At 38.9% G+C, this 60,948-nt stretch overlaps 4 protein-coding genes and 1 non-coding gene across 10 annotated transcripts; 3 read left to right on the top strand and 2 right to left on the bottom strand.

Moving 5' to 3' along the window:
• Positions 1 to 240: 240 nt before the first annotated feature.
• Positions 241 to 326, bottom strand: LOC114819360 (small nucleolar RNA Z221/R21b). Its single transcript, XR_003766417.1, has one exon. It is a non-coding gene; the product is annotated as a small nucleolar RNA Z221/R21b (small nucleolar RNA).
• An 8,590-nt stretch (positions 327 to 8,916) lies between these two features.
• Positions 8,917 to 14,543, bottom strand: LOC103437233 (protein LAZ1 homolog 1-like). Its single transcript, XM_029109137.2, has 9 exons — positions 14,406 to 14,543; positions 13,045 to 13,369; positions 12,878 to 12,934; positions 11,778 to 11,886; positions 11,358 to 11,542; positions 11,172 to 11,260; positions 10,626 to 10,881; positions 9,747 to 9,998; positions 8,917 to 9,646 (listed from the first exon to the last, which is right to left on the bottom strand). The coding sequence occupies exons 2-9, from the start codon at positions 13,258 to 13,260 to the stop codon at positions 9,350 to 9,352; spliced, it is 1,461 nt and encodes a 486-aa protein (XP_028964970.1). The 5' UTR covers positions 13,261 to 13,369; positions 14,406 to 14,543; the 3' UTR covers positions 8,917 to 9,349.
• Positions 14,544 to 17,926: 3,383 nt separating this feature from the next.
• On the top strand, positions 17,927 to 22,415 carry LOC114827370 (ABC transporter I family member 10). Of its 4 annotated transcripts, none has more exons than XM_029109134.2 (8): positions 17,927 to 18,091; positions 19,052 to 19,264; positions 19,406 to 19,577; positions 19,747 to 19,833; positions 20,371 to 20,496; positions 20,589 to 20,711; positions 21,741 to 22,029; positions 22,215 to 22,415. In XM_029109134.2, the coding sequence occupies exons 2-7, from the start codon at positions 19,191 to 19,193 to the stop codon at positions 21,948 to 21,950; spliced, it is 792 nt and encodes a 263-aa protein (XP_028964967.1). In that variant the 5' UTR covers positions 17,927 to 18,091; positions 19,052 to 19,190; the 3' UTR covers positions 21,951 to 22,029; positions 22,215 to 22,415. The 4 variants fall into 4 exon arrangements, with proteins under 4 accessions (XP_028964967.1, XP_028964969.1, XP_028964968.1 ...); XM_029109136.2 differs by having other exon boundaries at positions 22,178 to 22,415; XM_029109135.2 differs by having other exon boundaries at positions 17,937 to 18,091; positions 19,040 to 19,264.
• Positions 22,416 to 23,569: 1,154 nt separating this feature from the next.
• LOC103437231 (GDP-mannose transporter GONST1) lies at positions 23,570 to 29,074 on the top strand. 2 transcript variants are annotated; one of them, XM_008375704.4, is made up of 9 exons: positions 23,570 to 23,948; positions 24,187 to 24,560; positions 24,672 to 24,811; positions 25,207 to 25,336; positions 26,057 to 26,155; positions 26,840 to 26,994; positions 27,829 to 27,945; positions 28,464 to 28,561; positions 28,674 to 29,074. In XM_008375704.4, exons 2-9 carry the CDS (start codon positions 24,342 to 24,344, stop codon positions 28,724 to 28,726), a joined length of 1,011 nt encoding a protein of 336 aa, XP_008373926.2. In that variant the 5' UTR covers positions 23,570 to 23,948; positions 24,187 to 24,341; the 3' UTR covers positions 28,727 to 29,074. The 2 variants fall into 2 exon arrangements, with proteins under 2 accessions (XP_008373926.2, XP_070662963.1); XM_070806862.1 differs by having other exon boundaries at positions 23,670 to 23,948; positions 24,672 to 24,755.
• A 1,666-nt stretch (positions 29,075 to 30,740) lies between these two features.
• Positions 30,741 to 32,452, top strand: LOC114827238 (uncharacterized). Of its 2 annotated transcripts, none has more exons than XM_070806866.1 (3): positions 30,741 to 31,057; positions 31,545 to 31,737; positions 31,919 to 32,452. In XM_070806866.1, the coding sequence occupies exons 1-3, from the start codon at positions 30,920 to 30,922 to the stop codon at positions 32,260 to 32,262; spliced, it is 675 nt and encodes a 224-aa protein (XP_070662967.1). In that variant the 5' UTR covers positions 30,741 to 30,919; the 3' UTR covers positions 32,263 to 32,452. The 2 variants fall into 2 exon arrangements, with proteins under 2 accessions (XP_070662967.1, XP_028964725.1); XM_029108892.2 differs by having other exon boundaries at positions 30,745 to 31,057; positions 31,934 to 32,451.
• Positions 32,453 to 60,948: the final 28,496 nt, after the last annotated feature.

The following is a 60,948-nucleotide window of genomic DNA, read 5'->3' as shown; positions in this document are numbered from 1 at the left end:
AAGACGGAAGATTTAGAAGGAACCATAAGACACCAAAATTGTATCCCCAAAAGCAAAAGAGCTGTACGGTCCGCATCATGGTTGGATCCAAAGATCCCATCACTTGGTCTCTCGCATCAAATCCCTATCATTCTTTTTATTTTTCTGAATTTTAATTTGAAATCTGGATACATAGAGAAATTTGAAAAACAAAACAAAATGAGAAAAGAGAAAAAAGGAGCGGAGAGGAGAGGAGAGGAGAGGCTCAGAAGAATTGGGTATGAGAAATTTATCAGCACAGATTCATCAGAGTGGTGCATGACTTCCTCAGGTGATCATCATTGCCCCCTCCCTCCCCACGAATGCATACGCTGCTAAACAAACACCCGCAGACTCACTCACTCACTCGCAGAGACGGCCACAGAAAGAGCGCGCGACGGATGAACTATTTTATCAGGAGGCCTTCTGCGCCTGCGGTGTAATTTATAGAGATGTGCGCAAAACCCTAGTTGCTAGCTCCTCGATTTTGTATGGTGCAAAGACAAATGTACCCTAACATTTCTACCAGGCTAAGCTAAGGGATGCAAGGCCCATTCGTTTTCTTTTCCACCTGATGAGATGACAAGAGAAGGCGGCCCATACTTATTTTTTCGCTTTTCAGATAGGCTTTTTTTAGCATTTTTGCAATGCTTAAAACTTGATTTACTCGTTTGGATGTACTTTTAAAATGACTGAAAACGTTTTTTGTTAAAAATATTTTGGAACCAATCTTTAGTAAAAATGCAAGTAAATTCTGGAAAAGCACTTTAAAATGCTTGCTGTAAAAAGTACATAACTGGTGCTTCTTACAAAAAGCACTTTTAAGTGTTTTTTGAATCAAAAAACATTTTCTCTAAAAGCACTTTCAGTTATTTTAAAAACACATTCAAACGAGTCTTCTCTTCGGAAATCAATTGGTTTCAGACTCACTTTCCTTACACTGGAGCATAGTAATATAGTTATTTCATCCTTGTTGGAAGTAAGGGATCCAATTGGTGTGGAGAAAATTCTCTCTTTGAAACCAAAACATTACATCTAATTTTATACTCTCTCCCTTGTGCAACATGGACCCCATTTAACAAGACTTAATGCCGCATGGCAAAATTGATGTTTCACCGAATTGACAACATGGGACGAAATTTGAGTTCTATGGTCTTTGGTGGAACAAATTGAGTTCTAGAGGAACAGACAACAACAACAACAACAACAAAACTTTTTCCTACTAAGTGAGGTCGGCTATATGAATCCTAGAACGCCATTGCGCTCGGTTTTGTGTCATGTCCTCCGTTAGATCCAAGTACTCAAGTCTTTTCTTATGGTCTCTTCCAAAGTTTTCCTAGGTCTTCCTCTACCCCTTCGGCCCTGAACCTCTGTCCCGTAGTCACATTTTCGAACCGGAGCATCAGTAGGCCTTCTTTGCACATGTCCAAACCACCGGAACCGATTTTCTCTCATATTTCCTTCAATTTTGGCTACTCCTACTTGACCTCGGATATCCTCATTCCCAATCTTATCCTTTCTCGTGTGCCCATACATTCCACGAAGCATCCTCATCTCCGCTACACCCATTTTGTGTACGTGTTGATGCTTCACCGCCCAACATTCTGTGCCATACAACATCGCTGGCCTTATTGCCGTCCTATAAAATTTTCCCTTGAACTTCAGTGGCCTACGACGGTCACACAACACGCCGGATGCACTCTTACACTTCATCCATCCAGCTTGTATTCTATGGTTGAGATCTTCATCTAATTCTCCGTTCTCTTGCAAGATAGATCCTAGGTAGCGAAAACGGTCACTTTTTGTGATCTTCGCTAGATTGCTCTGGTCATTAGTGTGGATAAGTATATAAATGGATAGAGATAGGAAAGCAAACACAAGATGTACGTGGTTCACCCAGATTGGCTACGTCCACGGAATAGAGGAGTTCTCATTAATTGTGAAGGGTTTATACAAGTACATAGGTTCAAGCTCTCCTTTAGTGAGTACAAGTGAATGATTTAGTACAAATGACATTAGGAAATATTGTGGGAGAATGATCTCGTAACCACGAAACTTCTAAGTACCGGAGTGTGGTATCGTCTTGACTTGCCTTATCTGTCTCATAGGTAGATGTGGCATCTTCTCTCGAAGTACTCTTCCTCCATCCATGGGTGGTATCTGTAACTGGAGGAGATGCACAAGGTAATGTATCAATTTCACTTGAAGCTTACTTGTAGTTTCAGGCTTGGTCAAGCGCGATACAAACCATGTAGTAGGAGTCCCCCAAGTAGCCAGGCTAGGGGATCTGCTGAAAGATGTGACAGACAAGGTAAGCAATCAGAGCTCCGGCTGATTGTTCACATTCTCCCTATCTTGCAGGCAGCATGAAGGATAAAGAGAAGAAAAATGAGAAGAGATGATATGAGATACTTTTGCTTTTGAAAAAGTAACTTTCCACAGGCTTATTCTTGAACCGGGCTGGAGGGTTTTCTGGTTTCCTCCAGAGTATAAGGCCGACTGAAGAATTTGAGGGTCAAAACAAGTCCATCAAATCTAGAGTACGTTCGACCCTGCTGATATGGGATACTTTTGCTTTTGACAGAGTAGTGGATGTATCGGCACGTGTGCTGTTACTCTTGTCTCCACATGCTTCCTTGTATCCTTCTCACTTGCCCTATCTGTTCCTCAGGCAGATGCGGTATCTTCCCTGGAAGCATAAGATGTTGAAGATGAGTACTCGAGAGCAATGCCAGGTAAGTAATCAGGTAAGGGGTTCCAGGCAGTCAGTTCCTGGCTGGAAGCTTGATTCCAAGTGCTGACTGATTGCTCTCTTTCTCCTTGTCTTGCAGGTAAGAACAAGGCTAAAGGAAAAGACAGGGAAAAAGCATGATATGGGATACTCTTGCTTTTAACCCTGATGATATAAGATATTCTTGCTCTAGTATAGCTTGTTTACAGAGGTATTATCGGGGGGAAAGAAAGCTAAATATTTCGAAAGGCTTCGTTGGGAGTGCCCTCTCAGATAAGAGAAAGGGTTGAGCATTTTTGCAGGTTTGCCTGTCCGTTAGGGATGGAGGTCGACATATATAGGAGTCTCCCTAACATCAAGTAATAATGCTATTCCTTTACCCTGCTTGGTCATAGCACGGTAGAGGGAGCTGCAAGCTTCACATGTTTTAACTCTGTCAGAGCACTTTGAAAAAGTGGTCTGTGGTATCTGGAAAGCTGATGTTGCGTGTGAAGATTACAGACAAGCTTTATCCAAGGAGATCCAGCTCTTGAAGTTGGGAAAGTGGTGCCTCTTCGGTTTTCGAATAAGCAATCCTGTCGGGGATCTGGCTCTCGAGATTCGGATAACGATGCCTCTTTGATTTTTGAGAAAGCAATCCTGCTGAGGGTCTGGCTCTCGAGATTCGGAGAGCGGTGTCTCTTCGATTTTTGAGAAAGTAATCATGTTCGGAGTCTAGCTCTCGAGATTCGGAGGGCAGTGCCTCTTCGATTTTGGAGCAAGCAATCTTGTTGGGAGTGTTTTCTCGAATGTGAGTAAAGGTTGGGCATGTTTGCTAGTCTACCTTGCCACGAAGCACAGAGGTTGACACACAGGGACTTTCCAATTATCCAGCAGTGGTACTGTTCCTTTACCCTCTCTTCGATTTTTGAGAAAGTAATCATGTTGGGAGTCTGGCTCTCGAGATTCGGAGGGCGGTGCCTCTTCGATTTTGGAGCAAGCAATCTTGTTGGGAGTGTTTTCTCGAATGTGAGTAAAGGTTGGGCATGTTTGCTAGTCTACCTTGCCACGAAGCACAAAGGTTGACACACAGGGACTTTCCAATTATCCAGCAGTGGTACTGTTCCTTTACCCTCTCTTCGATTTTTGAGTAAGTAATCCTGTTGGGAGTCTGGCTCTCGAGATTCGGAGGACGGTGCCTCTTCGATTTTGGAGCAAGCAATCCTGTTGGGAGTGTTTTCTCGAATGTGAGTAAAGGTTGGGCATGTTTGCTAGTCTACCTTGCCACGAAGCACAGAGGTTGACACACCGTGACTTTCCAATTATCTAGCAGTGGTACTGTTCATTTACCCTTGTGGGTAATAATATGGTAGCTAGACCTTCAAAATTTATGCGTCTAAACTTTGTTAGTGTTGTTTCTTTGCAATTCTTTTACCCTTCTTGATCATAGCGATGTAGCGGGAGCTGCAAGCTTCACGTGTCTCAACTTTGTCAGAGAACTTTGGCAAAGTTATCTGTGGTACCCATGAGTTACTGTTGCGTGTGGGAAGTGGGTGATTGAACAATACGATTCATGTGCTTTCTACTTCGCCAGAAATCTTCGACAGAATGCCCATAATTTTCGCAAAGCTGAGTGTGCGTGTGACAGGTGCTGACAAGGCTGGAAAAGTAGGTGCCTCTTCGATTTCTGAGATCGGCCCTCGTGGTCTCTGAGCAGCCCAGCTTTTGAGAAAGCAAGCCTCTTCGATTTCTGAGATCGGCCTTCGTGGTCTTGAAGCAGCCCAGCTTTTGAGAAAGCAAACGCCTCTTCGATTTCTGAGATCGACCCTCGTGGTCTCTGAGCAGCCCAGCTTTTGAGAAAGCAAACGCCTCTTCGATTTCTGAGCAGGCGCCTCTTCGATTTCTGAAGCTTCGTCGAGTGCAGATTTTTATAGGGGCTGACATTAAGTTCCAAAGCACACTTGAATATCCACCAGTAGAAGCTCCATTCTTGCACTTCTAAGATCTTGATTTGTCCGACCTCTTCTCTCTTCAACACCTTTGAAAATGTCTGGCCCCTCCGACCGTCGTTTTGACTTGAACCTTGTTGAAGAGGTAGCCTCGCCTTCTCCAGACAACATATGGCGCCCATCATTCGTCTCCCCTACTGGTCCTCTTACCGTTGGGGATTCCGTGATGAAGAATGATATGACCGTTGCGGTAGTGGCCATGAACCTTCTCACTCCCAAAGATAACAGACTACTTTCCAAACGGTCTAATGAGTTGGCTGTTAAGGATTCTCTGGCTCTCAGTGTTCAGTGTGCAGGTTCTGTGTCTAATATGGCCCAACGCCTATTTGCTCGAACCCGCCAAGTTGAATCATTGGCGGCTGAAGTGATGAGTCTCAAACAGGAGATTAGAGGGCTCAAGCATGAGAATAAACAGTTGCACCGGCTCGCACATGACTATGCGACAAACATGAAGAGGAAGCTTGACCAGATGAAGGAATCTGATGGTCAGGTTTTACTTGATCATCAGAGATTTGTGGGTTTGTTCCAAAGGCATTTATTGCATTCGTCTTCTGGGGCTGTACCGCATAATGAAGCTCCAAATGATCAACCTCTGATGCCTCCTCCTTCTAGGGTTTTGTCCAGTACTGAGGCTCCGAATGATCCCCCTCAAGTGCCTTCTCTTTCTGGGGCTCTACCGACTGCTGAGACTTCTCCTAAGCAACCTTTGTGAAGGCTCCCTCTTGTTTGTTTATTTTGACTCAAGTATATGTACATATTTGTAACTTATCGGGGATATCAATAAATAAACTTTCATTCATTTCAACGTATTGTGTTAAATACACCAAAGCCTTCTTCGCTAAGTTCTTTGAATTTTCTTTTGTTGAAGCTTTATGAGTGGAGCATGTAGGTTGAGGTAGTGTTCCCTTAATTTCCCGAGTGAGGAAAACTTCTCGATTGGCGACTTGGAAAATCCAAGTCACTGAGTGGGATCGGCTATATGAATCTTAGAACGCCATTGTGTTCTGTCCTGTGTCATGTCCTCCGTTAGATCTAAGTACTCAAGTCTTTTCTTAGGGTCTCTTCCAAAGTTTTCCTAGGTCTTCCTCTACCCCTTTGGCCCTGAACCTCTGTCCCATAGTCGCATCTTCTAATCGGAGCGTCAGTAGGCCTTCTTTGCACATGTCCAAACCACCGTAACCGATTTTCTCTCATATTTCCTTCAATTTCGGCTACTCCTACTTTACCCCGGATATCCTCATTCCTAATCTTATCCTTTCTCGTGTGCCCACACATCCAACGAAGCATCCTCATCTCTGCTACACCCATTTTGTGTACGTGTTGATGCTTCACCGCCCAACATTCTGTGCCATATAGCATCGCCGGCCTTATTGCCGTCCTATAAAATTTTCCCTTGAGCTTCAGTGGCATACGGCGGTCACACAACACGCCGGATGCACTCTTCCACTTCATCCATCCAGCTTGTATTCTATGGTTGAGATCTCCATCTAATTCTCCGTTCTTTTGCAAGATAGATCCTAGGTAACGAAAACGGTCGCTCTTTGGTATTTCTTGATCTCCAATCCTCACCCCTAACTCGTTTTGGCCTCCATTTGCACTGAACTTGCACTCCATATATTCTGTCTTTGATCGGCTTAGGCGAAGACCTTTAGATTCCAACACTTCTCTCCAAAGGTTAAGCTTTGCATTTACCCCTTCCTGAGTTTCATCTATCAACACTATATCGTCTGCGAAAAGCATACACCAAGGAATATCATCTTGAATATGTCCTGTTAACTCATCAATTACCAACGCAAAAAGATAAGGACTTAAGGATGAGCCTTGATGTAATCCTACAGTAATGGGAAAGCTTTCGGTTTGTCCTTCATGAGTTCTTACGGCAGTCTTTGCTCCTTCATACATATCCTGTATAGCTTGGATATATGCTACTCGTACTCCTTTCTTCTCTAAAATCCTCCAAAGAATGTCTCTTGGGACCCTATCATACGTTTTTTCTAAATCTATAAAGACCATGTGTAAATCCTTTTTCCCATCTCTATATCTTTCCATCAATCTTCGTAAGAGATAGATTGCCTCCATGGTTGAGCGCCCTGGCATGAACCCGAATTGGTTGTCCGAAACCCGTGTCTCTTGCCTCAATCTATGCTCAATGACTCTCTCCCAGAGCTTCATTGTATAACTCATTAGCTTAATACCCCTATAGTTCATGCAATTTTGTACATCGCCCTTATTCTTGTAGATAGGCACCAAAGTGCTCATTCGCCACTCATTTGGCATCTTCTTCGTTTTCAAAATCCTATTGAAAATGCCAGTGAGCCATGTTATACCTGTCTCTCCCAAAACTTTCCACACTTCGATTGGTATATCGTCTGGGCCTACTGCTTTTCTATGCTTCATCTTCTTCAAAGCTACAACCACTTCTTCCTTCCGGATTCTACGATAAAAATAGTAGTTTCTACACTCTTCTGAGTTACTCAACTCCCCTAAAGAAGCACTCCTTTCATGTCCTTCATTGAAAAGATTATGAAAATAACCTTTCCATCTGTCTTTAACCGCGTTCTCTGTAGCAAGAACATTTCCATCCTCATCCTTGATGCACCTCACTTGGTTTAGGTCCCTTGTCTTCTTTTCCCTTGCTCTAGCTAGTTTATAGATATCCAACTCTCCTTCTTTGGTATCTAGTCGCTTATACATATCGTCATAAGCCGCTAACTTAGCTTCTCTCACAGCTTTCTTCGCCTCTTGCTTCGCTTTTCTATACCTTTCACCATTTTCATCGGTCCTATCCTTGTATAAGGCTTTACAACATTCCTTCTTAGCCTTCACCTTTGTTTGTACCTCCTCATTCCACCACCAAGATTCCTTTTGGTGTGGGGCAAAGCCCTTGGACTCTCCTAATACCTCTTTTGCTACTTTTCGGATACAACTAGCCATGGAATCCCACATTTGGTTAGCTTCCCCCTCTCTATCCCACACACACTGGGTGATTACTTTCTCTTTGAAAATTGCTTGTTTTTCTTCTTTTAGATTCCACCATCTAGTCCTTGGGCACTTCCAAGTCTTGTTCTTTTTTCTCACTCTTTTGATATGTACATCCATCACCAACAAGCGATGTTGATTAGCCACGCTCTCTCCTGGTATAACTTTGCAATCCTTACAAGTTATACGATCCCCTTTCCTCATTAGAAAAAAATCTATTTGTGTTTTTGACGACCCACTCTTGTAGGTGATCACATGTTCTTCTCTCTTCTTAAAGAAGGTGTTGGCTAAGAAGAGATCATATGCCATTGCAAAATCCAAGATAGTTTCCCCATCCTCGTTTCTCTCCCCAAAACCATGGCCACCATGAAAACCTCCATAGTTGCTTGTCTCCCTGCCCACGTGTCCATTTAAATCTCCTCCTATAAATAACTTCTCCGTCTGAGCAATTCCTTGCACCAAGTCTCCAAGGTCTTCCCAAAATTTCTCCTTCGAACTCGTATCCAACCCTACTTGAGGTGCGTACGCACTAATCACATTGATAAGTTCTTGTCCTATTACAATCTTGATTGCCATAATTTTATCTCCTACCCTCTTGACATCTACAACATCTTGTGTCAAGATCTTGTCCACGATGATGCCAACACCGTTTCTCGTTCTATTTGTGCCCGAATACCATAGTTTAAACCCTGAGTTTTCTAGATCCTTTGCCTTACGACCAACCCACTTAGTTTCTTGTAGGCACATAATATTTATCCTTCTCCTCACCATAACTTCTACTACTTCCATAGATTTTCCCGTCAAGGTTCCTATATTCCACGTTCCTAAACGCATTTTGCTCTCTTGAACTCTACCCTTCTGTCCTAGCTTCTTCACCCTTCCCCGTCTAATAGGATCAAAGTACTTCTTTTGTGTGTCCCGTGTAAAGTTGATAGGAGCATATGCTCCCAAACAACTTTGAGTGGAGTCGTTCGAAAAGAAGTTTCTATAGCCTCCTTGCTCATTTAACACTGCATCCGGGTGCCGATGGAGATACAGCGACCCTTGCTCACTTATCACTGTGCTTGGGCCACACAGCGCGCCACTTACGGGTGACGCCCTAGCTTTAGCGCGATCTAGAGGAACAGAATGAGGCTAAAATCAAGTTGCATAAGTGAGGTTGGCTATATGAGTTCTAAAACGCCACTGCACTCGGTGAAGTTTCATGTGCAAAATTACTTTTAAGATTTATTTCTTTCAAACCAATTCACTCATAGAAGATTAGTTTGTCTCAAAAGAGCGATAACACGAGCTAATATAAACACATTCTATACCGAAATTCAATTTTTATTTTTAAAGGTTGTATTCAAATTGATTTGAGGCTTGGAGATACGTTCACAAAGTCAAAATGGCATTACCTCTGTCGGTATGTCTATCCATTGCTCCATCATTCTGTACCCCCCACGGCTGATCAAAAAGAAACAATCCATTCTTGACCCGAAATTCTTGAATGTTGTTCGTCCTGTTGACGAGTTACCTCCATAAACCACCGACTCTTCTGGCCAGCGCAAGTATAGCGACGTCGTCTAAAAATCACGCCGAAATCACAAAATTTACAATTCACTTGTGTTCGTCTTACGTACAGTTGTTAGCATCATCTCCATGCTCTAGTCCGAGACGTTGAAGCTTTAGACTGGGACTGCTGCCTCCTTCCACCGGCTATGCCACTGTCACTGACACTACCTCCAACAAGATTGTCCTGAACTTCAGAAAACTCTCTATTCCATGAGTTTAAGGGGATAAGATAAGTATCATCCTTGATGCTCTTCCTCTGCTCCTCGTGGCGTTTCACATTCTCGGATATCTGATGCAAGGTTTTGTTTATCTTTGCAATTCCTCTTTCAACTGGTTCTACCACATGGGAAACTGTATACTTCATGTCATCAACGATCTGAAACAACAAATCAGAACAGCAGAGTGACCATTGATTTGAGAAAAGAGTTTTAAATGAAACAGAGAAAAAGCATACAATGTTAGGATTAACTACTCACAATTTCTCCACTTCCAAAAATTACATCACGAACACTCTGGGGGAAATTCAGCCGCTTTTCTCTCTCATCATGCCGTGCCACTGCCAGATGCATTCTGGTTGTTCTTTCACAATCACGCACCTCTTCTGGATCAGGAGGTGCTCCCAGTGAGGCATAGTCAGTCATCACAGCAACATTACGAACACATCTTTCTCCACGTTTGTAAGGTACAGCTGGAAACACATACAGGTGGACTACAGCAGCAACACCCATCTGTTTAACAAGTTTGAAATCAAAACCCGTTGAACTTCAGGATCTTATTTGGTAAAAGCTTCTATATACTGAACATCAATCAAAACTTACAACAAACAGGTACACGAAGGACCTATTCAGAATACTCGGCTCATGTATCATAAACTATTATATGCATGAAGGACATAAATTATTTAATTAGCACTTAAGGTTCTATACTCAAATAAATATAGGGTTTAAATACAAGAGACTTTTCATATCTTACTATGAAAGATACCCTTTGTTTCTCTAGTTCTTTAAAGAACTTCAGTGGCTTGCACTAACATTAGCAAGAAGAGTGACCTTCCATTGTTTTCCTTTATAAAACATGGTACGATTACAATTTAAAGTCGAATCTCATTAATAATACAATAAATTAGAACAACCCATCTAGAATAAACTTGATCTCCAATGAGATCCTGGGTTTCTTCTGACCATCTAAAACACTAGTCCAACTCATTAACAAACCTACTTCCTTTCAGAACTGAATTCCATTCAATCATCAATATGTCAAATGTTAAGGACATGTTAGGTCTTCAAGCCCTGCAACATTGGACATAATACAATTCAACAGCACACTTAAATGTTTAGTCGTTAGTCATTACCCACCTCTATGCATATGATGTAGTCTTGTATCCGAGTTTTCAGCTCCTGAGCCAATGACCCTTTGAAGGCACCCATAGAGAAAAGAAATGCAACAGCAACACCTTGCCACCATGTCAAGAACACAATCGACTTGAAAGTCAGAAACTTCGCCAAGGGTTTAATGGGTTGTAATTTATCCTTAATGACGGAGTAAAACTGTACAAGGCAATATAGGGCCCATGTCTGACTAAAATTAAGAACAACTGCCAAGTACGGATAGCTGCAAGCAAACAAAATAATTCAGAACAGTATATATGAGAATTTACAACAGAAACAAGTGCAACACTACAGAAAACATTGTACAAAAATCACAGTTGCGAATCATCCTAAGCATGTGCAAACATTTATATGCTCAAGAAAGTATGTGGAAGTGTGTGCCTGTGTGGGTCAAGCATCAATACATAAGGCATACTCAACCTGTCATCTAAGAAGACATGGAATAATTGTCTACTAGTAAAGGTCAGACAAACAAGCTTTTAGACCTAAATAATACAGAAACAAATATCTTACCCATATCTCCAGTCAAATTTCCCTTCTCCATAAACACCACAAGTCTCAAGAATCATTGCTAGCAAAGCGCAGATCAATTTCACTATCATCTGGAAAATAATGTTTCAACAAGACCAAATAAGGCTGAAAAATTTCAAGGAAATAGAATAATTTAAATAAATTTTCAACAGGAAAATGAGTACATACATACTGAACGATGCCAACTTTCACAGCATGGTAGAATGTGGAGCCAAGAGGCCAGTCTCCTATGAGGCAATTCAGTGGGAAAGGATGCTCTACAACTCCATAAGCATAAGCTTCTTTCAAAAGTGGTGTGCTCGAATCAACTACACTCTTATTCTCCATAAATTCAATTGTCCTCTCTTCACCACCTTTACATAGAAAAATGTATGTCCACAAGGAGGCAAATTTTTCAGGTTTACATTATTAAACATGTTAAATAAACTTGGTTATTTTCTCATCGCTAGGAAGATTGCTTATCAACATATAAAGTTTCATTAATGTGCGCTGCACACAGTGCAAAGAATAGTTCTAACGAAAAAAATACTGATTAATCTCACTATTAATAATCACAGAGGATTCAGCATTCACATTTCAGTTACATACCTAAGCAGGCTATCAGGTATCTCTCAAAACAATATAGTGCAAATGCCTCATAGCAGTCCCGAATTGCTTCGCAGTTGAAGGCCACATTTGAGTCCAACAGTGACAAAAACTGCAGCAAAAAGCATAAATACCCACAACAGCTAATTAATCCACAAAATGGTAAATACTAATAAAAAGGGCGGCTTGGATACCTCAAAGACTAAAAGCAGACAGATAACAAGAAAAAAGACCAACTGTATGTCGACATATTACTTTTGTAATACAGTTTCCAACAATTAGAATTCCAACAACTAGAGCAGACTTCACAAATTGAATATCTGTAAGAATTGTACACAAAGGATCAATTATGAAGAAATATTATGCCTGTCATAACTCTAGGATTTGCAGTCAAAAGGCGATTCCTGCCTCTAAGAAACTTTGCAAAATTATCTCCAGTTTTAACAAGTAACAAAAATAGAACTCCCCCTCTACAAATGAGGTAATAACATAATCTTGCACAAGACATGAAATACATCTCAATTCTGTTTTCTATCATTTCAACAGGTTGGTATTACCTAACTAATATGTTGCAATTGAATCCCTATACTTATCAACATATCTGGCATACTACAATTTTTCTTTCATAACACAGAAGCAAACACAACTTCTTCCTATACATCCATTTGAAGTTGTAGCCTTCCAAATAAGATCCTGCCAATACTCAATCCAGTACACATTCCAGAGGAATGCTCTGGAATGTGCATTCATTTGAGCTCCATATCTATAATAATAACTATGTCACACCTCTAGTGCCAAGCTTATTTTACTTGAAAAGAATTCCATGAACTGTTATTCCATTACATACTAAATTTGTAACTATTTTCTAACTAATTGATAAGGGTAAAGTCGTAAAATGCCTTCATTTTATAACTACCCTTGAACTATATGTGTGTTCTCATTAAACTAAAAGCACTTCATCATCCCCAACAAAACTCAAACTGTTCTGAATATATTAATATAAAGATTGATTTATAGCAATATAAATAATTATACTTATATTGAATACTCACGAAAAACTAGCATACAACCGAAGAAAGTGATAGCGAAAAGTACAGTCATACCGATTCCAGTGCATAAACAGGAACCATCAAAATGAGACCAATCAGAAACTTCTGCTCCTGAAAATAGATAAACGGAAAAGAAAAAAATGTCACAAAAAGATGAATCAAAGCTATCTTCAAACACAGAAGCAATATAAAATTTCTCGGGAGGAATACAAAGATTAGACCTCTGGCTGATTATATGCAGCTAAATGCTCGAAGATAAGGTACATGGAGAGAAAGAGAGCAACAAGTACAAAAATGCTAGCACTGAGGATTGGCCAGCTGAAAGCTGCTGATGATTCAGCACCAAGGTTGAGTGACCACATTTCTCCTAATCTGCTCGAGGACTCAACTAGGGATATAAAGAAAAAGGAAGAACATAAAATTCCCCTCCATCCCATTGAGTTAGAGTCTCAAAATATATGGTTAAACTTGAGCCAATGAACGTGCTTTATAATTTTGGTTAGGCTTTGAGAACATAAGGAAGAAGCATCCAGGGAAAACGAAAATCTGCAAGAATGGAAAATTTTAATTAATGTAAAAAGTACAAGCGCTACTATTTAACAGTCAGAAAACAAATATCATAACGGATACCGATCTTTTAACTCGTGATGTTTCTGGTGAAACATACAGAGATGTATAATACTAATTCCAACATAATACCGTTATCAAAGCAAAAGATGCACTTAAATGTCTTCCATCAACATAACTCTTCATTACAAGCAGCATGCAAAACCAAACAAGATAAATGTCAGGAATTCACAAGTTTCAAATCAATACATTCAAAAGTCTATAGCTTGCTTCAAAAGGCATGATATCCGCAGGTTGTCCTCGGGTTGGAGTGTCTCAACCCATGTCTATCCGCCAACATTTAGTTTGGGTTAAAAACAAATATAACTCTTTTTCTCATCTACAACCAGTGTCCGTCTGCCAGCGTTTAATTCGGGTTGGATTCGGGCTGGTCAGGTTCATCCAACTAACCAAATGCCCATACCTAGTTGTCATCGACGCTTGCACCAAAATTACAAAGCTGAAAGTACAAACCTTGCACCTTATCAACGCTTACAGAAGTCATAATTTCTATCATTAATACACAATACTAGATCTCTAATACACATAAAATCAACAAAAAACACAGTAATTAGTACACTAATCAGTATCAAATAATAACCATTGAATATTATTTCCCATCTAGTGTAACACATTATACTAATCTGCCATTGACTATGAAATTAAACATTCCAGTACAAAAAAACAAAAATTATTTCTTTATTTTCTTAGCAGCCGGACAAATTCAGCAACAAATTTATTTCCATCACCAAAACCTCTAACTTCCAGAAGCAGAATACAAAAAGCAACAGCAATTAATTCACATTCGTCACTAGAAATCAAAGGATAAACCCTAAAACTTCCATCACAGAGAAAAATCTTAACCTTTTGCGAAAGAATTGAATACCGACCAGAAACAGTCATAATTCATGAAGACGAAAAAAGGAATAGAAAAGATTTCTGAAAAGGAAACTGAGAGGAGGGACTGCATACGAACCTGTGCTTGGGATTTTCCCGGGAAAATTTGACAGTGAAATTACTTTCCGCGAAAATCGCAAGGAAAATTATAATTCGTCCGGAAAGAAGACGTTTTCCCTTTCGCTTCGGCTGGTTCGGGAAGACCATCGTTGAATTAGTTTTTTTTTTTTTTTTTAATTTAATATTAAATAAAGAAACACGAGTAAGAGTCACATGGCAGTGACCTAATTTTTGCGACGGATTTACATCTGACTGTGGCAGCTTTACATCTGGCAGTGGCGTATGATCGTGCGGCTTTCGGACTGTCGTCCTACGAGTAAGCTCATTGGCTGTGGTTTTAGATGGATGACGTCGAATTAGGCAAGGGTAACTTTATTTCCACGCAAGCAAGTGCACGTGGCAAGATCTCACTCCCGGTTTCCACGTCAGCTCTACAGTGCCTCGCTTCAACACATTCTTTTTGGGTATTTATCAAATATAACCAAAAATTAACTCTTAATTTCAAAAATGTCATTTTTTATAAAAGCTTTCAAATATATTCAAAATTTTACTTAAATAGAAACAAATACCCTCAAATTTTACAATTAAATAAATTAAAGGCTTTATAGCTACTGTTGCCTCAAGGTCCGATCCAACTTCACCTTTGCTTATAAACTCCACCACCACAACCCTATGTCCTTCAACCTTCTCATCAACGACATTGAGCGCCGTCGCGGTTACGGCAAGTGAGAGCAGCAAAATTTCAATCATGCATTCAACGCATTTTTTCTTACTAATATCATTTTTAGTTTTAAATATAAAAATAGTTTTTTAAGTTAATCCACATGTTGTTATATGATTGTATTTGTGAGACCCACGTGGCGTCACATCATCACACTAACAGAACAATTGACAGATTTTTCATGAAAAAACTAAAATGATCACAATGGACAAATTCAAAGAAAAACTAAAATGATTCACGATAGACAAATTCAAGAACACTACTATTGATTATCATTAATTGTTAAGGATCAGATTGAGGAGTTATGTCAATGCCACGAATCATTTTAACTAAAAAGTCTTTAATTTATTTGATTGTTAAATTTGAGGGTATTTGTGTCTATTTAAATGAAATTTTGGATATATTTGAAAGATTTTATAAAAAGTGACATTTTTTAAATTAAGGGTTAATTTTTTGCTATTTTTTATAAATACTCTTTTTTGTGGGGTGTGATATCCACACATTCTTGTTTACTTCTCCTACGTTTTCTTAGTTTTTAATTGTCGAATCGGATGAATTGAAGACGATTAACAGACTTAAATTAATAAGAGATGTGTGAGAAGTAAAAAGGGATGTGTATTTGGCTCGTGTTCAATTTCGTTAATTAAATATCTTTTTTTTAAGAATGTAATTAAACATTTTCTAAAATATTGGTACATTTAATATATGATACATTTACATTTTTGTTAGATTTTGTTTTTTTTATACTTTTTAAATCTAAATGTTTCAAAAGTCGATATGCCTACTTTCAAATATGTCATAAGTCTTAAATATACTTTTTATATACCTATACGTAAATGTTTAACAAATTAGTAAAGTTTTCTTAGAGAAGTATTAATGACATTTTTTAAATAAGAGACTAATTAAATATAAAAATAATAAGTAAAAAATTACTTTTTTAATGATAATGAAGAATTAGTTAAATTCTAATAAAGTCACGAACTTAAAATTTTTATCTTGTAGAAAATTATTTGTTGAGTTGACAATTAATCAAAGCATCTTAATTAAGTTTTGTAATAAAAAACAGATGTTTAGTCCAAATAAATAGGAAAATGCATGGGATTATAATTTATTATTTTTTAAGTTTTCTACTTGTGTATTTTTGCTCATCACCCTCAAGTAGGTGAGTAAAAATATTGCAGTCATATTTATCTTATATCATAACAAAAAAGTTAAAGACAGTAACATAATTTCACAAAACAAAATTTTGTTATTTTTTTTAAATCTTATTGTGAACACAGAAAATTCCTGAAACGAAAGAGACAAGAACAACGTGCACAAACAAATATTTGTATTTTATGATTTTGGGTTACAATCTCTCTCTATTTTGATCATCTGATTCGATCTCCGTAAGGTGTTGATTTATGGATATTTTGTTGATCCAAGGGTCGTGGAGGCTTGATTTTGGATGAACTGTTAAAAGTTTCTTCAAGGGCCATGGGCTTGATCTTTGAAGGTGGATTTGAGCAAATCTTCAAGGAACCGTTGTGGCTTGATCTTGAGGATGAGTGTTTCTTCAAGGGCCGTTGAGGCTTGATATTGAATAACGGTGATGAGCGGATCTTCAAAAGCTTTTGGACTTGATCTTGAAGAACAGTGATGAACGGATCTTCAAGGGCTTTTGGGCTTGATCTTAAAGAACGGTGGCTTGTTGATCCAAGGGCCGTCGGGGCTTGATCTTGAATTTGGTGGAAGTTCTTCAAGGGGCCGTCGGGGCTTGATCTTAAAGGTGGATGATTGTTGATCTAAGGGGCCGTCGGGGCTTGATCTTGGAAGAATGATGAACGAATAACGAATAACACTTTCTTTAAGGGCCGTCGGGGCTTGATCTTGAATTTGGTGGAAGTTCTTCAAGGGGCCGTCGGGGCTTGATCTTGAAGGTGGATGATTGTTGATCCAAAGGGCCGTCGGGGCTTGATCTTGGAAGAATGATGAACGAAGAACGAAGAACGACTTTCTTCAAGGGCCGTCAGGGCTTGATCTTGAAGGAGGATTTGATGAATAACGAAAAGGGCTTTCTTGATCATTCGAGATTTGCTTGAGAGCTTCGGAGTTTCAGAGCTTCAGAACTTCAAGGTATAATATGAATTCCTCCCCAAATGAATGAAATTGGCTTCTATTTATAGAATTTTCTAAGGCCTAATTTTGAATATAATATTCCAGATGAAATAAGTCGTTTCTGTCAGGTGTTGACACGTGTCCTGTTTGATGACTTTTCCGATGATTCTCGATTTTTTGTTTAGACACACGCTACGTGTAAAATTTATGTAATACATGAGCGCTGAAACTTTGATTTATCGGTCAACATTTATTTACCGAAATTTCGATGTCTACACTTATCCACATGTAATTTTATCATCTTTAATTTTAAAAAATTAAAAACAAAAAAAAAACAATCTCTCTCCCTCTCTCCTAAGTCCTAACTCCTAGATTCTCTCTTACTCTCTTCAATTTTAATTTTCAATTTTAATAATAGCTACGTCCTTTTATTTACAATCAATTTTAATTAGAAGATTAGAATAAGATCTAGATAAATAAATAAATAGGACGTGGTTTAGATAAATAAATAAAAAACTGAAAATTAAAATAGGATTTAGATTAGGAAAAAGGATCATCGCCGGATTCTTTTCTTGGGGATCTAGATAATTCTGTGATCGTGATCGTTCATCATATATTCTGCAGTTAGTTTTTATTAGATACTATTTATATTTAATTTAATATTTAAAATTTAAAATAATTTTTAATCGTATATATAGGGTGAATGATCACAATAAGAACCACGTAATCCGAAATTCTCAGGAAAAGGAACCTTCATCTGTCAGTGCAAAATAAAGTAAAAACGCAACAGCCATAAAACACCTTCATCTGTCACTGTTTGGCACTCTGTCTCTAAGCTGAAGAAGAAGAAGAAGAAGAAGTGGCTCATGCTTCAGCGGCGGAAAGAGGTGATATTTCATTTGCTCCGCCGTTTTTTGGTTTCCTACTCAGTACTGAATGCTCTGCCATTGTTGATTCCTTTTGATTTGTTGGTGTTAATTTGCTGGGTTATTGGAATATCAGTTCAATTTAGATAGTTGAGGTTTAGATTTGGCTTGATTACGCTTTACAACTCTAATTAAGTTTTGGGTTTTAGGGATTTCAATCTCCTTCCTCTTCTTCTTATTCGATTTACCCTTTGCAATCATACATGTCCTAAACTAAAAGAAAACTAAATAATAGAAACAAAAACAAGAAGGCCTTGCATAAACCTTACCATTTGAAATTTAGTCGTTGAAAATGCAGCTTCTTACAAGTAAATGGCACCACTTTGTTCTTAGTTCCCTTTCCAATTTTCAGATTATATATACAAGTTTTACACTCCATGTCTATATCAGAAGTCAAAATTAAGCTACTTTTACATCTCAACAAGGAAATATTTTTTCTCAAGACCCTCAAGTGATAGTAATGCTCAATGCCCTATTTATCACCATTGGATTGGATGAGTTTAAATTTCGAGATGTGTATAGTGGATAGACACAAATCTCAAAATTTGAACTCATTCAATAGTAATAAGTAGGGTGGTGAGCATTACCATCACCTGAGGGTGGTGAGCGAAAATGCACCCTTTCAACAAAGACAACATTACTTGTCATGTAGAATAAGTTTCAAGACTAAGCATTAACATTTTGTGTTTACAATCACTAATCCCATTTCTGGTAGAACAACCGACTCATTTTCTTGTTACCTTGTCTTCTCATAAGCAACAGAAAATGCACGTCTGAAATTCTCCCAATGAACAAAGGATTTCCAAACACAGAATATACCAGTGTCATAGTTCTCTTTGCGGTCTTTTCCTATTTTTTTTCTTTGACTTTAATTCTACCTGCAAAATGATTTTCACCCTTACGCTCTAGTTGGTTACGTAGCTTGTAAGAGAGGAGAAATGAGAAGCCATTGACTATTCCCGTGCCTGTGCTAGCAACTGAAGCTAGTATCACTCATACAGACAAGAGCAGCGCCCTCCTAGCTCTTCTACCTCAGGCACAAACCTCTTGAAGTCATAAAATGATGAATCCCTCAATACTCATGCATCCCTATAAGCCTTTTGTCTCTCCTCTGTATTCCACTCCTCGCACCAGGTTCGTACAACACGATATCTTTTCAGCTGGGACTTTCTTCAAACATCTTTTATGCACTTTTTTCCAATACCTGTTTTGCTTGTTGAAGTTAATTCAGTTTGGTAAATTTTCTTATGTGTATGTCTCCCTCCGTCTATTCAGGACCAATGTAACTGAGAGCATTGCTATTGAAGGTCGCAACCTGAGCTACTCGGTTGCGACAAGGCAAGGTAAAACAATACCAATTCTTAGAGATTGCTCTCTTCGCATACCTTCAGGGCAGTTTTGGATGCTTCTTGGACCCAACGGTTGCGGGAAATCTACCCTCTTGAAGGTATATAAAATTCCCGGCATACTTTTTCTTTCTTGAAGGATATTTGTTATTTGGTTTGATGTTGTTTCTCATGGTTCCTTTAAGTTTGTATTCTAAAATTTTGGTTCTCAATATGGACTTAAAAAAGGAATAGTAATTCATTTGTTCTATATTGTTCTGAAATTTGCAGATTTTGGCTGGTCTCTTGAATCCAACAATTGGAAGTGTGCATGTGAAGAGGCCTAGGAGTTTTGTTTTTCAAAACCCTGATCATCAGGTTCATTATTATCATTATGGATTCTATGCTTTAAATTTTAGTTTCACTTTGATGGCTTTGTGACTTCAAAATCAAAAAAATTATGTTGTCGAGTTGTGGAGAGCTTCAAGAAAGAAAACAGTACAGAAGTTTGATTTTGAAAAGTGAGAGAATGAAATTGTAGTGTTGGATATCTGCTTAGGTTTCAAGATTGTCAGGCATGGTTTTTGGTCGTCAAGGTTAGAGGATGTTTACTGCAACACTAAACCCATCAAGATAGGAGTCAATTGTCCTATTAGAAAGAGGAGTCCTGACTGATTATTTTGATTTGAAGATGAATTCCTTAGGAGGCCTATTCTTATCTAAATTCAAACTGTGGATTGGCCTGTGAGAGCTCTATGTCGAGTGAGACTGGGATATTGCCAAGAAAATAAGAAAATTTTAGGTTGAATTGAATACTAAAACAAGTTTTAACGGTTTCTCACTACTGTAAAGGTTTTGGAAATAACTACTGTTGTCTGTGCAAATATCCAATGTCAGAATCTTTTCATGTTGCAGGTAGTAATGCCTACAGTAGAAGCAGATGTAGCATTTGGCCTTGGTAAGTTTAACCTGACCCCTGATGAAGTCAAATCTAGAGTGTCAAAAGCTTTGGATGCTGTCAGCATGTCAAAGTTCATGCAGGTAACGTAGAAACAATATGAGTTAACATATTTCTACAACATCCACCAAATATTTTAGCAAGAAGTTCACAACTTTATCTTTTGTCAAGTTAGAGGTCAGTTCAGACTCTCAGTGGTGGCCAGAAACAAAGGGTTGCCATTGCTGGTGCTTTAGCGGAGGCATGTAAAGTTCTGTTATTGGATGAGCTGACAACATTTTTGGATGAAAATGATCAGGTACTTTTTCTACCATCTATCCAAATGGGAAATGTTTTCTTGCCAAACTATGTTGGACCATTGATCGGGTTGATTATTGCCAAAATGTGTGGTCCAGATTTGTTGGTCAACATAAGCATTCTGCTTGCAACATAAGTTTGGCAAGATAACATTACTCCCATTTAATTCTTTAGACTAAGAAAATGTCAGGAGTCTTCTGTGAAGAGGAAAAAAAATAAAATCATGAGTGCTTTCATAGATTTTGTACAAATTGTCTTCTCTATTTCCGGCCCCCTGAAATTAATCATGAGAACAACTCCATTACTGGTGTATCTTCACGAGGGATAGGAAAATCTATTTCTCTAACCAAAACTTTCGGGGTTTCGTAGAGAGGAGATAGAAAAGAAGTAATTTAAAGAGGGAAGCATAAGTGAAGCAAAACGATGAATTTGGACTTTGAAACTTTTGATTTCTATTTTGATAAAATTTACATACAAATTTGATCATTTAAGAAATGGAGGGATTTGAAATAACAAATTTTTGTTGAGCATTTGAAATCTCTTGTTCTCTTAATCAATTTACATGAGAACTTTATTAACACAAGTAATTAGTATTTCTAACCTTCAACAAAGAAAATTGAACTAAAATCTCAAATTCAATCTCTCAGTTTAAATCCTTCCATCCAAATGGACCAATGAACTTAAATGTGAATTCATGAGCACATAGCTTACACACAGCCACCACAAAGTCAGATGGTGGGACATAGCTTATTGTAATCTGGTCTTGGTTTAGCGATCTCCATATTACGGTGCTTAAGGTCATAATCAGACAATAAGTTACTGCTTGTAGAGTCAATTGGGTACCTTCATATGGCTTTTATTATCTACTATTTAACCTCCGTTATCAGTCATCTTATTCCCAGTTCCATATACTGAGTGTGAGTTTCTGAGATAGTTTCTAGGCGAAATAAACACTTCCTGGACAAAACTAAATTCCATTTCTTTGTTTCACCTTACTTCACTGTTATTAAGTTTTGGCTTTTATAACCAGATTGGGGTGATCAAAGCAGTTAGGAACTCTTTGAATAGTTCTGGAGACGTTACTGCTTTATGGGTCACTCATCGTCTCGAGGAACTTGAGTATGCTGACGGTGCTGTCTATATGGAAGATGGGAGAGTTAAAATGCATGGCAATGCAGCAGACATTATGGATTTCATTATGACCAGGCAATCAGCTTATATCAAGGAAATCAATTCTTGAGAGATCATCCCGCTCTTTGCAGAAAAAACTAACAAGTCTGACTCTAGGGACTGCATTGATGACCGTTGCCATTGTTCAGGTACCAAAGTTGATGCAATTGATATATCCGTATATCGTGTGCTAAATTAACAGGGCAATAGTTTTTAGGTAGATTGGTGATAAAAAGCCATATTGTCAACCTAGTTCTCTAGCTAGATCATTTTGTTTCTATCCTTTTTCTTCTGCAGAGAGGGGATCATGCCGTTTATGTAATGTATGTTACAGGAATGATGAGGGAAGAGGCATTTGTGAGCAAACCAACACTGCTGATTCTGCGTTTGGCAGGTTTTCCGGACTTTGAGAAGGCTGCATGCCTGTTTTATTTGTATGTAACATAACTATGTAAAACTGACATTATTTGCATATAAGGAACGCTCGACGTATGTTACGCTTGGATCATTTGTAATTTAAGCCTATTTTGCTGCATCAAGTTTTACTTTGATGGTCAGTGTGTGGAATAAAGTGCTAAATCACAGACTCACGGCACAACCATTGACAAGTGCGGCATTTGATGGGGACCTGCAATCATCAATGGATTGGTTAGCGTCATGCCTACATGCGACTGACGCTAGCATATTTCGCCTGAAGTGTTACACTCGTGTCCTTTTCGATATCAAAGTTTTGGTTTGGACATCCACCAACAGTAATTCAAAAAGAACTTTGCTCGTTGCTGAACAGAGAGCATTCCAATATTTTAGTTGAAGGCTGCCAAATTTGGTTGGGTGAGCCTCCACCAGAATTGGATGATTGCCCAACATGCTTTACATTTTAAATGCTAGAATGATCCGTGATTGGTGCATCTTTTGTTGATTCATAATCTCCCCTAATGAGTTTAATTATTGGCTTGTAACATACAATTTGATTCAGTTTCTAGATTTGTAAAACTATAAATAAAGTGTTTTCCTTTTACTAAAGATAAAAGAAAAATGCTTTCGGGGACAAATTTGATTTCTGTCTACATCTCCGATAGCGATGGCAAATATATTTTTCAAGAGACGCTAACTATTTTTATATGATTTTTTAATTATATTTAAGTTTAAAATCGAACACAGTGGCGTTTTAGATTTATGCAGTAGATCTCATAAATGAGAAAATACTTTATTGTTGTTATATTTAAATTCAAATCTCAAGGATAATGATTAAAATTGTATACCATGATGTAACGTGTTTATAGCACTCCTGCCAAATTAAGAATAAAAGAATGATTTCAAGAGATGCTAACTATTTTCCATACGATTTTCCAATTATATCTAATTTCAAATGTCACGGATAATGATTAAAATTGCCTAGCATGACGTAACATGTTTAACATTAATACAATATTTTAATCATTACAAAATGACTTAGTGGTTATAACGAATTCTAGATTTATATTTCACAATGCACGTCCTTGTTCGATTTCAGATTCTAGTGAACCACACAATGGTCTTTCCGATTCAGAAGAGTAGACTATTGAGACGAAGTCACCAATCGTTTTTTTTAACAAAAAGCATTAATAGAGTATATTTTTTTTAAAATTTATTTATTTATGCATACTCTTATTTATTTGCAAGTGTAACCATTATTTCTAGAAGAAGGATAATTAGGTAGTGAGGGAAAAAGAATAAAAATATCTAATGCGACCAATGAGAACAACCAAAAAGCCGTAATTAGAGTCCATCTGAGCTGCATTATTAAATTATCAACGGATAAATAAAAATAATTATGAAAAATACGCGTAAGAATCTCCTCCATTCCCAGTCAAAATTTTCAGTCTTGGATTTTCATGTCAGCATTGACGCCTCCCTCCTCGGTTGGACCTCCAACGTCCAACGATCACCTTTATCTGTCACTGATTGGCAATTCGCACTCCTCCATCTCTAATTTAAGCTGAAGAAGCAGAAGGAGGAGGACAAGCTCGAGCTTTCTCTGTATTGCACATGGTGGTCGCGTAGAGATGCTTCACGGTGGCTGAAAGAGGTGCTTTTTCTTTAGCTCTGCCGTTTTTTTTCCTACCCAGTACTCTGTTATGTTGAGGTTTAGATTAATTTGAGTTGTTAATTTGCCTCAGTTGGTGGATTGTTGGCTTAATTTGGGTACTTGAGGTTTAGATTTTGCTTAATTATGATTTTACAGCTCTGATTAAATATTGGGTTTTAGGGTTCTAGGGATTTATCCTCTTTGCTCTTCTTCATATTCGATTTCGATGATTTTTCAGGTGTTTTTTCTACAAAGTTTGGGACTTTTCCATATGTTCATCCGATCAGCAAAGTATATAGTTATCTGAAGTTGGGAAAGTGACCTCTTTTGTCAATCGAATTCGCTATTGGATTGAGAAGTAGTTACCAGTTTTGACATAGGTTTGTATTTGCAATGAGTTCTTTTGAAAAGAATGATACCGATTTGGAAGGTGGAAACTTGCAAAAAGATGGAGATAAAGCAACAAGGGGTAATAAGGTGGTTAAAATACACAATCAGGCCTTGTTGTCTGGCCTTGCATATTGCCTATCCTCCTGCAGTATGATATTAGTTAACAAATTTGTCCTTTCTAGCTACGACTTTGATGCTGGAATTTCTTTGATGCTGTACCAGGTAACACGATTGTTGTCGCGTTTGCATAAAAAGAGTATTTTACTCAACTTTATTTGATCGAATAAATAGTTGTTGAGATCTAACCATCTCATGTTGCTCATGTGGATGCAGAACCTAGTCTCGGTTATAATAGTTTCTGTGTTGAATTTTACGGGCATCATATCAACGGAGCCACTAACATGGAGATTGGTTAAGGTCTGGTTGCCTGTGAATGTTATATTCGTTGGGATGCTCATTACAAGCATGTTTAGGTATGAAGTAGGAAGTGTGTTCTATTTGAGTTCATCTTGATATATTATTAAACAACACTTGACAAGCAGTCTATCTAGGGCTGTGATACTTATGCTCATATTCTTGTTACGTAAAATCTTGTATGAATCTTGAATTGAAGTTTACATAATTCGTTAAGAAAATTACAATTTATGATAGTATTCATGGGTCTTTAATTTGTGCAGACCTAAAGTTGTCTTTTTCTGCACATTGTATTAAGTATTTAGTGCATTGTTTCTATTCTACAATAAGTGTGTTGCTCGTCTGGTTAGACCCCCTTAGGTAGGGGCACTAGGGTGTATCCGTTGTCGGTGTATAACCATTAAAAATTCATGCCCTCTTGCTTTTCTCAGTTTAGTTAAATTTACGTTTGCAGCTTGAAGTACATCAATGTAGCGATGGTCACAGTCCTAAAGAATGTTACCAATGTGATAACTGCGGTTGGTGAAATGTATCTATTCCAGAAGCACCACGACGGCAGAGTATGGGCTGCTCTTTTTCTAATGGTACGTTCAATAATTCAGAATGTCAGTATGAGAGATTCACTTGTTGATGAATGTTTCAATTGGAATGTAAAACAACAAATCAACTTACTCTTTTGTCTTGTAATTAATGGCTCGTTGCTTTTACCTGAGGATTCTTGTCCAATCTTCCCTTTTAGTGTTGTTATTTGCCTCATCATTTTCCCTTTTGTTCTTATTTTTTGAAAGTTCGTGTGCACATCTTAATTTGTCAGATTGATGCTAAGAACAAAATGATGTTTAGGTAAAAAAAATCTGTTCTTCAAAATTATTATCATAAAAAATTCTTTTGTCTTTTTCTTTGGTTTTGAGCTTGGCGATGAATATAAGAATTGAAAAGGTCAAATCAGATTGCATGCGTGGGTTAGTTAATTGTTGAAGTTCTGATTTTGATGAAACCAAGCCAAAGTCCTTAGGCCAATACTCTGTTGAATTGATGAAAATATTAACTTATAGGAGTCTTCTGGCAACACTTACATCTTTGATGCATTATAGTAGTTCTCCAAATTTGGGGTTTGATGTCCTGTCGGGTAAGCTGATGATGTTGTGTAAGTGCATTTGCATACATGGTTGCATGCTCATAGATTTATTGTCCTTGATTTCCAAGACCAATTTTCACCAACCTAATACTATTCTTGGGTTTCGTAAAGAACATATTTTGTGAGTTTTCATTTGATGATATGGTTTTGAATCTAACATTTGCAGATAATTTCAGCAATTTCTGGAGGGGCCACTGATCTGTCTTTCCATGCCATCGGCTATGCATGGCAATTTATGAATTGTATCTTGACTGCGTCATATTCTGTGAGTTCTATCTGTTCTGTACATTTTAGAATGTCATTCTGTGTATAGTCTTTATTCCACCTCCTTCCATGATCCATTCCCCTCCCCCCTACTTGTGTATACTTTGAAATAAGAATTTTAAATTGTTTTATATCAGAACTTCATGTAATTAGATCCCTTCCTTTGTGAGGAAGTTTTTAGCAATAAGAATGATTAACCTAATTTCTTTTATTTGAAAATATGAATTAGGAAGCTACATCATAATTTGGTTTTAGATATTCCTTGATGAGGATTCTTTTCAAATCTATGAAAACAAGTCTTTAATTGTTAATTGTGGCCTTGACTAGTTATGCACTTCCTTAGTGAAAGAAAGGCAGTACTTTTCCAAAACTAATTATAGACAATACAAATCATGCTTATCAGGTGGCAAAACAGTATCCTTTTTTTCTGGTTTTTTGGTTAGGTCTAATACAACTCAGTTTCTTATATATCAGAGATTTTGTACCCCTTCTATTATTGAGTTGATAAGATTTTTACTTTATAGTTAAAAATCAACAAGATGTCAGAAATGGGCCCTCTGCTTGGGTCTGAAATTTAAGTGCTTGCTTGTATTTTCATGATCTGTGACTCCATCTACTGGCTATTGATTAACTTGGTTTATGTTTTAATTGTTGAATAAAGCTAATTATTATTTTATTTTGACAGCTGACTCTACGTAGGGTCATGGATACAGCAAAGCTTGTCACAAAATCTGGAAAGCTGAATGAGTTTTCAATGGTCTTGCTAAATAACACGCTTTCTCTGCCTTTGGGGATTCTCCTTATTTTTGTTTTCAAAGAGGTTGATTATCTCTTTACAACGTGAGTATTCTGTTTCTAGTACTGTTTCCCCACATATACCACCGCACTGTTTCTACTGTGCTATATTGATGTAAGAAAGTTTTGACGATAAAGATGGATGTTTGGAGTCTAAATGATATGTGTCGTGTTATAAGTTTAGGCATATTTCAGAGCATCAATGTGGGGGAGGATTATCAAAGCACTTTTTCTCTTATTCGAGGTCATTTTGGTCATCGTGGTTAACATTGGAAGTTTCTGGAGATATATAGAATTATGGAAACAACTACAGTAGAAAGTCTAGTGTGAATCATCTAGTGGAAAGGAATGACTTACACAAACTCACATCCTCTTTAGAAGTTGTCATATTGATGATTAAATTAGAATCTAGATGAGAGGCATGGACTGAAATCTTGCAACTACTATTTTATGGGTGTTGTTTGACAGTAATGCCCGTTCCTTTTCCTCTTTCCCTTCTGAAATATTTGTAAAGTTTGAAGCATTCCAGATTGACACCACTTCCTCTAACGTACGATATAATCATTGAAAAGTATGCGTGAAGTACTCCAACATCTCCCAAGTTTTGTTTTTTCATTGTTGGTTTACTATGTTATTTGTTTTCTGCCTGAAACTGCAATTACTAGCTAATAATGTGTATGCAAAGTTGCAAACTGTTTTAGCTGTGAGTGAGGTCTAGAATCACATTGTGGGATGTCCTAGGAATTAGGACCTTGTTTACTTGTCAAAAGAAAAACAGAAAGGAGGAAATGTTAGGGTTGCGTTTCACATTGTTTTTCTTATAAATTTTCCTTTTCTTTTATCCTATGGAATCTAATGAAAGGTTGAATCAAAATGCAGACCACTTTTGAGGTCTCCAACCTTCTGGATGGTAATGACGCTAAGTGGATTTTTGGGTCTTGCAATCAGCTTCACATCTATGTGGTTTCTTCATCAAACAGGTGCCACCACATACAGGTAAGATGAATGTAGCTGATGCATAACATGATATCTGTTGTTGCTACCTGGTTTAAGTGAACTTTCAAATTGACTATTTATCGCTTAAAATAAACTTTAGAAGACCGGGCAATAAATTTGATATCCCCTTTTCCAGGCTGAATAATTTTGTTACATAACATAATCGGGCCAGCTGATAGCTTATATTTGTGATTTATGTAGTTTAGATGGTCATAGGATTCTTGTGTTTCACTTTGTCAGTTTCTCCGTTTGCTTCTAGACTTTCCAGTTATGTAATAAGAACTTGGAACTTGGGCTTTCAAAAAAATTAAAAATTAAAAATGAAATAAGAAAACAACTCAAGACTTGGAAGTCAATTAAGACGATCCCAGTTTTTGTATGTGAAAACATTACCTTGTTAGTTTGTGTTAAACTATCCAATTGGTTTAGCATGATTACATTGCTATGCTTATTTCGAATCATATGGTGTTTGTGATCCGTTTAACTGGACAGCTCTAATCACTGCTCAATATCTGCAGCCTTGTTGGGTCGTTGAATAAGATCCCTCTATCAGTTGCCGGTATTCTACTCTTCAAGGTGCCGACCAGTTTAGAGAACTCTGCTAGCATTTTCTTTGGTAAGTTCTCTCCATTAAACCGGAAGAAGAATATGATGTACAATACAACTTTGCAAATGCAAGCTTGAGTTTTATAGCATCACCCACCATGAATTTTTCTTTCAATTTGTAGGTCTCGTGGCTGGAGTATTTTTCGCTAGAGCCAAAATGCGGGAGAGAGCTTAACCCGGAACATTGTAACTTGTTTGGATTATCTAATGACGGCCTAGTTTTTACTGGGTGAAGGCTGCATCCGGCTGCTTTAATATCTCCTTCAATTGTGGGAAAGCATTTGTAGATTCTCATGGAGTCTCGTGAAGTGACGGAGAAAGGAGTGAAGAAGATTTTTGCCGTCGGAAAACTTCCATTCGACTTCATCAGGCCATCTGGATATGTTGTATTGTACCAAAAGGAATACATTACCACTCATTCTTTTCTGCTGTAACTCATGCTTCTATATCATCTTTTGCTAATCTTTTCTACAGAAACATCTTTTGCTAAATCAGGAAATAAATTAGCTTCTCAAGAAGAAAATAGTACCATTAGATTAAATGTGTTTCTTATTACAAGCGATGTAATTGTTCCAAGCTATACAAAGGGGAGGACGAGACTTTGAACCTAAAGCACAATTGGTTAAAGATGGATGTTCAATGCTTGCACCATTAGACTAAAAGTTAGTTTTCTAATAATATTTACAGTAAGGGATAAAGTGAAGAGTTAACAGGCATATCCTGATAATTAAAAAAAAAATGAAGAAGAAGAGATAATGGGCACAGTTAAAGTCACTCGCGTCTTGTTTTTCTTATAGAAGTGATATTTTAGGCTAATTTCATATAAATTATAGGAAGAAATCAAACTTGAATGCAGACGAGTGAGCACAACAACGTTTTAAGTAAGTTAAGTAAGTTGGTTAAGGGAGAGTAGTTAAAAGCTTGAACTTGACTTTGCTGCAAAAAAAAGTACATTAAAACGCGTCAACACTATGCCAAATGAATCCGATCAATTTTTATTTATATTTTTTGTAACGAGGACAAAATGAGATGTCCATGTAACCTGAAGACTTTTAGCAGCTAAGTAAATTCACATGGTTTTCATTTTCTAATAAATTAAGTTGCATGATTAATTATGCATAATTAGATGATTATATATAAAGTCCAATTATACTGCAGCAACGAATCAAAGTCAAAGTGCATTTGTCGGATAATATTGTAGTAATTAAATATATATTGAAGTCATAAACAGAATACAATTGTGTACACTGATTACTTTACCCTCAAATACATTCTCAGAAAAGCCAATTCAAAATATTCCTATTAAATACATTTTTATTTTCATTCAACAAAATAAAAGTACATTTTTTTTTCTATAACATGTGATATTTTACAACATTGTACACCAAAGAAAGCGAGAACATTTGGAAAGTGGAATACAATAGATTGAAGAGAAATGTCCTAATTAATCATCACAGCAAACCACCACTTATCCTTGAAATACATATTTAGAGAGACTAATTTTATAATTGATGCAGTTATGTCTAAAAACCGCTAGTTAGATTCGTACTTCATGCACACAAAAAAATTCAAATGCATAGGGTTCACCTCACTACCACTTTTGGAGTTTGGGATTGATTTTGAAGTGCTTTTAAAATGATTGAAAACGTTTTTAGAGAAAATGTTTTTGGATTCCAAAAGCATTTGAAATGTTTTCTAAAAGAAACACCAGGTATATGCTTTTTCCAGAAAGCATTTCAAGTGTTTTTTCAGAACAAATGCTTCTTGAAAGAAACACTAATTATGTATTTCTTTCATTAAGCACTTTAAGTGTTTTTTCAATATTTACTTACGTTTTTACTAAAGATTAATTCTAAGAACATTTAAAAAAAAAAGCGTTTTCAAACTTTAAAAGTAATTCCAAACGAGTCTCTAATCATATTCTTGATCCATGATTCAGTTGACTTTAGATGAATCCAGTTGCTTCTGAGGTTTATTTTGTAGTTTTAGCTTTATTATAAAAAAGTTAAAAAAACCAATTAATCTCCAATAAACAGATTTCTATTTTTCGAGGGGATTAATTAAATAAATACATAGGCTCATAGCTTTATCAATGCCATGCTACTAATGGATTAATTCCTGCATATCATTAATCGGGGATATGAATATATGCAGTAATGATTACAATGGCACTGCTACTTTCACTTCTTTTTATTTGTTTCCGTCTTTTCTTGATGACATCACTCTATATGTCTAAAAGTCAAGAAAAATAAACTGAAGGAGGAAACTTTCTCATCAGAAATTATTTACACTTACAAATCTTCTTCCTCCTTACCTCGGATGAAAGAAAGGAGACTGACTAAAGAATTGCAGAAGAGAAAAGAAAATAATGGAGAGCCTAACAGAAGAAGAACTGATGCAAATGGTGAGAGACTTCAATGAATCTTATTCATCAGACTCCTCCTCAGCAGCTCCCAATTCAAACCCTCTCTCCCCCACTCGTCAACCCAAATTTCTCACTTTACAGGTCTCTTCTCTTTTCTTAGTCTTCCTCTTGCTCCTATATATGTGTGTATATGTATATATATTATCTATGTGTGTGGTGGGTGTGTGTGTGTATATCGGTATGTACATTTCTCCTTTAGTTTTCCTTGTGTTTCTAATTTTATAATTTTTGTAGCGGAACGGCAATGAATCACGGATGCTTTAGTTTGGTTGCATATTCTGTATCCGATCCTCATCGGATACTCGCCAAATACAAGTATTCGGCTTTTAAGATATCGTTACACTTTCAGACGAGAAATTAAGCGAAGAAAATTAATAGAAACAAAGATTTATCTGAAAGTTAATGAATACAAAGAGCTTACCTCTAATTGAAACAAGGAATTAATATAACTCCCACACTCGAATGAACTAGAATTTTGAATGTTTTCATGTTCAAATATGTTTAAAATTATATAAACCCTCTTCTTTATTTAATCTTATATATGTTGGGTTTTTTTTTTCTTAATTAGGACTTGGTATGGAAGGCAACAGATTGTGAGATTGAGATTCTTCAGAAAATCTTGAAGTATTTGAGAGACATGGGGGCTGTGGTGGAACCCAACAATCTGAAAAATAAATGCGTTGTGATGAAACTAAATGAGGATGGTTATGAAGCTTCCCTTTGCAAAACTTCATGGGTTTCATCTTTGAGGCTCTCTAAAGGTAACCCTCACTCTCAAATTTCATTTTTTATGCGATATTTTGAATTTTAGTTGTTTAAGAGTATTCATTACGGACTTAAAGATCATGCTATCCATTTCCTCCGCCCTCATTGTATCGGATAAATTTCATTTTTTTTCTCGAGTACACGTGTGATTTTGATTGGTTAATTTTGGTTTTTAAGCCGTTGAATATACAGGTGGATATGAATATGTTGATGTAATGGTGAGGGAGAAGAAGAACAACAATGTTAAAGATGGTGGAAAAGTGACAAGGCTCATAGTAGACATAGATTTCAGGTCACAATTCGAAGTGGCAAGACCTACACAGAACTACAAGCAGCTCAAAGACACTCTGCCCACCATTTTTGTTGGGACTGAAGAGAAACTTGACAAGATCATATCTCTCCTTTGCTCAGCTGCAAAGCAATCTCTCAGGGAGAGTGGCCTCCATATTCCTCCTTGGAGACAAGCCAGCTACATGCAGTCCAAGTGGCTCTCCAAAGACTGCAAAAAAATATCTATCTAACCCAAAAAAATGTTGAAAGGGATAATTTTGGATACTGCACTTTGAGGTACTACTAGCCAATTATTTTGGTGTTTTGAGGTCTTTTCGTTTGTCGTCGCAGCTTTCCGGTCAATATCACATAATGTTGCTTTATAAGATAAGAGCACCGCGTGATAGTTAATTTATTTTATGCAATTGTTCTTCTTTGGTTGCTAGCTCATGTTTTGAGATTGCATTTGAAGCAGAAGAAATCAAAGGAGAAATGCGTGCCAACATTTTGTTCTTGCTTTTCTTTTTCTGATTGTCTTTGATGAGAGATTTTTCAATGTGACCGTCATACGGGATGATATACTACATGTCGTTATATAAATAGTGGGATATGTGTGTTAAAAAATTAATAATTTAAAAAATAAAATTTCTCATTACTTACATAAAAACATGTGGTGGACCACCCGTGTTTCCGTGACAATTAAAAATTTCTCGTCTTTAATCCCCCCACTACTGCAAAAAAGTGGCCACTACAAAAAAAACAGAAGTTTGTGGGCCAATGCTAGTTTGCCAATTGGCGCCTTTGTCTACCAAAAAGTCCAAGTCAGAGAGACTTGGGATCCAAGTCTCCAAGTCAGAGCATCACGAAGGTGCTGATATTTTTGAATTTTCTCTGTCCATTATTTTTAGAAAAATTAATAAAAAGGCTTTTAAAACTTTTAATTTTAATTAAAAGTTATCTAACAAATTTATTTAATGATAAGGATAAAAAAAACAATATTTGTTTAATGATAAGAATAAAAGAAAAAATGAAAAAAAACCAACCAAATAGTTCTTTAAAAAATAGTGTTACCTATGTTTAACTTCAAAAATAATCATTTTAAGAAATAGTCAGTATTCAATTTAAAAAATAATGATAGTACCAATGTTCAATTTTAGAAATAGTGATTGTACTCGTGTTTAATTTTAAGAAATAGTCATTAAGAAATAATGTAGTACAATACATGTGTTTAGTTTGAGAAATAATCAATATTTAGTTTTAAAAATAGTGAATAAAAGGAGAGAGTGTATGTGATGGACACATAGGGTTCTGCCGCAATTTTTAGTATTTTTAGTATTTTTTTTTTTCATTTTCATTCAAATTTAAGATCTTTTCATTAAAGTGTAAGTTATTTTTATTAAAGCTCCCTCCTTTTCCGGTACTAAGTCAAATTTTATTAAACAAAAAAATAATATACTTGGTTAATATAAAGGAAAAATTATATTGTCGCATCCCCGTCCGGGCCTCCACCACATCCCGAACTCGACTCCGCCGTAACACGATATTGTCCGTTTTGAGCCTCGACCACGCACTCACGGTTTTGTTTTTGAGAATTCATACGAGAACTTCCAAATGGGTCACCCATCATGTGATTGTTCTTGCACAAACTCGCTTAACTTCAGAGTTTCGATGGAACCCCAAAGCTAGTGAGCTCCCAAAAGGCCTCGTATTAGGTAGAGATGAGAATATACATATAAAGCTTACAAGATCCACACCCCTGGACGATGTGGGATATGTTACAATCCACCTCATTTAGAGGCCCGACGTCCACGTCGGCACACCTCCGACCAGGGGTTGGCTATGATACCAAATTGTCACATCCTGGCCCGAGCTCCTACCACATCTTATACTCGACTCCGTCGTAGCATGATATTATACACTTTGGGACCTGACCACGCCATCACAGTTTTTTTTCTGGGAACTCACACTAGAACTTCCCAGTGGGTCACCCATCATGGAATTACTCTCGCGTGAACTCGCTTAACTTCGAAGCCAGTGAGCTCCCAAAAAGCCTCGTGTTAGGTACAGATGGGAATATACATATAAGGCTTACAGGATCTACATCCCTGGGCGATGTGGGATGTTACAATCCACCCTTTTTAGGGGCCCGACGTCCACGTCGGGTCACATCCCAGCTCGGGCCCCCACCACATCTCGAGCTTGACTCCACCGTAGCACGATATTGTACGCTTTGGGCCTCGAGCACGCCCTCATGGTTTTGTTTCTAGGAACTCACACGAGAACTTCCCAATGGGTCACCCATCATGGGATTGCTCTCGCGCAAATTCGCTTAACTTCGAAATTCCGATGGAACTCGAAGCCAGTGAGCTCCCAAAAGGCCTCGTGCTAAGTACAGATGAGAATATACATATAAGACTTACAAGATCCACACCCCTGGGCGATGTGAGATGTTACATGTACATACAATACACTTTTAATACTTAATTATATATTGAGACTATTTTTTAAACATTTCGAGGAGAGAAAAAAATTAATACATGTGAAATATGACATCATTGGCTATTTTTTAAGTTACAAAATACCCTTTTATTAACATAGATTTTAACATTACAATCATTCAAACTTTAACCTACATTTTCTACCTAAACCTAAAAGTCAACACCCCACAAAATGACATAAACATTCATCAAACATCATGCCCACGCAGCCATACTCCTTTCCATCTATACATAAGCATTCATCATAGGCGACTGGGGTCAATGAGATTTGGTGATTTTTATTTTTTTTATTAATAATGGGTATATAAAAAGGATGGATCCTTTTGATTATTATTTTTATATTTTTTTATATGAACAATGTTCAGATAATGCATTCCTGATTGTGCCTCGGCATATAGTAATCAACATTTCAAAATGTTGCTTTGTTTTTTTTAATCCTTGAAAAACACGATGTGATTTTCAAAAGCTTATATACAGTCATCAGTAAAACAGAACTTAGCTATTCTGTGAATGTCATGTTAAATTATTCCATGATGTGATTATGTTCAAGAGAGCAATGCTCAGACAAAAGTAGAAGTAGATGAAATAATGGAATACAAATGTACAAGAAGATAAATATGAGTCGATCATGCTTGAGTCTTCCTTTGTTTGGCTTGTTGTTGCAGCAACTCTTCTCTAACCCTCTTCATCTCCATTTTCCTTCTGAGTTTTTCTTGCTTTTTGTCTTGATATAACATTAATCATTTGTGCCTTGAAGAGCCAATCTGGACAATTCTAGGTATGATAATATGAATAACTTTGTTTAATCATTAATTAGTGAAATAGCTTAATGAGCCAATCTGGGCAATTCTTGTTGACCACCTCTACTCACTTGTTTCTCTTGTCTTGGCCCATGTAGCTTATGTAGCTAATTGGCATGTTGCAATTCTGAAAGTTGTTAGTTGTTGGTTGTTAATTGTGATTTTTTTTTTTTTATAGAAAATAGTTTCACTATCGAAATTTGGCTTCAAAGTTCAGCCCACCCCAGTGTTGAATCATGGGTTCATGCTTGGGCATAGTAGACATGTAGTTACTTAGAATAAGATGATCGTGCAGTCTTTGATCATCCAGCCTATGACTGCACACTTAGGTCATCTCCAATCGAAGGATCCAGAAGGTCGAAAATAGCCCGAAAACCGTCTCCAACCGAGGGCTAAGCCAAAAGACTCGTGGAATCTGAGAGGACCTCATGGAATCTGAGAGGACCTCATGGAATCTGAAAGGGTTGGAAGGATGGAGGGCTGGCCAGAAAAACTCTCAATTCTGTCGGTTATAACCGACAGAAATGCTAAAACTAAAATTTAAATCCAACGGCTAGTCAACTAGCAGTTGGATTCAAAAAAATTTCTTTTTTTTTGGGCCCCTTTTTTGTGTTCTAAATTCTTAAAAATTCTAATTTTTTTTTCCTATAAATACCTAAACTATTGATTCACCATTCCTACACCATTAATTTGTAGTTTTTAAATTTAATTTGTCGTTTTTTAATTTAAGTTGTAGTTTTTTAATTTAAGTTGTAGTTTTTTAATTTAAGTTGTTGTTTTTAAATTTAAGTTGTTGTAGTTTTTAAATTTAAATAATAAATTATGTTTTGCCCTATGACCTTCGATTGGAGACAGTTTTTTGTGACAGAGCTAAAACAAGCCCTATGGCCCTTTAGCCTTTGGTTGGAGACAGAGGCAAATATGACCATGTACTGTTCATTAAAATATTAATATCTTGGAGGGCCAGATGGCTAAAACGAGCCATCTGGCCTTAGTTTGTGAGGATAGTTGAAGTAATCAGCTACAATTACAAATTGGTTGTACTAAAAAGCATACCAAAATTGCTTCTGCATATATTTGAACTAATTCTGCAAAAATGATCGATGACAGGTTGAACTGATTTTGCAAAAAAAAATAATTGAGAACGGATTGAACTGATTCTACAAAAATAGTCGATGACTAATTGAATTGATTAAAAAAAAAATGGTCGAGGACAAGTTAAACTGATTCTGCAAAAACGGTTGATGACGAGTTGAAATGATTTTGCAAAAATAGTTGAAAACTAGTTGAACTAATTCTGCAAAAATGGTCGAGAACTGATTGAACTAATTCTGCAAAAATGGTCGAAGACAATTCAACTGATTCTGCAAAAATGGTCGATAATTGATTCTGCAAAAATAGTTGGGGACTAATTGAACTAATTTAGCAAAAATAGTCGAAGAAGGGTTGAATTGATTCTGCAAAAATAGTCGATGATGAGTTGAGTTTATGACATATATTAATTTTGTTGGAGTTGTAAGGGCTGGGTTCTATTAACAACTTTAAAGTCTTAGGGGTATAGCTGGTATTTTAGACATTGTTTCCATGTTTTTGGGCTCTACTTTAGTTGTTTTTATGTTTTTGTCTTTCCTTAACATGTTTTAAAACTAGTGGAATTTTTTGAAACATAATGAAAGTTTTTGTCTTTATATATATAAAGTTTCCTATTATAAACTTGTAGACATCGAAATTTCGTAAATAAATGTTGACCGATAAATCAAAGTGTCAACGCTCATGTATTACATAAATTTTACACGTAGCGTGTGACTCAACGAAAATTGAAATGAGTTGGAAAAGTCATCAAATAGGACACGTGTCAACGCCTGGCAGAAACGACTTATTTCATCTGGAATATTATATTCAAAATTAGGCCTTGGAAAATTCTATAAATACAAGCCCAATTTCATTCATTTGGGGAACCAATTCATATTACACCTTGAAGCTCTGAAGCTCTGAAGCTCCGAAGCTCTCAAGCATCCAGGTTCCCGAAGAATCAAGAAAGCTCTCTTCGTTCTTCGTTCTTCGTCCATCGCTCTTTCAAGATCAAGCCCCGACGGCCCTTGAAGAAAGCACCATCGTTCATCATCCGTTCTTCCAAGATCAAGCCCCAACGGCCCCTTTGGATCGACAACATCAACAAATCCGCTCATCCGCTGTTCATCAAGCCCAAGCCCCGACGGCCCTTGAAGAAAGCGTTCATCGTTCATCACTGTTATTCGAGATCAAGCCCAAAAGCCCTCGAAGATCCGTTCAAGCCCAAAAGCTCTCGAAGATCCGTTCAAGCCCAAAAGCTCTCGAAGATCCGTTCATCACTATTCTTCGAGTTCAAGCCCAAAAGCCCTCGGAAATCCGTTCATCACTGTTCTTCAAGATCAAGCCCAAAAGCCCTTGAAGATCCGTCAATCACCATTCTTCAAGATCAAGCTCAAAAGCCATTGAAGATCCGTTCATCCTCGTTCATCCAAGATCAAGCCTCGACGGCCCTTGGATCAATCGCACATCCCACAAATCAACACCTTACGGAGATCGAATCAGAGGATCAAATTAGAGAGAGATTGTAACCCAAAATCATCAAATACATAATATTTGTTTGTGCGCGTTTGTTCTTGTCTCTTTCGTTTCAGGAATTTTCCTTGTTCACAAATTGGCACGCCCAGTGGGACCATCTCTACCTCTCATCTCTTTCTCCGTTCAAGGAATCCAAGCACACCTCAAAGTCAATGGCATCAAGCAAGGGACAAGCCGTTCTTGCAACCACTGAGGGAAGGATCCTAAGCACTTCTGCCGCAAACGGACAATCCATTGGCGCCACAACCGCTCCTCAACATGCCACTTCAAAATTGGTGCCGCTAAAAGAGCAAGGGGAGCATCCAAGGTGTGAGTATGTCATCAACCTGACCTCGCTGGAGGCACCAAAGCATGATGTTGGGGCACACAAGATGACATCCCAAAGCAGCCAACGACGTTCTTCATCAGCATCCTGGATGTCTAAAGGAAAGTCACGTCTATTGGTCGCACAAGTCATGACTATCGGCGTTACCTCCGTTGAAGAACAACTGGCTCAGATGAATGAAGCAATCGCAAGGCTAACCCGAACTGTGGAAGAAAAAGACTTGCAAATTGCAGCACTAGTCAACCGACTGGAGGCGCAGGACGACGATAAACCCGACCCAGAAGATGATCCACTAAAGGGAGGAGCTGGCGGAGACGAAGAACCCCCGGTGAAGAAAATCGATGGGAAGCCGGAGCCAGACCAAGCAGCGGCACTCATGGGATCTCTTTCTATCCAGCAGCTGCAGGAGATGATCACCAACACCATCAAGGCACAGTACGAAGGGAGCTCACATACCTCCTTGTTCTACTCGAAGCCCTATTCCAAGAAGATTGATGCCCTAAAAATGCCGAGGGGATATCAACCACCAAAGTTCATGCAATTTGATGGAAAGGGAAACCCGAAACAGCACGTTGCCCACTTCGTTGAAACTTGCAACAACGCAGGAACCGAAGGGGATTACCTCGCCAAGCAGTTTGTGCGCTCGCTGAAAGGAAACGCCTTTGAGTGGTACACAGACCTAGAGCCTGAGTCCATCAACAGCTGGGAGCAGTTAGAGCGGGAATTCCTCAACCGCTTCTATAGTACCCGCCGCACTGTGAGCATGCTAGAACTAACGAGCACAAAGCAGTGGAAGGACGAGCCAGTCATTGACTACATCAACAGATGGCGCACTCTAAGCCTCGACTGTAAAGACAGGCTCTCGGAAACCTCTTCAATCGAGATGTGCATCCAAGGCATGCAATGGGGTTTGCAATACATCCTTCAAGGCATTAAACCACGGACCTTCGAGGAATTGGCCACTCGCGCTCATGACATGGAGTTGAGCATCGCTCATCATGGGAAGAAAGAACCGATCGCCGACTACAAGAACGACAAAGTTCTTGGGACAAAGGTGGAAAAGGCTGCATGGAAACCCACCAAGGAAGCGATGACGGTCAACACAGCTCCCGTCAAAATCTCCACACGAGGCAAGGCGATTCAAACCGAAGCTTTTCGTGATCAAGAGATGCGTAGACGCACTTTGAAGGAGCTTGAGGAAAAGATTTATCCATTCCCCGACTCTGATGTAGTTGCCATGCTGGATGACCTGTTGGACAAAAAGGTGATCAGTTTGCCTGAGTGCAGACGGCCGGAAGAGATGAATCGTACCGACAGTCCAAGGTACTGTAAATTCCACCGCTTCATCAGTCATCCGACAGAAAAATGTTTTGTGCTGAAAGATCTCATCATGAAGTTGGCTCAGAAAGGAATCATCGAGCTAGATCTGGACGATGTGGTGAAGTCAAACTATACCACCTTCACTTCTGGCTCTTCCGACTCAAAGTTTTCACCTCAACCGTTGGGGGCATCCTCCAAGACAAGCAAAGTTGAAGGATGGACTCAAGTCACTCCTAAGAAATTGCACAAGAAGCATACGTCTCCTCCACAAGTCCGCCAATCGGAAAGGGGGCAAAGCAGCTCTTGTCAACCTTCGAAGCAACGTGAACGTGTTGAAGATGATGAAATTTCGACATATAGATCGTCCATCCCCATCACGATGCGTGATTTCTTGCCCGAAGACTTCTTCAATCACTCGGTCAAGGCTCCTTGCTATGAAGATTGTGAGGAACGCCTCTCCAAAATTGCTTGACAAATTCACCAAAGCTCATTGTCTGTAAGAGCCTAAACTGCAAGACACAAGGCTCCTCGCCCGCACGAGCCTAAACTGCATGGCACAATGCTCCTGGTCTGCACGAGCATAAAAGGCAACACCAACGCTCCTTGTCTGCACGAGTTGAAACTGCAAACGACACCAACGCTCCTTGCCTGCACGAGTTGAAACTGCAAACGGCACAAAAAGAAAATACCAAGAAAAAAAAAATATGCATGTATTTGAACTACGTTACGACTTGATCTCTTCTTTAGAGGGGTACGTAGGCAGCTTGAATATTCGAAATTTCGAGTTCAATCACATCAAAATCAAAAGAATAAATGTTTTATTAAAGAAGGTCAATTTCATTACAAATTTATTTTTGTTAAGAAAATTTGCAATTTTCTTTGTACAAAATTAAATTACAGTTTCTTCGAAAATTTTTTTGAATACATATGTTATTATGTATTTAGAAAAAAAAAAAAAGAAAAAAAAAAAGAGAAAAAAAAAAAGAGATACAATTTCTTCAAAAAAAAAAAAAAATACATATGTTATTATGTATTTAGAAAAAAAAAACAAAAGAAAAGAAAAAAAAAAATATATATATATATATATAATATATGAGTGTCTCGGCCCAGCAGCAAAAGGGCTCAAGCCACAACGGGCCCAAACTCCAGCTTGTCTTCTTCCTCATTTCTCCTTGGCCCACAGTGCAGCCCAGCAGAGCACACAACTCCAACCCCATCTTCTAATCACTCACTCATCCCCACTGCCAGGACACCCAAAAGCATTTCCCTTCAACTTCGTCGGCCTCCGCCGCCTCAACGACGTCGTCCTCTGGGAACTCCTCGTCGTCAAATAACTACTTCAGTGCTGCTTCCGGGTCCACCCCAAGATTTCCTATGCCGTCTTCCACTCCCGTTGACCATTGCCTCCGTCAAATGCCGCACCAGGAGATCGATCTGCTGAAGATCGTGAAGAGGTTTTTTGGATCCGAAACCGGACTGTGGGCTCGGGTTGCAGCTACCGCTCATTGATCGCCTGCCCGATGTGCTCAAGAACAGGCTCGATCGCTCCAGGACGCCTTCGATCTGGCAATCCGGTCCCACGACTACGGCTCCCATTACCAGGGCGTGTACCCGGTGAAATGCAACCAGGACCGGTTCGTCGTGGAGGACATTGTCAAGTTTGGATCGCCGTTCCGGTTCAGACTGGAAGTCGGGTCGAAGCCGAAGCTCACTCCGTACGGTAACAGCCATGTCTGTACAGACCGCCGCGTCTGCCGTATCATCGCCAGACCATGCTGCCGAGAAATGGTTTTCGGTGCCGGAGCTCCGACTCCGAGACCACCGATTCACTGTGCCCCTTGACTACTCCGTCGATCGTACCGCTTCGCCTAAGATCTCAGTCTTCGCTCGCGAAGTTGTTTCAGTTAGTAAAGAAGAACAACAATTGCCATACCTATTATATCTACAAGGTGGACTTGGATCTGAGGCCCCCGACCAACTAAATCCAGTGGATGGATATGTAAAGCAGGTGAAGAATTTCGTGTTATGTTGCTGGATCAGCGAGGAACATAGTTTATTCGAGTACACCTTGTTTCTGATGCTGCACCATGGATACGTAAAGCGTGTAAGAAGACGCTGGGGACGACATGGGATTTCTTTAGGATGAGGGACGAGTAGATGAAGCACCCCGTGCTTTCCAATCAGCTCCACCACGCCACTCCTGGCCTCGGCATCGCTCTCGTTACATTCAGCGGTGAGCAGATCTACGACCGCCTCATATCAATGTTTTGAGGCACCAAATATCAACGTTTTCAGAAACCCGAGATAGGGAGAGGGCAAGAGACACATGGCGAAGATCCAACGGTCGCCGGAAGAATTTCATAGCTGTCGAGGCGGAGTTGGCGGCAGCCAAAAAGGCGTCTACAAATAAGGAGAGTGGAAAATCCTCTGTTCTTTTGGATGTCAAGCCTTGGGACGATGAGTCTGACATGAAGAAGCTCGATGAGGCTGTTCGGAGTGTCGAGATGGAGGGTCTCTTCTGGGGCGCATCGAAATTGGTTTCCGTTGGTTACGGGATCAAGAAGTTGCAGATCATGCTCACCATTGTCGATGACCTTGTTTCCGTCGATGACCTCATCGAAGACCAGCTTACCGTTGAACCCCCGCATCGGCAACATCAGCACGGGCAGTGCACTTCTGGACTCAAAGCTCAGCAACAGCGGCGGCACCGGCAGCTTCGAGGTCGAGTCTCGGAAGCTCCCTTCCTCCAAGTACAAAAGCGTGGTCCCGTAGCCAAACGGACGCCAGGGCCCACAACGTTGCTGCACAACGCTTCCGTCGCCACAACGCCGGCATCAACTTCGAGTCTTCATCTACTGAACCCAGCTCCCGGTCTTAGCACTCCGCCTCGCCAAGTCCACCTTCATCACTGCAGGATCGTTCCCAAGCAGAAGTTGGTCCCCGCAAGGTTCGAGGTAAGGATGTACTTGGGAATGCCGTGGTGGCTGCTCTAAACCACTATACATCAAACAAAAAAAAAAACTTGTGAATGCATGGGGCAACCCAATCTCAAACACCATCGAGCGGGACTCCTTCTCCGTCATCTCCTGCTACTTCCAAAGCTGCACCGCTCCTCTTTGCCCATCTTCCACCGCAGCTGCCAACGACTTCAACGACCGCCGTCAAACGACTAGCCGGTCGTGAAGCTCGAAGCACCATCTTCTCCGTCCTCCTTGCTCCGCTGCCTGCAAATTTCTTTACCCATCATCAACATTTATACAAAAAAGATATATTAAAAAAAATAGGATGGTGGAGCAAAGCAAAGTGGTGCATCTGGCACCACGTGAAAAAAAGAGGAATGGTGGATCAAAGATGGGGTACAGCCCCATGGCAGATCAAAAGTTTCTGGTGGTGCATGGGCACCATGTGCAGAAAGAAAGAAAGCAAAAAAATAAATAAAAAATAAATATTGTAAAAAAAAAAAAAAAAAAAAAAAAAAAATAAATAAACATAAAAAAAATAATAATAATAAAAAAAAAATGATGGAACTTGGTGCATCCAGCACCAAAAGAAAAAGAAAAAAAAAACAAATGCATAGAGAGAAATAGAAGGTCCATTTTATTTATTTTTCTGGAAATTATACATAAATTTAAAAAAAAAAAATCAAATCAAATCAAATTTACAAGAGGGGATATTCAAGGACGATCAGGTGGCGCCTCACAACTCGGCAGAGCTCCAGGAAGAGAAGGCGTCAGAGGTTGGCTGTTTGAAGCCTCAGCAGTCGGTACAGCCCCAGAAGACGAAGGTAAATGCTGCTGGAACAAACCCACAAACCTCCGATGATCAAGTAAGATCTGACCATCAGATTCCTGCATCTGGTCAATTTTCCTCTTCATGTTTGTGGCATAGTTGTGTGCAAGCTTGTGCAACTGTTTATTCTCATGCTTGAGCCCTCTGATCTCCTGTTTGAGACTCATCACTTCAGCCGCCAACGATTCAACTTGACGGGTTCGAGCAAATAGGCGTTGGGCCATGTTGGACACAGAACCCGCACACTGCACACTTAGAGCCAGGGACTCCTTAACGGCCAACTCATCAGACCGCCTGGAAAGTAGTCTGTTATCTTTGGGAGTGACAAGGTTCCGGGCCACCACCGCAGCGGTCATATCATTCTTCATCACCGAATCCCCAACAGTAAGAGGACCAGTAGGGGATATGAAGGATGGGCGCCATATGTTATCTGGAGAAGACGGGACTACCTCTTCACCAAGGTTCAAATCAAAACGACGGTCGGAGGGACCAGACATTTTCAAAGTGTTGAAGGAAGAAGAGATCGGACAAATCAAGATCTTAGAAGTACAAGAGGGAAGTTTTCACAAGCGAAAATTCAAGTGTGTTTTGAAATGAACTGCATGCCTCTATAAAAAATCAGCACTCGACGGGATTTCAGAGATCGAAGAGGCGAGCTCAGAATTCGAAGAGGCCATTCAAAAATCGAAGAGGCAAGCTCAGAAATCGGAGAAGCATCTTGCTTTTCCAGACGTGTCGGCACCCGTCACACGCAAACTCAGCGTTGCGGAAATCACGGGTAATTTGTCGAAGCGCCAATCCCAGATATCGAAGAGGCGCCAGTCTTTTTCAGCCGAGTCATCACCTGTCATATGCACACTCAACTTTGCGCAAATCACGGGCAATTTGTCGAAGATTTTCGGTGAAAGAGAAAGCACGTGAAATTTTACTGTTCAATCACGCGTTAGTTGCCGACACGAGTGAAAGAATAGTACCTCTACAAGTATTAAAGAACTTCCTATAACTGTCCATCTTCACCCTCCATAGCAAGGCAGACATACAAAACCTTTCTTCATCTCTGAGAATGCCTTCCCAACGAAGCCTCTTGAGTTACCCAGTGTTCCTTATTCCTTGGGGTACCTCTGCAAGCCAATGACTCCAAAGCAAAAGTATCTCATATCACCAGGGTAGAAAGCAAGAGTATCTCATATCATGCGTTCTCCCTGTCCTTTCCTTTATCCTTGTTCTTACCTACAAAGACAAGGATAAAGAAAACAATATGCCGGAACTTCCACTCAAACTCGGGTAAGGAACCGACTGCTTGGAACCCTTCCCTGATTGCCTACCTAGCACTGCTCTCGAGTACTCGCCTTCCACTGCTGCTGTACTTTCAAAGAAGCTGCCACATCTGCCTGAAGAACAGATAAGGCAAGTGAAAATGATACCTTGCAGCATGTGGAGACAAGGTGCAGAAGGAACAAGCAGAGAAGAATGCGGTCTGCACGGTCAACTCAGCAGAAGGAGTCCGAACTGAGGAACTCAAGAAGCTGCCATATCTGCCTGAAGAAACAAGCAGAGAAGAATGCGGTCTGCACGGTCAACTCAGCAGAAGGAGTCCGAACTGAGGAACTCAAGAAGCTGCCATATCTGCCTGAAGAAACAAGCAGAGAAGAATGCAGCATGCACAATCAACTCAGCAGAAAGAGTCCGAGATGAAGAACTCGAGAAGATGTCGCATCTGCCTGAGGACGATGAACTTGTTTTGACCCTCAAATTCTTGGGTCGACTTACTAGGCGTTGTGGGCTGCACGTGCCGATTCACCACCCTTGAATCGAATCCTTAAAGATCAAGTCACCAACTGGAAGAAGAGTTCATCAATCTTGAAGATCATACCGTTGACCAAACTGCTCAGGTGTGAATTAGAAAGATTGAACAAAGAAACAGGTTGTCACCTTTACCTCGTGCCTGCTTGCCATGTGTCCGAGTCAACCTTCAAGAATCAAGCCTCAACGGCCCTTGAAGAAGTTTCCAGCCAAATTCAAGATCAAGCCTCGACGGCCCTTGAGGAAATCACAAGTCCGATTCAAGATTAAGTGTCTACCACCCTTGAATCAAAACCTAGTTCAAGAATAAGCTGTGGAAAATCAACAATTGGAGGAATCCAGAAAATCTTCCAACCCAGTTCAAGATCAAAGCTGTGGAAAGTCAACAAGCGCAACAAAATACGTGCCGATTCATCCATTACCAAAGCCAAAGATCATCTACCACATGAAGCTCCTTGTGGTCAAATTTCAACCTTCAAGATCAAGCATCGACGGCCCTTGAAGAAATTTCAAACAACAATTCAAGATCAAGCCTCAACGGCCCTTGAAGAAATCTCAAGCCCAATTCAAGATCAAGCCTCAATGGCCCTTGAAGAAATCTCCAGCCCAATTCAAGATCAAGCCTCGACGGCCCTTGGATCGACATCTACAGTAAGGGACTTCAAAACGCATCTCCTACACGTGACAAGCACATGTATACGACGTGCCTTGAAGTGGGGGCATTTGTAGACATCGAAATTTCGTAAATAAATGTTGACCGATAAATCAAAGTGTCAACGCTCATGTATTACATAAATTTTACACGTAGCGTGTGACTCAACGAAAATTGAAATGAGTTGGAAAAGTCATCAAATAGGACACGTGTCAACGCCTGGCAGAAACGACTTATTTCATCTGGAATATTATATTCAAAATTAGGCCTTGGAAAATTCTATAAATACAAGCCCAATTTCATTCATTTGGGGAACCAATTCATATTACACCTTGAAGCTCTGAAGCTCTGAAGCTCCGAAGCTCTCAAGCATCCAGGTTCCCGAAGAATCAAGAAAGCTCTCTTCGTTCTTCGTTCTTCGTCCATCGCTCTTTCAAGATCAAGCCCCGACGGCCCTTGAAGAAAGCACCATCGTTCATCATCCGTTCTTCCAAGATCAAGCCCCAACGGCCCCTTTGGATCGACAACATCAACAAATCCGCTCATCCGCTGTTCATCAAGCCCAAGCCCCGACGGCCCTTGAAGAAAGCGTTCATCGTTCATCACTGTTATTCGAGATCAAGCCCAAAAGCCCTCGAAGATCCGTTCAAGCCCAAAAGCTCTCGAAGATCCGTTCAAGCCCAAAAGCTCTCGAAGATCCGTTCATCACTATTCTTCGAGTTCAAGCCCAAAAGCCCTCGGAAATCCGTTCATCACTGTTCTTCAAGATCAAGCCCAAAAGCCCTTGAAGATCCGTCAATCACCATTCTTCAAGATCAAGCTCAAAAGCCATTGAAGATCCGTTCATCCTCGTTCATCCAAGATCAAGCCTCGACGGCCCTTGGATCAATCGCACATCCCACAAATCAACACCTTACGGAGATCGAATCAGAGGATCAAATTAGAGAGAGATTGTAACCCAAAATCATCAAATACATAATATTTGTTTGTGCGCGTTTGTTCTTGTCTCTTTCGTTTCAGGAATTTTCCTTGTTCACAAAACTTTACTCATGATAATAAAGAAAAAATAAAACAAAGGATACACCAAATGACGAAAGATAGTGCATAGACTTCCTCAGTCAAGATAGTGCGTATTTGACCGTGAAATGTTGCAGGATCGAAGAGATCCGGCAAGAAGAAGAGTGGGTTATATGACCAAACCCCTTAAAATAAAACCTAAAAAGTAAGAGCTTGCAAAACCAAAGTAAAAGGATTAGGGAAGACGAAAAATGGCGCATAAAAAAGGGGAGACCTATTAGAAAAATAACTCTGATATTTTCATTTCTTAATGAATAAGGAAATTACAACTGGTTTATATACATTTGTGAGAAATAGCTTAGTGACTAATTACCCTTGGTTAACTAACTAATCTAGTAATTAGTTACATAGACAGTTGTAACAGACTTGTAACCAAAATACAACAAACTATATATGTGACTCTTTACACCCCCTCAAGCTGAACGGAGGAGAACCGAGAGAAAGCTTGGATTGAAGATATTGAAACCGAGCCTTAGAAAGAGATTTGGTGTGAATATCAGCAACTTGAAACTGAGTATTGATATACTGCACTTGAAGTAGCTTAGCAAGAACGAGTTCACGGATGTAATGATAATCAATTTCCACGTGCTTGGTACGAGCATGGAAAACCGGATTAGAGGCCAGAGAAATAGCGGAAACATTATCACACCAAAGAGTGGGAATGGTAGTGAGTGGAAAAGCGACATCTCTGAAAATTTTACATATCCATGTAAGTTCAGCGGCTGTGTGCGCAAGAGAACGATATTCAGCCTCGGTAGAGGAACGAGCAACTGTAGGTTGCTTTTTAGCACTCCAACTAATCAAGTTGCTGCCCAAATATATACAATAGCCACTGGTGGACCTTCGATCAAACACACAACCTGTCCAATCCGCATCAGAGTAGGCAGTAAGATGCAAGGGACACTTCTTAAACCACATCCCCTGATCAAAAGAACCTTTTAAAAACCTTAATATTCTTTTGACAGCTTGAAAATGTGAATCCCGGGGACAGTGAAGGAACTGGCATACTTGATTCACAGCAAAGGAAAGATCAGGTCTTGTCCAAGTGAGATACTGTAAAGCCCCTACAATAGACCGGTATTCCTTAGGATCAGCTAAAAGAGCTCCAGTATGATCAAGCTTCTGAGTTCCCAGAGGAGTAGGACAGGGCTTGCAATCGGCCATGGAAGTCTTGACTAAAAGATCTAAAGCATACTTGCTTTGAGACAGGAAAATACCAGCATCAGATCGGTGGACCTCTAAGCCAAGAAAATAGTGTAAAGGCCCCAAGTCCTTAACTGGAAATAAGGAACTGAGTTGCTGAATAAAACGTTGACAGAGAGAGGTATTAGGACCAGTCACCAAGATGTCATCCACATATACAAGGACGAGCACAGGGAATGGTTGAAGTTTCACAAACAGAGAACAATCAGATTGGGAGTTTGTGAAACCAAGAGAGACCAAAGCTTGAAACAACTTATCATACCAAGCCCGAGGGGCTTGCTTCAATCCATAGAGAGACTTCTGGAGTTGACAGACATAAGAAGGTTTGGAAGGATCAATGAAACCTGGGGGTTGTTGCATAAAAACATCTTCTTGGAGATTGCCATGGAGGAAAGCATTGCTGATGTCAAGGTGATGTAAAAACCAATCATATTGCACTGCCATTGTAAGAAGAATGCGAATAGTGACAGGTTTGGCAACCGGACTGAAAGTCTCCTTGAAATCAATACCCTCTTGTTGATGGAAACCCTTAGCAACAAGACGGGCTTTATACCGATCAATAGAACCATCAGGTTTCCTTTTGATCCTGAAAACCCATTTGCATCCAACCAAGTTTTGATGAGGAGATGAGGGTACAAGAGTCCAAGTGCCGGTGGATTGAAGAGCTTGAAATTCGTCAAGCATGGCCTTATTCCAGTGATCATACTTGGAGGCTTGCAGATAAGTAGTAGGGACAAATGAACTGGAATCAATAGGATGCTTCGTGGCTGCTAACACTTTAGGCTTGAAAATTCCTGCTTTAGATCGAGTGATCATTGGATGAGTGTTGGTAGGGACTGAGATTGTTGAAAGTGAAGAAGGAGAAGGCACCGGAGATGAAATAGAGGCTTGAGGTTGCTGGGGAGGTTGAGAGTGCCGTGTAGATGGTGAAGGTTGAAGGTGTTGTGGAGGTGGAGGTTGCTGTGGAGAATGCACCCGAGAAGAGCTTGAGCATTGACCTTGAGAGAAAACTGAAAAAGGCGGTGGTGCAGGGGGACATGATTGAGGAAATGGTAGGGAGAACTCAAGGGATGTAGGGGAGGGGACAGAGGAAGAACACTGTGACGAGCTACTGTGATGAAATGGAAAATGATCTTTATTAAAGACAACATGCCTTGAAATGTAGACTCTGTTAGAAGACACGTCCAAACACCAATAACCTTTGTGTTGAAGGCTATAACCAAGAAATACACATGGTTTGCTTTTACCATCCAATTTGGATTGCATATATGGCTTGAGCCAAGGATAGCAGCAGCAACCAAAAACCTTTAACTTGGAATAATCAGGAGGCTTTTTGAAAAACATTTCCCATGGAGACTGAGAAGATCCAGAAAGAGGCATCCGATTGATAAGATACAGTGCAGTAGAAAAGGCTTCTACCCAAAACTTGTGAGGAACTTTGGAAGCAACAAGAAGTGTCCGAGCAGTTTCAGTGAGATGTCGATGCTTGCGTTCCACACACCCATTTTGCTCAGGTGTGTGGGGACAACTGTACTGATGAGAAATACCATGTTGAAGCAAGAAGGAAGCAAAAGCAGAACCAGTGAACTCACCTCCTGAATCTGTTCGAAGAATCTTGATTTTATGGCCAAGCAAGTTTTCAACATATGCTTTGAAAGTGATAAAAGTAGAGAAGACTTCAGACTTGTGTTGTAAAGGAAACAGCCAACTGTATTTGCTATATTCATCCACAAAGAGTACATAGTACGTATAACCACTAACTGATGAAACTGGACAGGGACCCCAGACATCACAATGAATTAAATCCAAACTATGAGATACAGTGGTAGTACTAAAGGAAAAGGGCAACTTATGATTTTTGCCAATAGCACAGTCTGCACAAAAAAAACTGAACAGAAGTTGAAGTATGAGGAACAAGGTTATTTGTACGTAAAATCCTTCTCAGAATGGCTGTGGAAGGATGCCCAAGTCGTTTGTGCCATTGATGTAAAGATGCTTGAGTGCTTACAAGTGCAGAATATGAAGCTTGGAATGGCTGACCATGCAGAGGATAGAAACCATCCCTAACTGGGCCTCGAAAAAGCATCTTCCCAGTGGAACGGTCCTTGATGACAAAACCATCAGAATCAAGAGTTAAAGAGCAATAATTGTCTCTTAGAAACTGATATGCAGAGAGCAAATTGAATTGCATCATTGGCACATGAAGAACATTATTTAATCGAAATGCAGCATGTGGTGTTTGGAGAATAGAAGAACATGTATGTTGGATGGGCATACCTTGGCCATCACCTGCATAAACCTTGTCTTCACCAGAGTACGGAATGGGGAAAGTGATAGCGGAGATATCATTGGTGACATGAGCAGTAGCACCAGAGTCCAGAAGCCATGTAGGCTGAGAAGAAGAGGCAGTAGAAGCACACATAGCAGCAAGCTTGGCAGGTGGAATCTTTCCAGCAAAGGCATGATTCATGCGAGCATAGCAGTCAAGAGCCTCATGATCAAAAGAATTGCATATTTGACAGGGAGACCGAGTTCCAGAAGAACGAGGAAACCCACCAGAGTTGCGATTATAATGACTAGTATTATGATGAAAAGAACCATTACCAGGGCCAGAGTTAGTATAATTTCCACGATAGTTGCCTCGACCTCTGTTGTTCTTCTGAAAATTGTTGCGGCCACGATTATGGCGCTGAAAATTGTTGCGATTGTTGTAGGTAGAATGTTGAACAACATATGCCTGGGAGGGAGGAGGCGTAGGTAAGAGACCTTGCTGGAGAGGCGGAGCTTGAGCAGCAAATGCTTGAAATGGTGCAGTGAGAGACGACGAATGAGCTGTCTTCTTGCGATGCATAAAGATCTCTTTGTTCATGAGTAAGCCATGAAGTTCATCTAAAGAAGTAGATGAAATGCGAAGCATTATCGAATCAATGAAAGACTCGTAATCATCCGAAAGGCCATTGAGTGTAACAGCAATGAGATCTGGTTCTGACACCGGTGCTCCGGCAGCCATAAGAGCATCAGAGATGCCTTTGATATGCTGCAGATAATCAGAAATTGACAAATCACCTTTTTGAATCGCATGAAGACGCGATCGGAGCTGGTGAATGTGCGCTGTCGAGACTCCGCCAAACCGTTGTTCAAGAATCTGCCATAATTCTCGAGATGAGGTGACGCCAACGGTGAACGGAATAAGATCTTCAGAGAGAGTGGAATTCAACCAGATCAGGATATTTTGATCCTTTTCAAACCAGATCTCGTAATCAGGATTAGGAATGGCAGTACCGATACCGTTTTGATTGAGAAGAAAGGGCGATGGACATTGTTCCGATCCATCGATGATACCTGTAAGTTTGTAGCGCCGGAAAATTGGAGCGAAAAGAGCTTTCCAGGTGAGATAATTGTCCTTCTTAAGCTTTGTAGGAACCATACAACTGATGTTTTGGATTGAAATTGATGAAAACGAAGAATTAGGGTTTATCGGAGCTGAATTTGAGGAAATGGGAGTAGGATTCTGAGCGAAAACTTCTGGATTTGCAGGCGAAGAGGTAGAAGACGCCATTGTTGATCAAGGATTTGCAGAGAGAAAATGAAATCGGGTAGAAAAATCAAAGATTGCAGAGGAAGATCTCAAAGATTGCAGAGGAAGCTAGGATCGGAGGAAGCTAGGATCGGTGCGTGAGCAGAGAGGCTCGTGATACCATATTAGAAAAATAACTCTGATATTTTCATTTCTTAATGAATAAGGAAATTACAACTGGTTTATATACATTTGTGAGAAATAGCTTAGTGACTAATTACCCTTGGTTAACTAACTAATCTAGTAATTAGTTACATAGACAGTTGTAACAGACTTGTAACCAAAATACAACAAACTATATATGTGACTCTTTAAGACCAACGTGTAAATTCGGATGTCCAAAAAATCCAAATGCAGAAAACGAGCAATCTCTAAGTGATGTAGACAAAGTAGCACTTACGTGAATTATTATAAAATTCATGCACGAGGAAGTCCATGCATTATTTCAAAACTTAATTTTAGCTTTAATAATATCTCATGTACTAGGAATATCTAATAGCCATCACCAGGGCCGGTCCAGAGATTTTTGAGGCCCGGGGAGACCTAAAAAAAAGTGCCCTAACTTTATGTAAGAAAATTATTTATTTTCACACATAAGATATCGAAAAAATTATACTTAGAAAAACACTTCAAACTCAATAATTAAGAAACACAGAAAGACTAATTTATTTTGTATTGAGAGAGGGAAACAAAAAAACTTCGGGCTTACAAGTAGATAGATGATGAGTTTTGTTTTCTATTTGAACTTTGAATGTGTTTTTGAATAAATCGTGAAGTGTTTTTTTCTTATTTACTAACCTTGTCAATATGGGACTAAAAAATAATGATGTTTTCGAGTCTTTAATTGATATGTATTATTAATGAATGGGCACTAAATTAAACATTTTGATGACACATCATATAATTTGCAAATTTGGTCTACGTATTATTCTTTGTTGAAGATTAGACTTGAATTAAAACGAATATTTAAAAATAACAACCCACATAGCTACTAGATAGTAACTAAAAATAAATTACCAACCAAACAAAAATTTGTAAAAATTGAAAAGAATAAACATGCACATAGCATTTCGAACTTAGGACCTCTTGTTAATTTTAAACAACAAAAATCATTGTTTCTAATTAAACTTCTTGATCCTTTAACCAAATTTTCTAAATTTAAACTCTTATAAAAAGAAATTTGTAAAAAAAAGGAAAATAAATAAGCACACATGGTGTTTTGAACCCAATACCTTCTTATTATTTTCAAATGACAAACCACCACTTCTAGTTAAATTTCTGTGTCTTTGAATCAAATTTTATAAATTTATACTCTTATAAAAATATATATAAATATACCGTCCTAATAATTTTGGTGCCCCTAATTTTTTTGGGCCCTGGACGGTCGCCCCTCCTGCACTGGGCCTGGGCCGGCCCTGGCCATCACAAGTACTTGGTTAGGCTCGTTATATTGAGATTAATTGGGTTTGTCCATCACATTAATTTGGGGTGGTTAGTTCGATATATGGGATGTGGATAGAGCAAATAAAGACAAGAGCAACTCTAAATTAACTAATTCTTTAGCAATCACATTTCCTTCTTGAAATATATGAGAACAATAAAAAATCATGTGTTGATTTACAATTTAAAATTGTTTACAAATATCAGTGTAACTCAATTAATTGAGATTTTGAAGATATAAATGTCAAAGTTTTATGTGATTTTTTTTTTTTCAAAAACGATAGCATTAGATGATTAAATTGTTAGTTGATAGAGGAAAAGATAATTGATGTGGATCAAATCTGCACAAAATTGTACAAATATAATTGATTTTCATCTTTGCAGTCAGTGGCGGATCCAGGAAATAATATTATAGGGGTAAGTAAGAATAGTGCGCTACACGCGCAAATTTTTTTTATACCAGAAATATCATGCATATCGTTATTTCATTGAGTCTTGGTAGGCATGAAGTCATTTGAAAATGCATACTACACACATGTTAATGTATGCAAGGGGCAGCACCCAAGGTATTCATGGACATTCATCGGGTTTTGGTAGGCCTGAAGTCGGTTGGAAGGCATGTATGAAGCCAACTCTAATCTTCAAAAGGGCAGCACTCAAGGTATCCATGGACATTCACCGAAGTTCGGAGGGTCAGCACCTAAGGTATCTATGGACGTTCATCGAAGTTTGGGGGGTCAGTTGACCCCCCTTGCCCCTTAATGGATCCGCTAGTGTTTGCAGTAAAGCGTCATCTACAATTTCATTCAATCTAATTTGATATGACTGATATCCACAAGTTTGACCTCAAAATTTTTCCGTGAAAATATTCAATGGATTTTTTTTTTCAGAGCAAATAAATAAACTTAAATATCTTTTGTTATAGGGGACCTAGGGGTAGTGTTGCAACAATGCTAGTTAAAAGCGTGTGTAAATTTCACAGATTCGAAGATATAAATGAAATCTTCATTCATTGTGCAGGATGAGAGAGCCTCATAACCCAAAGTTATCAGAGACCTTCATAAAACACTCAATCATAATATAAAGAGAGATTTAGTCCATCACTACGAGTTGAGATCCTCTTTGGACCTCATTGTTCAAAGCTTAAAGGCTAACAAATTCAGATCGCCTAAGGAGAGAAAGAGAGATCCAGGTTCTTGGTTTGTGTGAGATGGCTAACAGAATGAGTTAATAGAAACAGTCAAATTCAATTTTAGTGATGCAAAATTGCTGGTCCTTAAACTCTGAATGATGAGATCAGGAGAGATCTCAACTCCATCACTACAAGCCAGAAAACGTTCTCCAAAGCCAAAGTTGATGTGTGACTTCATATTTAACCCAAGCCGTCGTAATTCATGACAATCACTAGTCGCTGGTGAGTGACGGTACTCGTTACATACAAGCTCTTTCTTTTATCCTAACTTTTATAACAATTTGTTCATATTGTTGATGCACAAAACCGAAGGGGTTTTGGAACAACGTAAATCCGACCGTGAATCTGCAAAAAAGTAAATAACACAAGATGTATCGTGGTTCACCCAATGTTTGGGCTATGTCCACACTGATATTGTATTTCTCTATTTGTGAGAGGATTGTGAGGGAGAGAGAGCTTGAGAGTTTTGCTCTGAATATGAGAGGCTTTGAAAGGGTAAGAGCCAGGCCTAAGAATTGGCATCTCCTAATGAGGAGAGTGAGGAGTCATTTTATAAAATAAGGGTTCCTCATTTATTACATAATTACATTTGAGTCTCCCAAGTATTTATACGAGATCTAAATATGAAGGCCCAAAGTATGATATAAACAGTAGTCCCCCAAGTCTTCAGTCAAAGTCTTTTGGCTGGAGACCTGAAATTCAGTCCATGTGTAGGCCGAAGTAACTGGATGTCGTCTAGAACTGAATACTCGATATGAGGCGATGCTCAATGTAAAATGATGCTCAACTAGATGTAGCACATGTTGCGATGCTGCTCGGTTTGTGGCTTATGTTACCTTGGTTAGCTCAGCTTGTGGCGTTGAAGGTGAGGGAGTCCATTTTATAGAATAAGGGCTCGCTCCTCAATACATGAATGACATGAATGATGGGCTAGAGTTGATGCTCTCTAATGATGGTGAGGGAGTCCCTTTTATAGAATAATGGCTCGCTCTTCAATACATAAGTGATGGGCTAAGAGTGATGCTCGAGGCGAGGCGGTTGTTCAGCTGGCGCCGATGCTCTCTAATGATGATGAGGGAGTACCTTTTATAAAATAAGGGATCGCTTCTCAGTACATGAATAATGGGTGCTCTCTAATGAAAGTGAGGGAGTCCCTTTTATAGAATAAGGGTTCGCTCCTCAGTACATAAATAATGGGCTAGAGTCCCCCAAGTATTTTTCATGAGCCCCAGTTGTGGAAGCCCAATATATGGTACATAATGTAGTCCCCTAAGTCTTCAGTCAATAGAGGCTGTTGACTGGAGACTTCAAATTCAATCCATGTATGAGCCGAAGTAGCGGTTGTTCGGAGGTGGTCTTTGTAGACCATGCACTAAAGCTTTGTAGGTGAAGCTTTTAAAGTGAAGCTTTTAAAGTGAAGCTTTGAAGCTGGAGCTCTGTAAATGAAGCTTTTGAAGCTGGGGCTCTCAAAGCTGGAGCTCTGTAAATGAAACTTTCGAAGCTGATTGACATGAGTGATGCTCATGAATGTTTATGTTGTTTGACATGAGTGATGCTCATGAATGTTGACATGAGTGATGCTCATGCATAATTTTGGAGTACTGGATGTACTTTTGATCACCTAGTGGGTGATAATAGCGGCATGGTGCCGAATAAATTTGGAGTAATGGACATACTTTTGATCACCTGGTTGGTGATAATAGCGGCAGGCTACCGAATAATTTTGGAGTACTTGACGTACTTTTGATCACCTGGTTGGTGATAATAGTGGTAGGGTGCCGAATAATTTTGGAGTACTAGGCGTACTTTTGATCACCTGGTTGGTGATAATAGCGACAATGTGCCGAATAATTTTTTGTAGTACTGGACGTACTTTTGATCACCTGGTTGGTAATAATAGAGGGTATGGCTCTTTTGGGCATATGGGCCTCCGCCCTCCACATAACATTCCCATCCCATTATTTTGGGCTTGCCGTTTTTTTAATTTTTTATTACCCTCTAATGGGCTTACACAGATGTCTCTGAAAGATAAGAAAAATAAATTACATCATTCAAAAATAAATGCAACCCTCTGCTCAATAGGTCACGCCCATAATTCCCTTTTCTGCATGCCATATCCACTGCAATTATGTCTGCTTCTTTTTATCTTCTTTTGCTTTCTGCTTTTACTTTCTACTTTTCTTTCTGCTTTCTGCTTTGGATATGTCGCTTGATGACATGATTAAGGGCAATATTCCTTTCTTTAAAGTGACAACTGCTTAGACAGCCTTTTCGACACCACCCACTTGCTTTTCTTGATCTCTCCGCTCCTTCTCTGCCCACCTATGTTCTATGGCCTTGAAGACCATCTGGCTTTAAGCTTTTAATTGCCATTGTAATCCTTGACCCGGGTTTCGCTGGCCTTGTCTTGTATCCAATCTTGAAGTTGTTTCCTCTCGGCCCTCAGCAACTTCACCAAGTTGTTGCTCTGCAACAGCGCCTTAAACAGCGTACGTAGTTCGATTTTCTGATCACTTCCCCCGGAGCATCTAGAATGTCGCAGATTGTTAAGTCATCCCCATCCTGAAAAGTCACCATCTCTTCTGCCTCCACAACTTCCTCTTGCTTTTGCTCTGTTTTTTCCACATCATTTTGCTCACTCTTTGCAGTTTTCTTGCAGTAAAAGTAGATGAAAAGTAGGAAAAACACCAAAGTTGCTGATGAAGTCAGTGCAATAATCAAATTTAGCACCTGGGATTTTTGGGTGGAGGCAAGGGGTCTACAGCTGCGAGAGCTGCCACTCCGAGACAGAGAGGAGGAAGAGGTGAAGAACCTGGAGCGAGATCGGGAGCAAGAAAGCGAGCTGGAGTGGGAGTCAAAACCGGAGAAGAAGCGGGAACGCGAGCATGAGCGAGAGGATGAGCCGGATGCGAAGCCTGACAGCGAGCGACGGGCTCGGGTTAGCTTCGCCATGGTGGACAGAAACGGAAATGGTAGGGAAGGTCTCCCACTGCAAGTCTTTGCAAAAGTACTTTCCAGATCATCAACGTCAGAAGATCCCAAACCAAGACCCTCTTCTTTCTCAAATAAATGGTACTCATTATCAACAGGCCCGGATAAAGGTTTCTTGTCTTCCTGATCGTCCAAACCCCCCAACTCAACTTCGTCCACCAAATTTCGACCAAAAAATTCATATTGTGACGCGTCAAAGAGTTTATTCTCTGATGAGGAAAGCTCAAGCAAGTCCCTGAAATATGTGCCATTAGATCTCTCTATATTTACAGAACAACCAACACCGCTGTCACCGACCCTAGAAACTGGAAGCTCTACCGCAAAACCAAAAACTATGCCATATTGGTCCAGATCACCACCAACACCCCAAAGCCCCGAGACTCCAAGGCTTTATTAGGAGATTTACGTGGTGGGGGATGGCAATCGAGTGTAAATAGAGGGGAATCAGCGGGTCAAATTCGATAAAAAGGGTTAACGCCTATCTCTTCTGAGAGGGATATTAGAGAGAGGGAAATGAGAGAGAGAGAGAGAGAGCTAGAGTATGTGTTTGTTCTGCTTACCCATTTCTGGGTTTATAGAGAGAGAGAGAGATGGGACTGGGATTTTGGTTTGGTGTTTCTGCAGATTCACGGTGGAGGTGAAAAAAATGAAAGAGAACCAACATAGTTTTTTGTGTCAATTCCCACAGACAACGTCAAATGTTGATACACAAAACCGGAGGGGTCTTGGAACAACATAAATCCGACCGTGAATCTGCAAGAAAGTAAATAACACAAGATGTATCGTGGTTCACCCCAATGTTTGGACTACGTCCACACTGATATTGTATTTCTCTATTTGTGAGAGGATTGTGAGGGAGAGAGAGTTTGAGAGCTTTACTCTGAATATGAGAGGCTTTGAGAGGGTGAGAGCCAGGCCTAAGAATTGGCCTCTCATAATGAGGAGAGTGAGGAGTCATTTTATAGAATAAGGGCTCCTCACTTATTACATATTTGCCTCTTCATTTATTACATAATTACATTTGAGTCCCCCGAGTATTTATACGAGATCTAAATACGGATGACCAAAGTATGGTATAAACACATATTATTCATGAGAAATTTGCAAGATTTATGGAATCACTAATATTTTATGTAGGACTCATACTATGTTACAAATAATATCTATTTAATTATAAGTGAGATGACATTGTGGCAATATCTTAATAACTACATCATCAAATGTTTTAAATTTTTCATATATAATGTAGAACATTAAGTAGCTTATAACTTAGTTAAGAGCATTTGTCTATGCATAAAAAATCTTATGTTTGATTCTTCTTCTTAGAATTTAAATGACTTTAGTGTAAATTATTATAAGATATTTCGTGTGATCTCTCTATTCATTATATCATAGTATCACACTGCTAAAGAAAACAAATAATGTATTTGAGAAATTGAAATATGACTTGTTATGTAGTTTCATTTGTTCACTATTCTTTCTGATTAGCATTTCTTTTCTTTTTATTTCATTTTTTTTCTTCAATATATTCATCTCGCGCAACGATGGTTTTCCATTTCTAGGGTGGTAGGGGATGAGTCATGGTACTTGTGATGTTTTTTTTTTTTAAGTAGAGGATCTGCAGCAGAGACAGAGTTGTAATTGCATCTTGTTCTTGAGACAGGTTCCCCTCGCTCCCCCTAGTCTCCTACAGTCTTTTATTCCTCCTAGCAATAATTTCACATTTTTGAACTCCGCTCAAACTAGCTAAGCTAAGAGAAGCTATGACAGCTTGTCAGGTTCTTGCTGGTCTTTTGTAGTCCCAGACAGCTTGTCAGCTACACTCCCAAAAATACGCCCCTCAAGATAGACATCTCTCTCGCTACTCACTTTCCCATGCATGCATAATAATGCTAGACTCTAGATCAATGACTCAAGTACAAAAGTTGATGGCATATGCCTTGTATGGAGCTCCTTTTTCTAATTGTAGATAGAGATGTGCTATTCACACTCATTTTTACTTCTCACACATTATTTGTTAATTTTTGTTATTTGATCTCCTTTAATTCAGTTGATTTGATGGCTGCAAATTAAAATGGTGTGTATAAAGTAAAAAATGGTGTGGGGATAACACATTATTTGTAGATATTATTTAGATCCGAAGGTTAAAATGCTTATTGAAATGTTAGACAAAATGCTATCTGCAAATTTGTGTTTAGTTGTAAAGGAGAGATAGTATAGCTTTATATTTGTATTTCTCGTTTCACGGGATAATGTGAGAGCACACGCAATTCAAAGTTAATATAGATAAAGAATATGTGAACTAATTGGAATAGGATTTTCTCTCTTCTTATTTCTTTCTCCTTCCCTCTTCTTACACTTTGTATTTTGTCTTTTTATCTCTATTAAAAAATCAATATAAGATGTTGACTTAACTTAAGCGTAATCCTTCAAGTAGGAGGAGAAGAAAAGGGAAAGAGATTAGGAGAGGAGTGAATTCTCATCCTTTACACTTACACCTCAAAATGCAAACCAAAAGCTATCCAAAGAGCGAGAGGTTTTTCAGTGTGTGGGAAATACAAACCGGTAAATCAAATGTCATAATACAAGTAGTTGGATATTTGAAAAAAAAATTCAAGTACTTATATTATGACATCTGATGTATCAGATCATTTTTTCAGCAGACTGAACATTTTCTCCCAGAGAACAATCATGTTATGTCCAACAATTAATTATTCATTTGCCTTCGGATTTTTATATATATTTGTCTATTTCAGTCCCTAATTCATCTTTTGTTCCAAGTAAATCCTTGTACTTTTTCAAGTGTCATATATTGTGAGTTTTGACTTTCGTTTCAACTAATCACCGAAATCTGATCCCCGGATTCATAATTATATCGACTTCCTCCACACCATGTGAATGTGACTTCCGTTTGCCCACATTTATAGGTAGTAAATTGTGTTGTAAGTTACCAAAGTGGGATAACCAAAAACTTCATAGGGGCAAACTTGCGATAAACCGGATCAACAACGAAGAAGCTGTACATATTAAGGCTAGTTTGGTATTGTTGTGCTTTGAAAAAAAACTGCTTCTGCTGTGCTGTGAGAATAAGCGGCTGTGAAATAAAACTGTAGAGTGTTTGGTAAACGTTTTTTGTAAAAATGCTTTTGAAAAAAAAAAAAAGCAGTATTATAGTGTTTGGTAAACTTTTATGTAAAACATATGTGAAAAAAGCCGGTTTTTTAAAGCTGAGTTTTGCAGCTTCTTGTTTTTGGTTTTTTTTTCATCCAAAACTGTGAAAAAAAGCTGAAGCTGAATGTTTACCAAACACAAGCTTTTTTTTATACCAGCTTTTTTTCAAAATCATCTCAGTACCAAACCAAGCCTTAGTATTCTTGTAACTACTATATGTAATATTTCATTAAGTATTTGATCTTAATCCAATGGTGGAGGAAAAAGTACTACAAAAGCTCAATGACCACGATAGTTAAAAAAAGATAAAAACAGTAGATAATCATAATTTTCTTTGACCATGGAGACTAGGAGAATAGGATTTCGTAAAATAAAGAAACATGATCCACTATCTGAGAATGTATCATTTTGAGAATTCTAACGATTTGTCTAATCGATACAAATTGTGACCCGGATCTTGTGACCTCCAAGTCCAAGTAACCCTAACCCTAC

The sequence above is a fragment of the Malus domestica genome, chromosome 10 (genome assembly GCF_042453785.1).
Source record: "Malus domestica chromosome 10, GDT2T_hap1".
In the NCBI taxonomy this organism is placed as follows: Eukaryota; Viridiplantae; Streptophyta; class Magnoliopsida; order Rosales; family Rosaceae; genus Malus; species Malus domestica.
Note: the sequence above shows the minus strand (reverse complement) of the source record. Positions and strands in the feature narration are given on the sequence as shown.

Excerpts from the sequence above, each read along its gene's own strand:
- LOC103437231 (XM_008375704.4), top strand. The coding sequence starts at position 24,342 with ATGAGTTCTTTTGAAAAGAATGATACCGATTTGGAAGGTGGAAACTTG. Across the intron at positions 24,561-24,671 it reads TTTCTTTGATGCTGTACCAG|AACCTAGTCTCGGTTATAAT; the intron begins GTAACACGATTG and ends ATGTGGATGCAG. Across the intron at positions 27,946-28,463 it reads ACAGGTGCCACCACATACAG|CCTTGTTGGGTCGTTGAATA; the intron begins GTAAGATGAATG and ends CAATATCTGCAG.
- LOC114827238 (XM_070806866.1), top strand. The coding sequence starts at position 30,920 with ATGGAGAGCCTAACAGAAGAAGAACTGATGCAAATGGTGAGAGACTTC. Across the intron at positions 31,058-31,544 it reads CCAAATTTCTCACTTTACAG|GACTTGGTATGGAAGGCAAC; the intron begins GTCTCTTCTCTT and ends TTTCTTAATTAG. Across the intron at positions 31,738-31,918 it reads ATCTTTGAGGCTCTCTAAAG|CCGTTGAATATACAGGTGGA; the intron begins GTAACCCTCACT and ends TTGGTTTTTAAG.
- LOC114827370 (XM_029109134.2), top strand. The coding sequence starts at position 19,191 with ATGATGAATCCCTCAATACTCATGCATCCCTATAAGCCTTTTGTCTCT. Across the intron at positions 20,497-20,588 it reads GCATGTCAAAGTTCATGCAG|AGGTCAGTTCAGACTCTCAG; the intron begins GTAACGTAGAAA and ends TTGTCAAGTTAG. Across the intron at positions 20,712-21,740 it reads TTTTGGATGAAAATGATCAG|ATTGGGGTGATCAAAGCAGT; the intron begins GTACTTTTTCTA and ends TTTTATAACCAG.
- LOC103437233 (XM_029109137.2), bottom strand. The coding sequence starts at position 13,260 with ATGGGATGGAGGGGAATTTTATGTTCTTCCTTTTTCTTTATATCCCTA. Across the intron at positions 10,882-11,171 it reads AAATTTGACTGGAGATATGG|CTATCCGTACTTGGCAGTTG; the intron begins GTAAGATATTTG and ends GTTTGCTTGCAG. Across the intron at positions 9,999-10,625 it reads ACTACATCATATGCATAGAG|ATGGGTGTTGCTGCTGTAGT; the intron begins GTGGGTAATGAC and ends CTTGTTAAACAG.